Source organism: Pteronotus mesoamericanus, unplaced genomic scaffold (genome assembly GCF_021234165.1).
Source record: "Pteronotus mesoamericanus isolate MK-2021 breed Mesoamerican mustached bat unplaced genomic scaffold, CSHL_Meso_final scaffold_21, whole genome shotgun sequence".
In the NCBI taxonomy this organism is placed as follows: Eukaryota; Metazoa; Chordata; class Mammalia; order Chiroptera; family Mormoopidae; genus Pteronotus; species Pteronotus mesoamericanus.
Window position 1 is genome coordinate 28,368,301 of NW_026555310.1, and position 71,576 is coordinate 28,439,876.

Here is a 71,576-nt window from a genome sequence, read left to right on the forward strand (position 1 = left end):
CATGTTACATAGTCTTAACAGAATTCCTTGTAGCCATGAAGAAATGATCATACAGATCTGTATTTGTTGAAATCAAAAAATATTAATCATATGCAATTAGATGAAGTCTAATTATGGCTAAAGAAAGAAAAATAGCCAAGGGTTACCAATGGTTCTCTGCCAGGGGTAGTTTATATATTTAATTTATTATCTGAATCCTTTCTGTATTTTCTGAATTTTCCCCTCAATGCATATATAAACAAAAACAGCAAACAAGATAGCTGGAATAGAAATGAAACAAAAAAAACAGCTGAAGAAAAACAAAAACATGTCCACACCTTAGCTCCTCCAGAGGCGCCCCATGGGTGAGGTTTCTCTATCCCTCAGACTAGGACTCTAGGGAGCAGATAACACTGGCAAGGACTCTCCTTTGGAATCTTCTCATCTCTACTACTACGGTTATTGTTAGTAACTGTGCAGTTTATGTTAGCTTATTTGGTGCTAATCATAAAATCACATAAGGTATTCAAAGTTAAGTATTATGCCCTAAATGGGGATACGAACCGCTTGGTGAGGAAGTGCTCCTGAGAAATCAGGCACATTGCCCAAGCTCACAGCTGGGCCTTCTGTGTGAACCCAAAGGTTTTCCTGCCACATGTGAGACATGAACAGTGGCTAAGAATGTGGTCACCGTGGTCAGACTGAGTCCGAACCCTGATTCAACCACTGAGCTGTATGGTCTAATGATGCACCTACCATCACTAATCTTTAGCATGCTCATCTTCAATTTGGAATAAAATATTACCCAGCTCCTGCAGTTTATTATGAGGATTAATACAATACAGTGTCCAGCACATAGTTAGTTGCAAAGAAGTTGGTAAAAAATAAGTTGCATACCATTCGGGCAAATCTTTGGGCCTCAGTCACACGTTCTGTCAGCATCATAACCTCGTCATCCTGTGTTGGAAAGACAGGCAGTTTCTTCCCAATTAAGTGTTCTATGCGCTGAAAGAGTTCCACATCGTATCTGAGGAAGGAAAATTGGCATGGCTTTGGTCGACTGACGATGCAAATGTCAGCCCATTCCAAAACTGTATTACACATGACATGCTGCAACAGGAGTCACATGTTAACTCGGAACCTACTGTTCCTTTTCAGCCTACTGCCTATGTGCAATCTTCTGTGCACAGCCCATTCAAAAACAACCCAATATAGTCTTTACTGCCAGAAAAGCACTGGTTACATAAAATCTGTTCCCTTCAAAACAGTATCATAAATAGTTATAATTCTTTGAGTTGAGGGGAAGGTCGCTGTTCTCCGGCTCTAGCACTTAAAGAAATGAACGGGTTTTGTCTTTTTCCTTCTACATGCCAAGTCCTACACTAGATCGTGTACAGCTACATCTCCAACCTTCATTAACATTTGGGGCCAGTGAATTCTTTGCTGCGGGGGCTGTCCTTTGTACTGTAGGATGCTTAGCAGCATTCCTGGCCTCCAACACAGGTGACATTGTGACAAACAGTTAGGTTTCCAGACTTTTCCAAAGCTAGGTATTATTATTTCCATTTTACAAATGATGAAACTGGGATTAAAGGAGGTTAAGCAACTATTATAGTAACTGGTAGAGTGAGGTTCCAAGCCAGTCTGCCCCAAAGTCCCGCTCTTTGCTCCACACTGCTCTGCCCCTAAAGTCCATTTACTTACTGTGTGACAAAGGTAATAGCCTTTCCAGAGCGCCCAGCTCGAGCTGTTCGACCTACTCGATGGATGTAATCCTGAAACAAAAAGGGTAAATTTGAGTTACATGAAATATAAATAACACCAATTAGTTGCCTCCCATACACGCCTGACCAGGGATCGAACCCGCAACCTTTCAGTGTACAGGACGATGCTCCAACAACTGAGCCACACCTGCCAGGGCTTTCCCTTTCTTTTTTGGAATGACAAATCTACAAAGCATATCTATATGGTCACAAAGCATATTAACATGGTGTAGAGAAAAACAGCACCGGATCAAAAGGCAGACCTGGGTCCCTGCTCTGGTTTTACCACCTACCAGCTTTACAACTATCTTCAAGTCACATAATCTCTCTCAACCTTGGTTTCTTATCTATAAAACAGGGATAGAAAGACATGTCCAAACTCAGGGTTATTGGGAAAATAAAATGAGACCGACAGCACTTTATATACAGCAGTTAAATATACAGACAAGAGATACCAGTTGTTCTCCACCAGGGGGGATTTTGTCCTCCCCAGGGAATATCTGGAAGACTCTGAAAACCTATCTGTTTGTCACAATGTCACCTGTGTTGGAGGCCAGGAATGCTGCTAAGCATCCTACAGTGCAAAGGACAGCCCCACAGCAAAGAATTCACTGGCCCCAAATGTTAATAGTGCCAAGGTTGAGAAACCCTAAGAAACACAAGCTGTCATTTCTAAAGAAATGAGACTGACAAAGATTAGCATATGTGAGCATCTAACACCTTTCTTTAGCTACCTTCATTCACCTTTATTAATATTTTCTCTGCAGGCATGCGCAAAATGAGAAGTGAATAAACCAGGAGCTTTCCCAATTTTTGATACTTAACTAATCATGACCAAAAAAAAAAAAAAAGATATTGTAACTAAGGAAAAACAGAAAACATTTCCTTGAGAAATATACTCTGGATACAATGGAATATTACTCATCCATTAAACCATTAAAAAAAGAATTAAATCTTGTCATTAGTGATAAGATGGATGGATCCTGAGGTCATTATGCTAAGTGAAGTCAGTCAGAGAAAAACAAATACCATATGACCTTAATGTATATGTGAAATCTAAAACAAAAAAACTGAATTCTTAGATACCAAGAATGCATTTGGTAGTTGCCAGAGGACAGGGTGGAGGGCAGGGGAGTGAGATGGGTGAAGGAGGTGTAAAAGGTACAAATTTCCAGTTATAAAATAAAAACGTCACCAGTTATAATATACAGCATGGTGACTATAGTTCGTTATTAACACTGCACTGCATATTCGAAAGTTGCTAAGAGAGTAGATCTTAAAAGTTCTTATCACACACCTGAAAAATCTGTTATTGTGCCTGGTGACGGATGTTAACTTGACTTATTGTAGTGATCATTTTGCAATACATACAAACATCAAATCTTTATGTTGTACAAATGAAACTAATATGATGTTATATATGAATTATACCTCAATTAAAATAGAAAATACACTTTAGGACTAGCAAGTCAGGTCAGCAACAGGACTCACCTTGGAATGGGTAGGAATGTCAAAGTTGACAACTACATCCACATGAGGTATGTCCAAACCTCGGCTGGCCACGTCAGTTGCTAGAAGAATGGAACGAGCCTTTGCCTTAAACTTATTGAGGGATCCTAGACGCTTACTCTGAAATGGAAAAAAAAAGAATGGCAATAATTTAAGGACTCTTGGAATCTAAGACACACCAACTAGACCTACTAATACGAGACAGAAATTTTTTAAACTCTACTTCCCCTTAAGTCCAGATTGGATTCACAAGTCAAAAGGAAACACAGAAACAAAAAAATATTTAAGACTAAGGCTAAGAAATACTAACATGCAATAAGAATTGTTTAACAAGATAGATTATTGGGAAATAATTAATTAAAAGTCCTTAGAGACCAGAGAATCACTATTACCATTAAATAAATCAACTCAAGTGCTCGCTTCGGCAGCATATATACTAAAAAAATCAACTCAATGCCTTCCTTACCAGAGAACTACCTAGGAATATTATGAGCTGCTCATTATCCTGAAAAGAGGAAGTAAAAATCCAGAGCAACACTTCAAAGCCCATAAAATCAAACAATCGTGGGAAGATGCATCAATGTCATGTGTTGTTACTGTACAAATCTATCGCTATAAGGTTTATCTTCCTCATGCCACTAGTGCACCACCGATGACACCAAGGAATCTTTACCTGACTCATCTGTCCATGGAGGGGGATGGCAGTGAATCCAAGATTTCGGAGTAGCAAGGCTGTTCTCTGAGTATTGTTACAGGTGCTGCAGAATATCATAAAGGAGTTTCCAGCCAATTCATTTAGAATATAAACCAGGTAGGTATCCTAAGTTATAAACCCAAAACAATATATATGTAATTGAATCTGGAAGAAAAGGTTGGAATCCTGGGAATATACTGAGGTAAATTAGATAAAAGTCTAAGTTTATAGCTGCTTCTCAAGTGCACAGACTCCTGGCTGCCAGCTTTGCACTCCTTAAACAGCACTGTCGTCTCTGTGAGCCATGAGTTTCAGCTACAGCCTGAAGCCAAGCCCGCAGAGACCTGTACTCAGCAACCAGGCAAAGTTCTCACATCAAGGCACAGCACAGGGATCCCTCGACTACAAAAAAGCCACATAATAAGCACATAAAACTAAAACTACTCTAAGGATGGGGTTGGGAAGGAATTATATCACGACTTGATTACTGTGGTTTATTTAGTTATGTTGTGAATTCCTGGAATGTTTGACTCTACTTGCGATAAATATAATCATAGCATAGTCTCTAAAGCAAACAGAAAGAACTCCAATCTGTAGCATGGCTCTTAGCTAATCAAGAGTTCACACATTTTCAGATGCTTTGGTGAGGAAAAAGAGGGAGAGGCAGAAATGATCAAAGTAAACACTTTACCTTGAATTTAGAGGGAATAAAAATATAATATTGCTGTAATTTCTCAACTGTCTGGTATTTAGAGGAAACAGCACATTTCACAGGATTCTTCAGCGCTGCTCGCTGAAGTTTTTGCACCTAAAGAAAGAAAAAGAAACCTGGAATAGTACAGATTCCCAAATGCTCTTTGTATTTTTACTATTTTTATTGTTGTTTGCATTTATGAATTCTTATAAGGAAGATATAAGAAGTCCTAGGAAATTTCACCTTCTTGGTCATGGTAGCAGAGAAAAGAAATGTTTTCCGATCTCGGGGAATCACTTTGAGAATCTTGTCAACCTAAAGTGCAAAGAGGAAAGAATATCAATATAACATTTCAACTGGACACCTGCAATTACTCTTTGTGAAGGGGTTAGAGAATAAACTAAATATAGCACTGTAGGATTTTGGGGACTCAAAAATTCAATTCAATCCAGCAATAATTTATAAAATATTTACTATTTGATACCATACCAGAAGCTATCAAAAAATGTGATTCAGAGAAAATGAACAATTTAAATTAATAGATTAGAACCAATCTAAAAGTCAAGAAAATAGGTATTAATCAACTAAATAAACTATGATGAGTAGATCATCAAAAAAAAAAAATCAAACAAATATTTCAAGGTATATGGAAGAGGTCTAAATCAAATGAAATGGAAAAGAAAATCTGGTTTTGATACTCCTCATCCGTGAAATTGGAGTCAGACTATATTCTAAAGAGGATGCTGAGGCACTAATAACAGGGAGAACACCAAGAATGAAAAAGGCAACAGAGATGTTTAAATTAGCTGATAATGATGCAGCATTCCACATAAAGCAGTATGAAATAAACCAAATTTTGAAACAGGGAACGTGAAATGCTCTAAAATGAGGAAACAAATTGAGAGCTCACCTCTGTCTCAAAATCCATATTCAATATTCTGTCTGCTTCATCCATGACCAAGTATTTGAGAGCTCTTAAGTTGAAACCTTTTGTATTTTCCAAGTGATCAATCAGCCGACCAGGGGTTGCTACCCAGGAAGATTGACAAGAAAGAGCAATGTTCAAGAACAAGGACAAAAAGAAAGGAAGAAAGTTACCAAACCCCTCTTTATCCTCCCCACAATTTCAGAAATTAAAAAACTAAAGAGGGTTACAAAATCTGTTCTTCAGCCCTGATCAGTGTGGCTCAGTTGGCTGGGCATGATCCTGCAGAGCAAAAGGTTGCCAGTTTGATTCCCAGTCAGAGCACAGGCCTGGGTTGCAGGTTCAGCCCCCAGTTGGGGCTCATGTAAAAGGCAACCGATCGATGTTTTCTCACATTGATGTTTCTTTCCCTCTCTTTCTCCCTCCTTTTCCCTCTCTCTAAAAATAAATAAATAATTTTTTTTTTTTTTAACTGTTCTTCAAAGTCTTTCTGATGGAGTAAGTAGTTACACAGGCATGAACAGAGCAGCAATGCACAGAATGTCACCAAGAGCAGAAAGTCCCGGGTACCTAGCAAGGGGTGAAGCTAGAGAAACAACTATGATAGGCTAGGACCTTGCCCCTTGGGTGACGCTTCCTCCCCTAGCATGCCATTAGTGATGCAGTTTAGACCTTCTTAGAGGGGGAACAAGGGGCTGGAGATTACCCTCATGTGCCTCCCATATAGAGACAGGAGACAAACGACCAGGCAAGCCCCAATGGGCCAGCTTAGAGAAGGAAGCGGTTAGGCCCTCCTGGTTAAAAGGAGCCCCTACCCCCACTGGGGCGACTCGATTCTTCCTCTCCAGTGCGCTTTTGCTCGGCTTGCTAAATAAACTTACTCTTGTGCTAGAGTTCTTGGCTCTGAATTCTTTCTTAGCCAAACTCAAGAACCTAGGTCCACATTCACTGCTAACATTTCCCCACAAGGAAGTTGTACTCAACATTGATAGATTTCTCCTAATTCATCACTGCCAGTGTTGTTTACCTTTGGCAATTACTCACCTATTACTATATGCGGTTTTTTTGCCAGGGCCAGAGATTGGGACATTGAATCAATTCCACCTACAATCACAGCTACAGAAAGAAAGAAATAAAATAAATAAATGACATAGAATAGAGATCCTTCATTTTTTCCACAGTTCACTGACCATCTCTTAAAGCCACTGTTATATTTCAACTTAAATTTGTTCTTCCCTTAAATTTACAACTTTCCCCAAAACTAAACTACCACATCAGCTTTTTGGTATTCCACTCGCTCACCTGCAGCTCACCTCCCGCTGTGCAACCAGTTCCCAATAGGCCATGGACTGGGACGGTCCGCGTGGCCTGGGGGTCGAGGACACCCACTTTATAAGACATACCATGCACAGGGAGAGTGAAATGTGCAATTGGTTAATAAACTTGTGTTAATTATACTTCCTTCCATTCTCCTTTCACACTCATTCACAACTCATGAAGAAACCCTCGGACTCCTTCCCTCTTAAGACACTTACCACTCTGCACTCCAATAGAGGACCCCAGGGCTTCAAACTGCTCAGAAATCTGAAAGGCCAGCTCTCGGGTGGGAGTGAGAACTAAAGCAAATAAACGCTGGGGAGTCTCCAGCAGGGCATTCAGGATGGGCAAAGCGAAGGCCCCTGTTTTTCCAGAGCCAGTTTCTGCCAGCCCAATGATATCACGACCTAGGGAAGAAAAAAAAAATACGTATCTAATAGCAAAAAAATTGACTCTGTGGCCTTGGGGGTTGGGGACCCCCCACTTTTAAAAGACACATATGCACAGGGAAAGTGAAATATGCAATGTGGCCAGAACACATAAGTCTGAGGGGAAAGCGGAGAAGAGTGAGGCTAGAAAGGAAACTCATTAAGCCACGCTAAAGAGTTTTGATGTCTTCTATAAGTAAGAGGACCTGAAGGACTTGAAGCGGGGAATGTCATGACCAGTGATATCTGTCAGGAAGATAAAGCAGGCCTCACGGCACAGTGAGGCATCAAACAGCTTAGCAATCCGGGTCACTTCTCCTTCTGGGGGAAGCATGTCATAAGTAATTCTTGAAGAATAGGTCCCTGTGGGAATCCCTTACTAATAAGATTTGGAAATTACCTCCCAAGCCAAAACCACTAGAACAGTGCCCAATGGGCATACTTCCTATTGAGCAATGATCTCAACAGATGTTCTATATTCAAATTCTAGCTCCAGCAATAATTAGTTTCATGACTCTAGCCTAGGCACTTAACCCTGAGAGCCTCAATCTCACCAATAAAATAATCATTCCTACCTTTCAGGATTATTGTAAGGTTTAAGAACAATGAATGTACTCAGGGCTCAGTAAATGTAGAACTTGACATCCTCATTAGTACTCAAGTAAAAACATTAAAATTAATTTTACAGGAGAAAAGAGAAAAACTTTGTTAGACTATTTAAATCATTTGCTTAGGGCCAAAATCTGTAGATTCGAATGAAGCATTTATAAAGGACTCATTAAAGTGAGACAAGCTCAAGAACAGGAATAAACCCATTTTCCATGGTGATTATGTCAATCACATTACTCAGTTCCCAGTAACCTTTCATTAACTACTATTTTCCCTGCACTAAATATAATCTTTTGACTGAAAATGTTAGAATTATTTACCGCCACCTAATTTTGATTCCTTCTTCCCACCTGTGTCATAGGAAGAAAAGGTCTGAATGTACCAACCCCTTTCTGTTCTGTGAAAGCCGCGCTGGCACCACTGACTGCTGAGGCTTCGTCCCCACTAAGGGCCTTTATACCGTCCTTACCCTCCTGGCTTCTCTACCCAGGCTGAAAGTGTTAATATCCCTCTCCTGAAACACTCTCCCTGACCTAATTTGTATGAGACTGTACTCATGGCTTTCAGCCCTCCGCTGAGCGTCCACTTCTCCTCTCTGTCATCTCTTGGCCTCATCCGGCACCTCACCCATTTTTGGTTTCAGCTACAACCTCTTCGGACATGATGTCTATATCCAGTTCTAGCTTCTTAATCAAGCTCTAGTCTACCCACTATGTTCCAACCATGCATTAATCAACTCAATCTCTTTGATACCTGAAATTATTTCCACCTGAATTCACTTTTCCTGAAATTATTTCTCCTCTTTTGTTTGCTTTTTATGTAAGTGGTATAATGACATGTCCTAAACACATAGACTAGAAACCTTGTAATAACCTGAGATTTCCCCACACTTTGCCTTCCACTTCAACAAACGGGTTGTAAAATTATGATGATTCTTCTTCCATCATTTTCTCTTTTCCATTCTCACTACCACCGCCCTACCCATTATTTATTCCCAAACTCACTGCAATGGGCTCCTCTGCAATTGATCTCCCAGCCTCCGGTCTCTTGTCTCTAAACTATCCAAGAATACGACTCCAAGGATTTCATTCTTCTGCTAAAAAATAATCTCTCCACAGCTGCTCCACTGCTTATGAAACAAAGACCAAACTCCTTAACCCAGCACTCGAGTCCTTCATGATCTGGCCCAACCATCTTACTACTCTTTCCCACCACTTTCTGTTAAGTACTTGCAGGCCTCCACATGCCCACGTTCTCCAGTCCTGTTGGTTTTTGTCATGCTGTCCCCTATGGTTAAAAAGTCCTCCCCTCCCGTCAGATATTGTCTAAATCCTATTCAGTCTTCGAGGTTCAGCTCATTGTCTTTCGAAACTTCCCAGCCAAACAAATGAAAGGAATGTTCTCTAATCCATTCGAATTACAAGTAATCTATTCTACTCCCTCAGTGCACTTTCAATTAATTATCTTATGTCCCTGTTCACCTTATAATAAATATTTAAGTGTCCCTTGAAGAAGGCAGAATCTTAACTCCTAGTGCTTTATACCTGTATCACATACTTAGTAACTATTAATGAAATTTCACAAAGTCTAATTCTTTTTCCACACAACAGCTCTTCAATCATTAAAGCCAAATATCATACCCCACCCCGTAACTTCACTCTTCTCCAGACCTCACGCTCTCAGTTCCTTTAACTATTTGTGGCTGCACCTCATCCATCACCACTCCGCTAGTCCCTGAACACTGATCCCCAGAACTGAACAGAGTATCCTAGGTGTGTTCTAAACAGTGCAAAGCACTATTCGCTCTAAAGCCAGTTCCGTTCTTGACCTGGGACCTATGAGAGAAATTCAGGACAACAGGTAAATTTTATGTGGAGATATATTCATTTTTTTTTTCGGGGAGAAACTCTTTAAATTTTATTTGATTCTCAAAGGGATAGGAAACCCCCAAAATGTCACCCTTCTCTTATGGTAATGCACCTAAAATTACATTCATTCTCTGAGTACCTTAATGACTTCCAGTTAACACTTCTGGGTCTCTTTTACCCCCCACCCTAATCCTGTCAAGTTGAGCTTTGGGAATCTCAGAACTTCCCTTCTACTCCTAATAACATTCATTCTGCTGGTTTCAATCCCGCTAGTCATCAGCCACTCTTCTGCAAATCCGATTAGCATGTATAATTAACGGCAAGAGCTCTCCACACCTCTGGTACTAGCACAAATTCCAGGCACCCTTATGTAAATCTGCACTTATTTTTCATAATTTCTAAGTTTCTTGTTAATACACTTAAATCCAGTGCTTCCTTAAAGTCAGCATCTGCTGCAGACACTAAATCCCCAATAGAAAGTAAACTCGGTAAAACTGGAGAACTTTTTCAAAAGCCAGCAAGCCACCAACTTTGTATCTTTAGTGACCATATTTTTATTTCACTTGAAGTATGCAAGCAATAGTTCTCAAAAGTGGTAAATATTTGAGTAGAACTTCATACTGAATGTGTACCCGGCCATGTATTTAATTTCAACGTACCTTCTAAGGCCAAAGGAATAGCTTCAACCTGGATTTTGGTGGGCTTTGTCCATCCCAGCTGGTCACAAGCTTCACACAGCACATCTGTCACACCCTTTCAATTCAGAAGAACACACGTTAGCAAAGAACACACAGTCACCCCCTTCCTAATTAAATGACTGTCACAGCCACCCTGCTGGTGACACGTGCATGCATCCCTTGCACTTTGATTCAAAAGATACCTATTAAGCTCCTTGCTCAGTGGGCACCTTCCTAAGTGCTATGAGACAGTAAGTAGCTCAAGACTTAACACTTTCTACTCACCAGGGACAAAGTCAAATTCCTTATACGTATTTCATTTAATCCTGATAATTCTGAGAGGTATTTCCCCAATTTACAAATGTGGAAAGTGAGGCACTGAGCGGTAACAACTTGCCTCTAGTGAGAGACTGGGTCAGAAATCAAATCTGGCTTGATCCTACTCCAAAGCCCAAGATATTAAAATAAATACGTAAATAACTAAATCAATAAATAATTTTTAAAAATAGGCCGATTCGCCCCGTGTACAACCTCCGGGACGGATACAAACGTCGCCACACCAACACGGAGAGCCAGGCCCCAGTTTTATACACCACCATCAGGGATCTAAGGTCTCTGCCTGAGCCTGGCGCGAACAGTACAAAGAGAAACCAGTGTCGTCCACCCTCACCAGGTCTTTAAATGTTTTAGCTTCCTCCTCCTCCACCGCTGGCTGGGGTACTTCACTTGGAGAACCGCGTTCCTCGGGCGCCGCCATGTTGTCCCGCGGCTCCGGAAGTCGGTCGGCGACGCGCGGGCTGCTGGTCAATGTAGTTGTAGTTCTCCCTAGACGGCGTGTTTGGGGCGCCCCCCTGCGGGCTTGCCGGGCTTTGCACCAGCTGACCGGGAAAGTGGGACTTCGCGGAAACCTAGTGAAAAAGATAGGGATGGATGTCAGCCTGTCAGCTTGCGGAATTGAGCAGAAAGCAGAAGGGGCTGATGACCAGCGCCTCCAATATGACCTTCGGGTTCGTCTTAAAAAGCTTTCCCCACCCATTATGTTCCTTACCTTTCTAACCATAGTTTTAAACAGGTTGATATCACAGAACTATTTATCACCATTTCATCCATTTATTCAAATATTTTTTGAGTGCCTACCATATGCTAGAGGTATGTTAGATGCGTAGTGACAAGGAAATCATCCCCTACCCTCGTGGAGAAGACAGATAGTAAGTAAATAAGTCGTCATAGACCCATTCAAATTATGAAGAGTACTATGGTTTAACAAATGGAAATAAAAAGGATAGAGTAACCTAGGGAGGGTGGGTTTGGGGGATTACTGCAAGGTCGGGGAAGGCCTCTCCGAGGCAGTGATATTTGAGCAGAGACCTCACTGACCAGCAGAAGGAAGTCCCTTCAAGAGCCCAGGGGTCCATTATTTCAGACCGAGGGAACAGTAAATACAAAGACCCTGAGGAGTGTAGCCAGTGAGACTGTTCTGGAATCTCTCATCACTGAAGCAAATTAAGTGTATTGCGTGCTCTGTGCCCATCAGGCTCACTCGGGCGGCCCAGCAGGCAGATTCTCACACCACGCCAGGGTGTTCATTGCAGCTGAATTCTGGAGGTGGGCAGTTGGAAGAAAGCTAGTGCCTGGGAGAGCAGATCGTTAAAATGTGCACATAGTGTGAACGAATGTGCTCATAACAATATGGCTATATCTCAAAAACCTAATGTTGGGTGAGAAAAGTCTAAAACATATTATGTACATTGAAAATATATGTTCACAGGAAAAGAAAATATATGCTCACAAGATACGACTTTCTGCTGGAACACATACAAGCAGAAAAATACACTTTAGACATTTTAGAATTGTTGCCTGTGGAGGAGGAGGAATTAGGATGAAATTGGGAATTGGGAATAAAAGATAATACATACATAAAGCAAGAGAGGGGGCTTGTGATGATAATGCGCCCTGACCTGAGAATTGGCGACTCAACTGGACTCAACTCAGTGTGCCTGAGGACCTTCCCATCACCACAGCAGAAAAAAAAAAAAGAAAAGAAAAAAAAAAAGCCTCTGATTTAGGATTCAGGTGGTGTCTACAATAACAAAACCAAGTAGGGTGAGGTCAGAGAGGTAGGCTCAGCTCAGACCCTGCAGTTTTCTCTTACACAGTCACACTCAGAATTCCTCTGTTGCACAGATTTTTTTTTTCCGTAAAAACAGAAAAGCAGCTAAAGTATTTATTTTGCTTCCCTTAGACTCCCTCTCTGGTTTCATCTAGGAAAGCAGAATGGGAAATGAAAAATGCTGAGAGAAGGTGAAAGACCTGACTGGGGAGGAGGGAAGCGGAGCTAAGAGGCCCAAGAAGGAGACCCAGGTGGAAACAACTGGAAGGGCTATAAAATTGTGTGTCGTAGAAGGTCTAAAGTTACCCACGTTTTGTTAAAATGTGTTATAGGAAAGACAAAAATATCACACGTAAGATTTCTGCAAATCTGGTGCTGCTCCAAAGGGAAACTGATTTAAATCACTCAACTGCTATTATACTATAAAACTCTGTGTTTTAGCCAAACAAAAAATCTTTTCTGTTTGTTCTTGGATAATTTAGCTGTCAGCTATATTTAACACTTCCTCGGGTGCCAGTGGCCCTGAGGTGTGCAATGACGAGGGCAGCAGCGTCACTCCATTCCCTGGTCCGGGGCACCTGCAAGGGTTGGACCTGAACCAACAACAACACACACGTGGGTGACAGGGTTCATGTCAGACCTTCAGGGTGACTGCAGGTGGGTTCCAAAGAGGAAAGCCTGCATCTGCTGAGAGGAGTGTCTGCTTTTGCCGAGTCCTGCCAGGTTTGGAGTGATCTGGACATTGACATTCTGGTCGTGAAAATAATAGAGGTTCCGTTCTGGTAACAGAGTCATGTCATATCCTGTGCTTCCAGAACAATGAGGAAGGTTAAAGAGGAAATCCTATAAACCCTCAAAATGATGGTGGGGATGGGGTGGGAAGCCTGAAACAATACACAAGCTTCAGAATGAAAGGTTAAAGTGACTGACCCCACCTAACTCGGAAAGTGTTCCTGCTTTCACGGGCCCCTTCCAAAACACACACACACACACACACACACGCACACACATACACTACAGTTTATGGATGCATTAGTGTAAAGACAAATATAGTAATATTATAAATTAGCCCTGGCTGGTGTGGCTCAGTGGACTGGACGCTGGCCTGGGAACCAAAAGATTGCCGGTTTAATTCCCAGTCAGGGCACATGCCTGGGTTGGGGACCAAGTCCCCAGTTGGGGGTGTGTGAGAGGCAACCAATCGATGTTTCTCTAGCACATAGATGATTCTCCCCCTCTTTTTCTCCCTCCATTCCCCTCTCTCTAAAAATAAATAAGTAAAATCTTTTAAAATATATATTAATGTTATAAATTAAATCTTTTTTTGACTTAAAAGTTTATTTTTTTTCTTTTGATTTTAGAAGAAATTAAAACCTCTTTGGTGGACCTGTAAAAGTGCCGTGGGCGCTAAACCCTGTTGTTACAGCGCCCGATTGGATTAGGGAAGCACATGAGGACCTTGGTGAAGCCTTTGACAGGCCAGTGACAGCGGGCTGCTGTGGGGTGTGAGCATCTTAGGGTAGTGGTGGCTCCTGGACCAAAACTCAGGGACAAGAGTTCTGTGGAGGAAGCAAACAAGAATCAGTTATTAATCGGCTTTGGCTCAAAGGCTTCCTAGAAACAGAATACCTTCTAGCCTGTTTTGGAGAAAGGTAACCTATAGCAAAGTGCTCTATATTCATCGAGAAGGAACCAATGCAAATTTTATCACTCAGAAAAGTATCTTTAACCATAATTATATCCTTAGTTATGAATTATAATCTGTTATGAATTGTGTATGTTTCAGTGAAGAAAAGATATTTAAGAGCCTGTGGAGGTGAGACATCAGGTTCAACATAGATCGAGCTTTTCTCTCTGCTTCAGTTTCTCCCCAGTGAAGGTCCTGCGCAGAGTTTGCTTTAGTGGTGCGCAGTGGTCTGATTTTTCCTTCCGGGTCACTCAGAACCACTCGGCCTGCGGTTTCAGGGAGGATACCCACCTCCTGGGGGCCCGATTGTGCCTTTGCCAGCTGCTCTCCTTCCGCTTTGCACCTTCCTCCGCCTACCTCCTCCCTTGGTCCTTTTCTTCCTGACTTTTTTTTGTAAAGTCCCTAAACTACATCATTGTCTTTTTCATTAGAACAATAGAATTAAGTTCATCTTAGCCCTTGCTAATATCACCCATCACTTTTTTAACCCCCCTACACTATTAAAACACCACAAACGCCGCAGGAACTCAGCCCTCCCCTGGGTGTGTACTCAAATTCAGAGTCCAGTTTTAGGAAAAGTTACATTCCATGCAATTGGAATCTGAGAAAATCCATGATTTATGTAAATGAATCGAGGATTAGAGTATAGCATGGATTTGAGCGGAAAGAACCCAGAATTAGGAAAACCAGCTTGATGGTTGTTGCAGATGTTAGAGAATAAAAGCCTAGATGGGTTATGGTAGCAGTGGAACGGATCAAAGTGCTTGGGAGAGACTTTTAACCAGAAGGATATACCTTGGCGAAGCTCTATCAGAGAGATAAGGACGGGAAAGACTTGGAGATGACAATGAGATTTCAAGGTCAACAACTGGGGTACTGACATTGCCTTGATAGAGGCAGAAGGGTTGTAAAACTGGACCAGTTTTAGAGAGGAGAAGGCATGTACGAGTAGCTTCAGTTGTGCTGGGAAGCAATGCCAGCATATCCATGAGCATAGAGTGCTTGTTCATTTGTTCACTCAGTCAATGCTCACGGAGCATCTCCTGTGGCGGAAGCTGGAGAGACACCATGGGGAGCCTTAGCGATAATTGAGATATCGTTTCTGTCCTTAAGAGCCTTGGGAGAGGCACAAACATCTGTAGTGATAAGGTATCAGGTGATAAGTCTGTATAAGAGACACAAGCAGATTGCTGTCAGACATCCAGATAAGAGCAAGACCACATGTGGCTGAAATCAAAGAGGAGCCACTCCAGTGAGGGGAACAGGGTAGGAGGAACACAGCCAAGACTTTCTTTTTGTGCACGTTCCCTCTAATCTGCTTTACTCAGTCAAGGATCTTCACCATTGTTTTCATCTCATCTAATATCCAACAAATTCAAATTTATGTAAGAGAACACTTTAAGCGCTGATTGCATCCACACCAACCTCCAGCCCAGGACTGGGGAAACACTAGAGGGGGCGTGAAGGACTGTATACGAAGGAGGTAGGAGGGAAAGCAGCCTGGATCAGAGGCTCAGGGAACACCTGAAATTTGCAAATAGAAGAGAAAGAAAAGGTACTAAGAGAGACGTATTAGAAGGGCTAATGACACAGACTTCAAGAGAGCAAAGAGTTTTCATAATTGGGAAGTCAACAATGTCAGATGCTACAGAGGAGTTAGAAAGAATGAAAGTCCAACCATTCATAGTGTTAACTATGAAGAAGGTGGGGGAACAATGTTAAAAGCAAATCATCTAGCATTACTATTTTGAAGTTTTATGACACCTAAAGTCTCATTCATCCTCACACCTGTTTCCTCACCCACAAGTCTCATGCAGTTTTAATCTATAGCTATCATACTGAAATTGAGTGCACACCCGTAACAGGAAGAAAACTGATGAGCAGGTTTGTTGATAGTTTCAATGGAATGACCCCAAAGAAGTTTCATCCTCAGAGGTTTTTGTACAAGGTCTGGAAAGGCCTGCTGAACCAGTAATTCCTTCATTGATATGTGCGCAGTCTCTGTCGATACCTTCAGTCCCAGCATATCAGCCAGCACTTAACAAAAAGTTCTTATTAATCACGTCCTCTCATTCCAGGTGTTGTGTTCATAAGAATCTTGTCATGTTTAGGGCATCCGAGGCAGCACTGCAGAATATTTGTGCACAGGCTTTTATGATCAAAGCTGAAGTTTGATCCTTTTCAAATTGCACCCACATTGTTGTTGGTTTTGTGTTTTTTGGTCTTTTGGTTTTTTGTTGTTGTTGTTGTTGTTGTTGTTTTAATACTAGCCATTTGCAAAACTCCATTTTAATTTCTTATTGGTTAACCCACTGGCAAAGATCACCCCACCTAGATTACTGGGTTGTTAGGGCCATGGATCCAGAACTCTGCCTGCATTGCTCACAAATGACAGTAGGGAGTATAAAGTGACTACTCAATAAATGTTTTCTAGATGAAGGAATGAATCTGTCAGCTTGTCATTACCGCCACCACTATCGTGAGCTGTTATTTTATATTAGGAAAATCCTTACTCTCAGAAGAGCTAAGAGTATAACTCTGGAGTCAGGCGGCCGGGATTCGAATCCTGGCGCAGCCCTTGCTGGTCATGCAGCCTCTCAGTTCCCTTACTTTCTTTGTCTAATAATATGGGGTAATTACAGTCTCCCCCTCCTAAGATTTTTTGTAAATGTGGTAATACATGCAAATTGTACTTACAGCAGTACCCAGTAAGTTTTCAATAAATGCTAACTATTATTATTATCATTAAATACCCACATTCATTGTCTATATTTATTATCTAAATGTCTATTATTTAAACACTGAGAAAAGTATTGTTCTTCAATGACATTTTGACAGTGCAATTTTAATAACAAGGTGAGGGCAGAACAAATGTCTACATGTCATCCAGGGAGTCTAGCAAAAGAAATGTTTAGCCTAAAAGAAAGGTTTTAGACATCACCACCCCTCCCTAATTCTACCTACACAAAAAGCATCTCCCAGGTACAAGTATTTGGGTAGATTTGGCAACTGTAGCCACACAAATGCTGGAACAAGCCATGCTATGAATTCTCCTGTGTGTTTGGGAGGCAGAGGGCTTGGCTGGGATTCATTGCTAACAATCCAGGCAAATCAGCTCACAGGCCTGACTGCACTCCCACCCCTGGGGTTATATGGGAGATATAAAATGGGATTAAACATCATTCTCTGCAGTGGTAGCTTCATGTAGACAAGCTTTACCTGTCCTTTCAAGACCACATTGGAGGGTCCCTAAAGTTCCTTCCTGGCCCCCAGAGGGGCCTTGCTTCATCAGCATGATTTCCCCTCTCCTAACAACTCTAAGGTTGCTAAGGGGTTATGTCCAGATCTTATCTTTGTCTTATTCCAGACCACAGCAGGATTTACCAGCATTTGCCAGGAGCAAAAAGTTAACATCCGCACCTCCTGTCAATTCAACAAGGAGAGATTTATTGCAATTAACTAAAAGGGCACTTGTTATAACAGGAATACATATGCTACAGCAAAAAACAGGATTCCAGCTTGGGGCTGGCCTTTGCAAACAGTCAGGGTCTTGCCAAAGCAGTCCTTTTTTTGGGGGGGGGGGGGGGCGCGGGGTGTGCACACTCACTAAGAGTGTAACATCCAGACCCAGGGATATTTCCAAGGTGGGGAGGCTCTGAGGCTGCCACTGTGGGAGACCACCTCCAGGGCTGTAGCCCTTGACTGACTGGAGCAACCACTATAGGCTCTTTGGGTTGCTGGACCCCCTACCCTGCGTCCACCTTCCTTTTCTTCCTTACACACAGAACTCTAGGTATATTGGGATCAGCCAATTCTCAGCTAAAAATTACTGCATTTCCCAGCCTGCTTTGCACAGTCAAGATCAGTGACTTGTAAGATGAATTCCCTGGAGATTTGTGGGAAACTTTTGCCTCCTAATAGAGATGTTGCTCCTTACCCTCCCTTTCTCCCTCTCTCTAGGTTTTGTGAAGAGTAATTTAGCTAATTCTAAGTTCCCTTTTGATTACTTCCCAGGTAGTAATTACATTCAAAGATTTGAAACGGCTGGAAGTCTGATTTCTAGATAATAAGAGTATTCCAGTACATGAGTTGATTGCTTTCTAAAAATCGATTTACACAGTTTGATACTGAAAATTCTAAGTGAATTATTAAGTGTCTGCTCTTTTCCAAAGTTACCAATTCATACACAAGCAAATTTAAGATTAGGTGATTGATTACAGAGATCAAAAATTTTCCCTGACCTGTGTGGCTCAGTTGGTTGGGTGGTATCTCACAAAGCAAAAGGTCGTCAGGGCACATGCCTGGGTTGTGGGTCCGGTCCCCAGTCAGGCCATGTAAGAGAGGCAACCAGTAGATGTTTCTTACATTGATGTTTCTCTCCCTCTTTCTCCCTCCCTTTCCTTCTCTCTAAAAATAAATAAATAAAATATTTTTTTAAAAGTTTGAGACATAAACAATTCATTTCAAAAAAGAGAAAGAACTAATTTTGCTGCAGTGAGGGGGAAAAGAAACCATGGGATTCAGCCCTGGTTGCTGTGGCTCAGCAGACTGAGTACCAACCTGAGAACCAAAGGGTCTCTGGTTCAATTCCCAGTCAGGGCACATGCCTGGGTGTAAGCCAGGTTCCTGATAGAGTGCTTGTGAGAAGCGGTCACACACTGATGTCTCTCTCCCTCTCTTTCTCCTCTCTAAAAATAAATAAGTAAAATCTTTTTTAAAAAAAGAAAAAAAACAAGGAATTCAAAAATTGCTGCATTTAACTGTATCCCTATTTATCTCTGCATAGTGTCTTTATCTCACTTTCTCAATTTCCTCTTTCTTTTCACACCAAGGTATTGAGAACTGTATAAAGTTGAATGTTTGTTTGACATATCTGATTTAGGGTGGCTTCTACACCACTCTTCTCTCTTTTTTCTCCCAGTACACACTCTTGACTTTGACACTTACCATACTGGAAATGACAGATGCCTGAGGGTAAATGCATCAAAGCAATTAGAATCAGAATGCTTGCTAAGGGTTTGTTTTTTGTTTTTGTTTTTTTGGTTTTGTTCTGTTTTTTTACTAGAGCAGGATGTAGTTTTATTGAATCTCCTTTATTGTGAAAGAAAATCATTGTAAGCCACAGAAACTACCAGAAGCACTTAAACCTTTAGTATAAGCATATTTATTTTTCAAAATCGGGACCTTTTTCTGAAGTATACTTGTGACCTAAATACCTCTCTCCCCTCTCCCCTTTACAACATACCATTTCAATCTGTTTGTTTAAAGAATGTAGGCCTTAAGGAAAAGCCTTATTCACATTTCCACAAAAGAAATAAATAAGTATTTGTCTTTAGGATTCATTGAACTGAACTTGACTAAATCCTGATAGAGGCTCCAATCTTTCTAACAGACATGTAGGGGATGGATGCTCTTTCATTATCAACAAATTTCTATTAACATAGCTAAGCAGTTTATTAAATTACTCCAATGCATTTATTGAGCTTCTCTTGTGCGCAGTTTGTTGTTCCAAAGTAGACTGTCTTCCTTAGATGTAAAGTGGGCCACTTAAATAACTTCAGGAGGTTAGGACTCTGATAGACACAAAATACCCTAAGGATAGGACATGTTTGCAGCTGCCACCAAAAGTGCCCTGTTTATTTCTAGGGAACAGCTCAGGCATTGGAAGAATAGACTTCCAGCTTAAGCATTAATAGAAGATGGAGTTAGGGAGTGGTTGTACCTTTGAGACAGAACACAAATGACAATGTGAAGTACATTTTGGTGACTAAAATGCTAGCATTTATGCAAAGTAGTCTAGGAAATGACACCAGTTTCAAAAGAAACCAGGGACAACTTGAAAATAAACCAGGATACAGATTGATTGAAATTTATAGGAAAAATTAAAATATAGAACCACTAACCACCTCCCCCCCATCACTGAAATTATACTTCCTCAGACATATTGCCATCATTGGGAAGCATGGGAGAAAACTGAATAAATTAAAAGCATATTAAATAATTGAGAAATACAGCTAACTATTGTATGTGTCTGGTCCCAAAGACTTTTCAACATGTTTTTTAATATTAAAGTTGTAGAAATGGAAATGAAAGAAAGTATACTTTCTTAGAAGCAGCTTACAGATTTCTCACAGCCCCCTACATGATATACAACACATCACCACTACAACACAAACTATTTTGTCTGTCACCCGTGAGACATAACTTTACAGGGCATCAGGCTTCCAAGGTCTAAGTGCTTCCTTCATATGCCTTTAATTTTTTTTTTCCTGGAAAATGGTTCAGAACTGTGAGCTAAATAGGTTCTCTTTTCAGATCAAGTGTTATCTGCTGGCAAGGTACCTTCAGGTTAAATATGCCCGCATCATTTCTAGATCCTGCAAGTCAAGCCTCCATTTATAAGCTTAAACTCAGCTCCAGTCTCTCTATTCACAACTTCTCACATTTCCTTCATGTGGGAAGGAGAGAGATGTACTCCTGGAGCACTCATAACCAGCCTCAGAAAGCCAAACTCAACCTCTTCTCCTGAAAAGAGCCTCAGTAGTCTCCCATTCAGACACTTCCAATTCCTATTATTTTCTAAATGTGATGATTAAATAAAATTAGAAGCAAATAATAAACAGTAATTAAATAAAAAATTAAAATAAATTAAAAAATACATGGTCTAGCAGTTTTCAAAGAAGGTAATAAGGGTCAACTTCCAATAAATTCACATTCCTTTCTGTACCAGTTTCTACAATGAGTGGACAACACTGCCCTCTACAGGGCTCATTATGCTACATCTCTTGGTTAACATGGTGGGAAGGAGCACCAGGTGCATTGGCCAGTGCCCACACATTCTTTTATTTCTGGGACACAGTCTGTCCTTGGCCTTTAGTGAATGACTCTGAAGACCATGCAGCCCTTAGAGAAGCCACGAGACTTTGTGGAAGCTCATTGAGGGGATCAGAAATTAACATCTGTTGCAGTGGGTTTGTTTTCAAATCTCACTAGGCATCAGAATCCCCCAGAGAGCTTGTTTAAACACAGGTTGCTGGGCCCACCTCCAGAGTTTCTGACTCCATAAGTCAGGGGTTGAGTCCAAGAATTTGCCTGTATAACAAGTTCCCGGGTGATGTTAATGCTGCCAGCCCAGGGGCCACTCTTGTGAGCCAGACATTGTGCTAGGCACTTTATCTCACTTAAGACTCACAACAGGGTAAGGTTTTAGCATCTCTCTTTTACCCACCAGGAAGCCGAATCTCAGAGAGACTAAGTGGCCAAGATCACACAGTAGTGACAGAGTCTGTAATAAACCCAGGGTCTAACTTGAGGCCATTGCCCTCAACACTATGATGTCAGTAAATGTTAGTCACTTCATCTTCCTCGGCCTCAGCTTCCTATCACACGAAGCAGCACTTAGGTGACTGGTTGGCTTCCCCTCTTGGAGTCTGGATATGAAGACCCCAGGAAGGTCTACTCCATCCCCAGGCTGGATCTGCGAGTGGATGAGCTGAGAGGGGAGGGGACGGCAAGTCAGAGGGAGGGGCCTCTGTAGGCCCCTCCTACACTGTTCAGAGAGGGTCTCTTTGCTCTGGATTCTGGAGGTCTTTGTACTCAGAAACTCTGGAAGAGAGGCGGTAAAGCTTATGCCTCCTCACGCAGGCCTTCTGAGGACCGACCCAGAGGGTGGCTAAGTCTGCACCCTCTCCAACCTCAGCTCAAACCTCCGGGACAGGGGCGGGGACCACCCAAGGAGGGCCCAGTGATGGGAAGACCGAACAGTTTTAGTAAAGGAAAAATGGTTTGTGGGTCACATATTCCACCAGGATCAGGCAAGTAAACAGTTCCTAGCACTCATCCCCAGCAGGATGTCACAGTGATGGGAAAAGAAGGGCTATGTGAGGACCTTCCACTTCAAAGTTTTTCTCATCCTTTGCACTCCGCTCCCAACGCAGCTTGGTGTGTTCCTGAGGGACCTACAAATCTGGCACGTCCCACAGGAATGGTTTCTGGCCTCAGTGGTTAGGAGAAAGGATGTTCTCAGAAAAACAGCGCCGAGGGCTGGTCAGCCGAGATCTTGAGGTCGTGGCCCCGCCTGGACTTCGTGCAGAGCTGGACTCTGGACTCCAGCTGCTCACCGAGTTCATCCAGAGCCCCCGTGCAGGACTCCAGGCTCTCCGCCAGTTTCTGAATCTTGGCCTTCAGCACGGCCTGGCTAACCTTGGTGGCCCCCTCGGCCAGCCTAGGGATGAGGAAGCCACGTGAGCCGAAGAAAACGATGAAATAGACGGAGTTGTACAGGGCCATGGACGCGTTCCTCCCACTCTGCAGCAGCTGGCTGTCCCCGCGGCCATGCCAGCGGCAGAAGAACTCGAGGCAGCTCAGGATCTCACGCATCTGGTCCTGGCAGGTGGCCGCGATCTCCTGCACCCTCCGCACCTCACGGGAGTTGCAGAAGATCAGGGAGAGGTCAGAGGTGATGGTGACGGCCCCTCCGGCGGTGGCCATCCCCAGCCCCACGGCCGATGCCAGGAGCGACACCCCCAGGGTGATCGGACTGAGCGAGAGCCCCACGATGGCGGTGACTGCGCCGGCGGCGCTCAGCGAGCTGCCTGCCACGTTGGCCGCCAGGGAGCGCCTGCGGAGGCGCTCGAGGCGCCGGGCCACCTCGCGCAGGCGCAGCAGCTGGCCGTGCAGCCGGCCGCGACGGTCCATCAGCAAGCCCTGGAAACGTCGCAGCGCCTCGGCGCCCTGCGGCTCCCAGGCCGCCGGCCCCTCCATGACCTGCGGGCACAGAGACACGCAGTTATTCCGAAGTCTCCGTCACTAATAACAGCTCCCAATCGCGGTTCCCACATGCCAACGGGCAGTTGGCAAAAGTTATAGCTGCTACTGCACGCGAGGGGAAACGGGTCACTTTCCAGTGAGTCATATATCAAGTTCTCAAAGGTCAGTTCTGCACTCTGGGGCAAGACACACACATTCTCAGGAGCCTGAATCCGCATATGCAAGTAGGAATAATGCCGTCCTCTGCCTTCTCTCCCATGGAACGCTAAGGATGGATTTTTATTAACTATTTGTTATACAGGATGTAAACACAAGGAGGAGCGAATAAGCCTTCTAACACCTGCAATATTCAGGCTTCTGCTCTGTTTGAAAGATACTTTATAAGTGGTAGGTTGTCCCTGTTTACAAAGTCCCTTTGTTATATGAAGACTTGGATTCTACGGAGTTTTTTAATACAGTTTTTTTCCCTCCCTCTCTCTCTGATGAGTGAAAAAGGCAAGTCACCAAAAACTGAAAAATCATATTGTCTATCAAATGTAAGAAACTAATCTTTCTAAGTTAGATGCTTGCCTCCAGCAACTCTTCTGCTTGTTACTCTTGTGGGCTCTTACCTTAGAATGAAACCGAAGCTGTGGTTTTCACTGTTTATTCTAACTAGGGCCCATCAGGTCTCCCTCTTTGATGGGTGCTTAATTAAAACTATATTAAATTAATACCACTATATCTTTTTATTAGTAAAACTTCCTTTTTAAAACGAATAATGGTTGAACTAAAGTCACCCAAATTTTTTATTGAACAACTGACTGGGGGCAAACCTTGTACCAAGTTGAATTAAAGTCAATTGCACATGACTAACAGACAGAACTGTACACCTTCAAGTAAAAGTACATCTTTCCTAGTTGCCAAAAATTCCCACCCTCATATCCACTGTGCTCATCATTATTAGGAACTTCTTAAAAGCGGCAAATAAGCCATAGAAATAGAACATTTTGAGCCTATGCTATATCAGGGCAGAAATCGTTATTCTCATCTGAAAGATGAGGAAATCCAAACACAGGCAGATTCTAGATGCAGCCAAGTCTTCACAGAACCCAGTCTAGAAAGAATCCTGGTCTCCTGACTCCTCCTAGGTCTTCATTTTACTTGCATGTCTCCATAATTCCACCCACCAGTGATAAATTTCCAAGTGAAGACACCTCTTAGGAAAATGAGAAAAGTCACTCAAAATATATAATACAGGGATATACTGCCAGTATTACAAATATAATGGCAATTTTTCAGATAGTATCCCTCTAGGCTCCCCACTTACCATTCACCTCTGGCTATCTCCAGGAAAGAAACCTCTGAGGCTGTTTCTGGATGAGCATGCTTTATAGTTCCAGAGAGCCAATGACTGCCCTGGGAAAGCCTTGCTCATTCTGAGAATTTGCCGTTTCCTGTCCTGGCCCCTACAGCCTTCATCCAGAAGGATGTGACAGGGTGGAAAATGACCTGCCGGGCGCAGAGCACATGCCGTGTTTAGGAAATGAACATTGTGTGTTCGTTCTCACCCAAACGCAGGAAAAGAACAGCAGGCTGTTCCCCCAGCTTGAAACAAGTGTTGTCATTCTCCCAGGAGGGTATACCCTGCTTTTCCTCTCCTGAGAATAACGAATGACGTTATCTGGGAAGACATCAAACACATCCCAGGCTAACCAATTATAGTGTTTCTTGAGAGGCCACAATTATGAAATCACTTTTTAAAAAGAAAGGGGAGGGGGAAAACTCATATTTGATAAAGCCACCTATAGTCCACTCCTGCATTTGAAAAAGCATTGTGAATCTGTGAGTGGTTGAAACGCATGATCCAATCAGCATGAAGCCTTTAAAAAAAACCCTCAAGGCCACACCCACAGGAAGTGCTACGTGCAGTTTTGGGCATCTCCAGCTGCGGAGAAGATACTGAGGTCTCAGAAAGGGCACACTGCAGGCCAAATGCGTCAGAAAAATCTGTGGGGTCAGGCTGCACAAGAAGCTAATTATAGACTCTCAACAGCAGCAGGGATTCCGCTTCCCGGGTTTTCATTTGAAGTAGCAATTGTAGTCCGTGCAATAGTTAAATGAATGGATTCTATCCCCAGGGTAGTGAAGCATGGCTTGAAGGGCAGTTATCTGAATAACTCGGAAAGGAAAAGCGAGTATAGCATCGGTGGGTGCTTTTAGTCTCAGACGATAGGGCCCCAAATATATTATCCTTCTTCTAACTCTCACCTTGAAATAAGGAAGGCCAAATTTGCTTCTCCCTTTAATAATTATCGTCTCAACACTCGGGTTCATCTGGAAAGACTGAATAGCCATAGCTTTCTAGAACAAAATTAAATTTCCCACCTTTACAACTATACCTTGTATTTATCAACACATCACTTGCTACTACTCACAACCATGGTCCTTTTGAACTTGATTTTTCTAAATCTGGCCCATCTTCAAATATTCTGGAGCTCCTCAAAAGATAAATACAACCTTCGTCAAGATGCCTTCAGTATATACCTGTGCTATTGAGATAAGAGGTGGGAAAACATGTCCCCACAGACCTTAACACTCCAAAAGGAATGAATGTAAACCAGGCTGAACTGAGGGTAGGGATGTGGTGGGCAAAAAGGGACAGTACTCTGATTCTTCAGTTCCCATATGCTTCTCCAACTTCCCTGGACATGTGTGTGTGTGTATGTGTGTGTGTTGGGTTTAGATGAACACAATTAAAGCTTTATTTCATGCATAAGGAATTTTGGACTACAGAGAGAGTCATAATCCTCAGAGCATCAGTAAGCATAGTAGAGAACTAGTATAGGAGAATGGACAGCATGTGTACTGACTTCAGCCCATATCTTGAGGAATTTATTTTTCTCTGTGTTGTAAATCCATTTGTTCCATATCTGTGTCTCTATGGGGCAAAAAAAACCCAGTCATTTGACGATGTGAGCTAACTGAAGTTTTACTGCCTGTAAAGGTCTAGTACTTGCCGTTGTTTACAAGAACTGACACTTAAATGTAACACTTTTGACTCAGCACTTATTTACTTTCATGTATTTAAGCACAATAAGAAATTTAAGGAATAATTAAAGATAGCTTAATCAAAAGTTTTATGTGGGCAGTCCCCGCACCACAAAAAAAAAAAAAAAAAAGAAACCAACAAAAAACAAAACAAATCTGTGGACTGCATCCTCAAATTTCTTTTTTTTTTTTTTTATTGAATTTATTGGGTGACATGCTAATAAAATTATATAGGTTTCAAGTATACAAGTCTACAATGTATCATCTGTATATTGTATCGTACCTTTACCACCTCATCAAACTTCTTTTTAAATTGTTTTTGGGCACCTAATAACACATCACTCCAGGGAGTCTATATTGAAAAGGGTGGTTGACCCTCAGATTAGCCTTCAGATCTATTAAATCCATGGTGCACTTAATCCATACCAATAACAGTACTCGCTGGAATTCTGAGTCCTGGATCCACAGGAAATACAGTGCAAGAAAGAACAGAGGAAGAGTGTTTTTTAAGGACAGGGATCTCCAAGCTCCAGCCCTGGAGAGTCTGAATTGGGAGGCTGGAGTGGCATCTGGGCAAGTGTGGGTGGTTCCGACCTGCAGACAGGGCTGTGAACCACCGCTCTGGAAGCTGTGAATTTTCTGACCACTGGTTACCTGGCAGCAAAAACAGCAGGGCGAGGAGAGAGCAGTTTATTAGTAAGGTGTTTCTACAGTTAGGCTATTAACAACCCACCCGTTTGGGGCCCTAGTTAAAACTATCGCATTTGAAAGATAAAGTGATCATTATAATCAGGGCCTCCCAGAGATCTAGAGAAGACTGGGCCATGTCTATTTGTGGAGGCTCTGGGTAAATTAAAAAACAAACCAAAAAACAAATTATGAAACAAGATATAAAAATTGTGGTTTATTTTCTTTTAATTACAATGTAATACATATTGCAATGTCAATATTTTGCTATTCACAAGATAATCATAGGATTTACAAAATATATGTCCCAAAGCACTATAGAGCTAATGTGACACAGCTTTAGAGTGTATGATGATGACCTTTTTATCTTGATTTTTATCAGTATATCTCAGTGACTATACATAAGACCCTTTTGAAGACAACATCAAAAGTATACAATTGAGACAACTGTGAATGTGAGGTTTCGGCCAAAGGTCTTTCAGATTTGCCTTTGTAATAGGTCCTTATATGTACAGTCAATGCAAATAAAAGTAAGTTAAAACAGCACATATCCACCTGAGGATTTTACCCATTTTTTTGTAAATTTCATGAGATTGCAAATGCTCTTGCACCTTGTGAAGCTCTCAAAATTGCTCATTGAATAAAACTAAATAAAGGTATTTTATTTTCAAATAAATGTCATTACTTTCATAATAGTTTGATGAGAATTTAGCATGAAATTATCTCTTGAAATATACCACCTGGTAGGTAAGTTAGAGCCCTGATTCTGCAGAGGACTTCTAGGATACCTACGTGGTATGACATCTCAACTTGTATTGTCATACACTCATGGAACTTTGCAGGAAAAAAAAAAATACAATGAACACTGAACTCCAGCTACATTTTTTTCCTTCAAATTGGCCTCTGATCTTTGTTAATGTACACACATATCCTTAACCGCTAGTGTTTAAACAGTGCTCTGTGTTCTTTTCCCACTTAACGTTCCTGCAGATACATACTTCTCTATGTTGACATAGTCCTCATCTCTTGTCATTTTTAATAGCTATGTAATAATTCCATTGTTTGTTTAGTCACTTGTCTATTAGACGCTTGGATTGCTTCCAGTGTTTTTAGCTATTATAACTATAGTTGCCAAGGAAACATCTATGTAAATTTCTCCCCTTTGGGTTATTTCTTTAGGGAACACAAACAGGAAAAATGCCAGGTGGAGGAGAATGAACATTTTCACAGTTTTTGTTCCACGTTGCTATATTGCTTTCCAGAAGAACCAATTTGTAACGTCATAGCTTTGTACGAATCCAAGGTGCATATTATGGGACTACTCATTAATATCCTTCTATTAATGGTTAATTTGTTTGGTTTGTTTTAGTTCCATGAACATGTATTGAATTCATCATGCTACATTCTGAAGACACAAAGGTGAATAAGATACCATCCCTGTCCTCCAGGAGATGGCAATGCATTGGAGAAACAGATACCAAACAAATCATTTCAGCTCAGCGGGGAAAGTGCCAGAGGTGTGTGTTCCAAAGAAGCTGTGGGTGAGTGCACGCCAGCGAAGGACTAGGGAGGAAGACTTTCTGAAAGCAGTGATATTGAGCTGAACCTTGAGAGTCAAACAGGAATTATTTGGACAAAAATTAGGAGAGAGGGGAGGACAAGCTAAGGGAACAGAGTGAATGAAGGCATGGTGGAGTGTTCAGGGTGCTTCAGACAATGTTGTATTGCTGGCCATAAAGTGGGAAGCTGGGAATGGCCAGGGATGAGGCTGAAGGAATGTGCAGGAGGCAGATCATTGTGGCTCTCAAATGCCATGAAGGGAAAGGGAGGCATCTGTGGCCTTACAGGGTTAGGTTTGACATCGCTGACAGTTGTGTGAAGGATGGATTTCAAAAGTACACAGCTCAAAGCCAGATGGGGTAGTAGGCTGCAGAAGTGAACAAGACTATTGTGGATTTGGAGTGTCGGTGGAAAAAAGTATGGATAAAGGAAAATATATATATTTTGGCAGCAAAATTGGCAAATCATACTTAAAGCTTCTCCTAAAACGTGGTACTCATCATATCCATTTACATTCTGTTGGTCAATCAAGCCATGTGGCCAAACCAGCATCAATGGGATAAAGATGTATACACCTCCCATTGCGGGAGGTAAGAAGAAGAAATGTAAACCAACAGACTATTTACCCGTCTACCAGTGTTTTCTTGTAAAGAACATATTCCAACCCTGGCTGGTGTGGCTCAGTGGATTGAGCACGGGCCTGAGACCCAAAGGGTCGCCAGTTCAATTTCCAGTCAGGGCACATGCCTGGGTTGCGGGCCAGGTCCCTGGTAGAGGGGTGTGCGAGATGCAACCACACATTGATGTTTCTCTCCCTCTCTTTCTCCCTCCCTTCCCCTCTCTCAAAATAAATAAATAAAACCTTTAAAACAAAAAACAAAAAAGAACATATTCCAAGGTTAACTGTGACTCGACCAACTACCTCATGTACTCTCTTCCTCCAGTTATTTCTTTGGAATTGCCATCTCCCTATGGATACAGCAAGACTCTTACTCTGGCTACTATAAGCAAACTATTGCTATGAGTCTGACGGTACATGTTTGAGAATAGGAAGGGACCAAGGAGCTCTGGAGAACGAAAGCTAGAAAGATATCATCTGTTTTGTAGTGGAAGAGCTGGTTTGGATGGCACTGGCCAGCCACTGTTCATTCTTGTCTTTGCATCAGCTTCAGAATCAAAGTCCTAGCAGTAACCAATGGGTTGGCTGAGTTCAGGCCAAGTACCCATCTCCTGGCTGCACTGGGTAGTGAGAGGAAGAGCGAACAACTTTTATCTTCCAAATGAAACATAGTAACAGCACTTAACCCTCCGATCAACACTACATACAGTCAGGGAGAAGAAATTTCACACTAGGAAATTATGTGGTAGTATATGAGGGAGAGGGAAATTGGTGCTTAGGGGGAAAAAAGAAAAAGAAAACATCCACAACAATCTTTAAAATCTAATTTGACCCACCTGGAGTTTATTATAGTGCAAGATGGGAGTTAAGCTAATTTTTCTTCAGATTGATCACTTTCATAAAATAGTAATGTGCTTTTTTTTAGATGTGTTATTGCTGCCTTTGTCATATTCATTTATTATCATTGTTTGCATCTACTTCTAGAAGCTCTGTTATATTTCACTAATCAATTTACCTGTTTTTTATTCAGTATAATGTAATTTTGAAAATCGCTGCTTCATAACAGGATTTTTATTTTCAAAGGGTGAATCTATCATCATTGCCCTTTCCTGGGAAAATAAATATAATCTTATTTGCTTATTCTTTTGGACAAAGATGATGGAGCTCTTCAATTGCCCCCGTCTTTTTAATGTGATTAACGGAAGCCAATTTAAGTTTATTTCACTTCCTCCTCCACAGGTGTGCACACCTGCACAGAACACCTGGCATCATGTGGGTGAAACATACATCATATCATTAATATAGAAGCCTTGCCCCATGGGCCCTATTATAGTACATCTTCTTTACCGCATGCTTCTTCCTCTGGTGCCAAGAAACTTGCAGCTGTGTCCACACCCTCCAGTAGCCATAAAGATTCTTTAATCTACCAGGAGACCGGGAAACTATTACCTTTGTCTTTCCCTTTCCCAGGCTTAGTCATTCTCTCTCAAGTTCTTAGACATATATAACACTCACTGCAGCCTGGATTATAACATCTGCTTGTTTTGTGCATTCAGAGCTATAATAAATCTTAAGCTCTCCCTCAACTTTTAGACAACCTGAATAGTTTCATTTTTAGTGTGTCTCTAATAGACAAGAGAATGTTGAATATTGCTTCTCCTTTGTTTTTTAACTTGGCTTAAAGTCTATTTTTAATAGAAGAATTCAGTCATTTCACATTAAACATTATAGTGAAGCAAGAATCCCTGAAAGGTGATTGTTATTGTTCTGGTTATTTGCTTTTTTAAAAAAAAATTGTTTCTTCAGTGAGTTTTCAAATTGATTTGATTTTGAATTAGGAAGAAAAATAACTCTTGTAATCTACTTTTTTCCCTAAATATTTAGCACCTTAAAAATATTTCTGCCTTTACTTTTTATGGTGAAAAAGTTTAAGGAACTTTGAAAAAAATGGGAAAGCAGATTCTAAAGGTAAACCTCTGTGCACAGTGTGAAAACACAGGGCCCTCAGTCGCCTCTACAGGGTTTTCATGATTAAAGTATTAAATGAATGTGGAATCCTTTTGAAGCCTATAAAATATAACTTATTAGGACCTTTTTACAAGCCAATGACTACAGTGATTTCTGATGATCTGTAGCCTTGTAAAATAGCTTAACATTTGTATTTTATTATTCTGATAGCATATTATTTGATTTACTAGCTGATTTCATTTTATATCAGTGTGCACCATTGCCTTTCTGTGGCTCCCTCAAAAGTATCTTTTTTACTTTTCAGCTTGGAGCAATTCAAAAGTGATTTTTAGCTTATCAATTTATAATATTCTCTGCCTTTTTTCCCTTGTTATTTTTATATTTTTATTGTTGACATTATTACGGATGTTCCCCATTCCCGCCTCCTCTATTGTCCCTTCCCCCAGCTGCCCAGTTTCCAGCTGCAGTAAGTAACTTGGAAGCATATGCCCTACCCTGGATCTAACAATATCTCTTTATTTCCATACAAAGGATTCCAGGATGCAATGTGTCAGAACCACATCACTTGATCCTGCTCCACTGACTACAGCCAATTGGTCCAGAGATGAACATCTGAACCAAACTTGGCCAATCAGAGTCTTCCTTCTGAGACTTTGAAATTTGGACCCAGGGATAGTTGAGTTAGTCTTCTCAGTGGCTGGAACTGAAATATGGAACTCAAGATCTTTGGGTTTACAGTTTGCTATAATACCACAGTTTATAGTCTGCTATATGTTCTTACATAATAAAATGTTTATGATTATACACTTTGCCCATGATGTGCCCCAAAGAGCGGAGAAAGTTTATTTGCTGAGAAAAATAAAAAGAAAAGGACCGGAGAGGAGAGTCTTAATTTTTGTTTCTTGCTATCCTTCAGTTCTAGGAGTTATCTTATATCCTTATTTTTTTTTTAACTCCTCTTTTATTCCTTTTGTGATCTTCATTTGACTTCTTATCTTTGCCACAAAGAACCCTAACCAACATTGCAACATATCAGATTTATACTTTGCCTCTAATGTTAAAAGAGTTAACATAGATATTTAGAGGTGTTTCTCTATCTAGTGCCCTTAACGTTACCTTCACCTTAGGTGTAACAATGCTTTCTTTAATGAAAAATATAGTTCATCTTCATTTTTGTAACACCAAAAGAAATACTTCTTGGTGTTACAAATTTATATAAAAATGTAGGAAGTTAGAAAAGGAGTTTTCTCTACCCATCTGTTTTCACCCTCCAGAAGTAATACTGAGGTTTATATTGTAGTTTGCTGTATGTTCTTACATAATATTCATGATTATACAAATATACGGTTGTGATTTTCTTTTACAAACATAGCATAATAGCATACAGACACACAGAGTCCAGCAGAAGTAGCGCCTGCTGAGTGTGCTTGGTAGGGTAATAATATGGGTGTAATAATTTATAGCTTTAATTTGAACGTTTCACCTAAAATGTCACATGGTGTGCTTGAGTGTGATGTTATGTTACAGAATTACAGGCTTATATTTTTATTTTGTAATAAAAAGTGGGTGTTATTTGTGCCAGATCCTGTATTGCTATGCAACTTTTCTTTTCCACTTAAAAATGTAGCAGAAACATTGCCATTCCCTACCCCACAGACCCATTTCGCCCTCGCGCTGGCCTGCCCCGCGCCCCAGCAGGCTGGCTGCCTCCCGCCCCTGCGAGGCGGCCGGGGCCGGAGAGGAAAGAAGTCAGCGCGCCCCTTCCCTGTTTTCCCACGTGTCAGCTCTGACTTCTGCCATAGCTGTGTCCCTCTTTGGCTGTTGTTCCACTGAGTGGCCCTGCCTCTATGGTTCTAAGTTTCACTGGGCTCCTATTTCATCCGTCCTCTCCCTTACCCCCTCAGCTCTAGGAATGGTAATAATTTTCCTCTGTTGCTGATTTGTAAGTACCTCTCCATCACTTCTGTCACTTCTTTGTTGACCTAACACTGATCAACCTCTTGTATGTAAACTTTCCCTTAAACCTCTTCACTTGAAACATCTGGAATGAGTCCTTTTTCATGCCAGGACCCTCTCTTATGCAGATATTTTTCCAAGGTGATACTTGTAGCTGTTATTCTAAATATTAACAGGTCACAGTTTATTTATCCATTTTTTATTGAGGTGCATTTATCATATTTTCAATTGAGTTGCTTATTACAAACAATGGTGTAGTGGTCATCCTTGTGTGTGGCTATGTGTATGTGTGTGTGTGTATTTTCAGAGAGTTTTTTCATAGTAGAGGGTCCTAAAATTGGAATTGCTGGAATGAAAGATTTACATATTTTAAATTTGATTAATATTTTCTCTCGCTCCTAGGCAAAGAGCCAACAATTTCCTCTCCCTGGAATACACTTATATCTAATGAGCTACAAAACAAGCTATAGCTATGATAAATAAAAAACTAAGGCTCTAGTAAAACATTCATGTTAGACCATTAATCCAAAAGAAACTGAAGTTTCTTAACCTAAAAATAAAGTCTTCATAAAGGAGCTCCTGAGTCCTACAGCTATTCAGACAATGTAATCCTTCAATCAGCTTTATTTCAAGGGAAAAGAACAATTTCTGACTGTTTGAACTAATCTGACCAGGAAAAGTTCCAATAGTCACTAAGTATATTAGATTAAGCACATGATTAAGAATAAAATCCAAAGAACATTCTGATGGTATGTTTCAGAGCAAATTTACATAATTTACAACTTCTTTTTGGGATCCAGATAACAAGGTATTTGCTACCACATTCTAGGTTTAAGTTTACAAGATTTAATATCGCAAAAGCAAAGAGGGGTTCAAGCAGGCAAGACAGAGATGTTCACTGAGCACTGCATACAATAAGTTAATAATCTCAATTTCCAACAGCAGGTAAATGGTTAGCTAAACTTTAGCATATCCATACTAGAGAATACTATAGTGCAGTCTTAAAAATGAACGTCCTTGATTCCAAGTGAAGTTGAGCACTTTTCATATGTTTATGGTAGCTTTTGGGGGGGTACTCCTTTTCTGCCCATATCTCCTTCTATGTAGATTATCTACTTTTATCTTTTGGCCATATTTCTATTGTGTTGCCTTTTTTTTGTATCCACATATAGAAGGTTTACTATGATATGGATACTAATTCTTGTTATATATGTAGCATTTTCCCTTCCATTCAGTTTGCTTTAATTTTACTCATTCTGTTTTGTAGTCCTAACAACATGTAAACAAAATATCAATCAATATGGCTTTTTCCCTTTTTGTCTCCTAATAATAATAATAGACGCTTCTAGGTTCTTAATACCACTTCAGTTAATATTTGAGGAGTAAGAAGGAGACATTTAATATCTTCTTCCAAATGGAAGGCCACTGATCCCAACATCTTTCCCAGAAGCTGAATCTTCTCGGCTTTCATGGTCTGTGGTCACACCCATCTCTAAACTAAGTCACTGTGGACAGGGCGACTGGATATGTTGATTGGCTCAAGTCAATCAAGGCAGCAACTGGAGCTGAGGATGGAGTTAGCCCCTCTCACCACATTTTAATAAGGCTGAATGAATTGGGAGCGATAACCAAAATAAATTTTGAAACTATTCCTAGGAGAAAGTACAACAAATGCTGTTTCCTTGCATTTACCATTTTTGGGAAGCTCTGCCTCTGGGTACTATCTCCTCTCTCAGGCAAAGCGTTTGAGGAAAATGACGCCTTCTTGCAAAGTTTAGAAATGTGCAACGGCAACATCTTCAGACATCAGACCTTATTTGAGGGGCTGTTCTTTCCCACCCAGATATCTCTTAATTCCTTTGAATTCCCATGTACCCTTTGAACTTTTGGTGCCTGCACTGCGGTGCAGCCATGAAGGTGAAGTCAGGCTAGAAACAGAGCTCCCGCAATCACTAGGGAGCGTTTTCATTTCTGTGTTGCAATGCCTTTCCCACTGCCTCCTCCTGGAGCCAAAGAAAACCCTCACCTGGGGAAGATTTCACCACCGTATTTAAATAACCAATTTATAGCAGCCTTAAGAACCAGCAGAGGGAATGATTCTTGAGCCCTATAAATGCAGACTTGGTCCATCCACCCTGCCTTCTTTTGCCTTTGAAGATAGTTCAAAATAACACCAAAGAGGAATTAAAATTCCGGTTTTCTGTTTACATTACCACCCAGACCTAGCGCTAGTATGCTGAGAACTAATCTCTCACTAATGCTCTGTGGTCCGGAGGGAACCGAGCTGCCCCCCAATTTAAAAGCAGCAAATATTTTTGCACTCCTTTAATATCTAAAAGGACGGTCTATGAAAAGACTGTTTCTTTCTCCCTATAATAGAATCCTTGCCTCAGCTCTAACTGCTTATTAAGTCCTCTTTAGCCTGCTGGCCCCTGCTAAGGCCCTTTCATGGCCCCTGCGCCCATGCCAAGGCCCTCTTACAGCCTCCGAGTGGCTTTTCCAAGGACTTTCCCCTCCAGGCCACAGCTTTAAGAGCCAAATGCACCACCATAAAAACCTACCTGGCCCAGTATAAGCCTTTACAAAGTGCCAAGATCAAAATGTCCTGCACACAGAACAAGACCCAAGGCCAAGGCCAATCCCTCGTCACTCCAGAAGCCTCAGTCACTCCATGTGTATTCATTGCTTCTTCCTAATTGTGCTCCTTATTTCTCTCCTATCAGTTTTCTGGCCAAGTGCATCAGGTGTTCGAACACTGAAGGGGCACCCGATAAACAGCACTCTTCTTCCTTTTCTGAGTCCAAAACAAGTTCAGAAGTAAGCTAAAAGAATGGAAGAAGAGGACCAAATTATTAATTAATTCCTGATAAAGCTGGGTTGCAGGATGCTGCTTAATAGGCGAGTCAGAAGAGTTTCCCAACACGAAGCTGAAGAATAAGGTGCCACAGTTCTGGTCCAAAGTCAGCTGGCCCCGCCAGGGGAGGGAGAGTCAGCTGGCCTGCACAGCAGACCTCTTGCCGGCTGGATTCCAAAGCGGAGAGCAGACAGGAATGAGCTGAGCCTGCCCACTTTATCTTCCCCAAATTTGCCAATTGAATCATGCCCTCCTCAGTTCCGAGTAAGAAAGGGCAGAGAAAAGCCAGGTATTGCACTAATGCAACTCCGTTCACCTAGAACATCAGTGTTTGTTCAATTATTTTTTTACTAGTAAAGTATATGTATTACTTGGGTAATGAAGTAACTTGACTTCTGTAAAACCAAGATGGTTAGAAGCAGCTTCTTGGTGGGGCTTGGGGGCTTGGTTATCATTTGGAAGTCTAAAGATAAGATTTCTCAGGCATTATCAATTAGCAAGAGTGGATGATTTCTCACTCTTTCCAATAGTTTTCCATATGTCTTTATGAAAACCCTTAAGTTCATACCTTTATTAGCCATGCACTTAAAAACACAATTCACAATTTGGAGTAAGATGTAAGTAAGTTTTACTCAGTCAGAGAGACAAACATTGACAGACTCCTCCGATTCCTTCCATTGTTCCTCCTGTCCTTTCTTTTTGTCAGTGCCTCACCCATGTGAGCCACAACCCACTTCCGGACTTGAATGAAATGGCCACACCACAAGGTGTGGAGGTAAACTCCTGAGTGGTCACAAAGTGGCCAGATGACAGTCTCTGGGAGTTTAGGGGGTTTAGCTCCATGGAGGGTAAACTGGGCCAAGGGAAAGGAGACAGGAAGGGGCAGGTGCGTAAAAGCCCTCTTCTTTCTATAGCTTCTTCCTGTGACCTTCCTGAGGAATTTTTCTGAGTACTGAGCAAGCATGCCTGCTGAAAGATCTGCTGTAGGAGAGACACCTTTGCGTCCTTCCTTCCCCTTTTCCTCGCTGTTACCACCGGCGGTTATTTGGGCTGCGGTCGTCTTACGCTCACCTTAAGGCCAACCTCAGCGATGAATGCATCCAATCTCCCACAAATCTGACATTTACTGTGTGTTTCTTTAGGAAGGCAAAGAGAATATTGCATTACACATTCTATAGGAAAGCTTCCTTTTTAAATATTCTTTGAGTTTCTTTCTTTTTCCTCAAAGGTTCTACAGCTGATAGCTCACCCATCTTCACTTCCTCTTTTCTTCAATCACCTTATAAAATTTCCTTCCAAGTATTGCCCTCATTCTGTGGTGGGCAGAGCAACTGGGTCTCGGCATTTTAATTCTCCTCACTGCCAATACCCTGCTTAATTCAACAAAGGGCCTCTAGTGAGCTGAGCGCACAAAGCATTCATTCTTCCTTGTACACCAGAAGGGAGATATTGCCAGTACATCATTTTAATACGTTTTCCCTATATCCCAGAGACATAAAACGAAATCTCAAGCAGGCGGGAAGTAGAGGGATAAAAAAAGCTATGTCAGGGTGAAGCACATGTGGGATCTAGAAAGACATAGTATATAGTTATGTCTGGTGAGGGGACAGCAGATCGGGAACATGGATCTGGAGGGAGGGGCAGACACAACCTAAAACTGGTCTCAAATGAGGCCAAATCCCTGTGCGAGATGAGCCCGGGAGCTGGGAAAGGGTTTTCAGGAACACTGGGCACGGACAACAGGAATGCAGTTTAATACTCGGTAAATATTACACTCCATAAACAACCCTGGAAGTTTATTGCCAGAATCAGAACAGATCCCCCTGGCAATGCCACTGATTTTGAAAGTGGACAAATAGACAGCCTGCCTACAGTCCAGGGTTGAGGACCCAGGAAACCAAGAAGTCCCCTGTTCCTAACACAATATTTTCCCCTCATGCTTAAGGATAATACATTCAACTGATGTGTTAGCTTTCCATTGCTGCTGTAACAAATGACTACAAACTTAGCGGCTTGAAACAATAAACTTAATATCTTACGGTACTGTGGGCTGGAGACTGGGCTGACTTCAGGGTGTTGACAGGCTGGTTCCTTTCTGAAAGCTCTAGAGGAGAACCCCTTCCGGGCCTTTTCCAGCGTCCAGAGGCCCTCCTCATTCCTCAGCCTGCGGCTCCCTCCTCCATCCTCACCGCCCGCAGGTGGAATCCCTTCATCACTTCACTCTGACCTCTTCTGCTTTCCTCTTCCACATTTTAGGACCCTTGTGATTACCTTGAATCCGCTGGGACAATCCAAAAAATAATCTCCCTATTTGAAGGCCAGCGAATGAGCAAACTTAAGTTCTATCTGCAACAAGAACCCCCCCTCTGCTGTGAATGTGGAACATAACATATTCACAGACTCGGGGGATTGGGGTGTGTACGTCTTCGAGGAACCCGTATTCTGCCTGCCACACTGTGATGTGAGACCTGTGGAGGAAAAACAAAGTAGGGACTGGGGAGAGGGGGTGACCATTCTTCCATAGTCATGTCTCCCTCTGACCACAGCTGGAAAGGTTCTTTGTTTTTGCTTTTAAGGATTCATTTGATTAGATAGGGCCCACCTGATAAACCAAACTATTCTCTCCATCTCAAGCTTCAATAATCACATATGGAAGGCTCTTTTGCCGCGTAAAGTAGCATATTAACACTTACAGATCCCAGTAATTAGGATGTAGACATCTTTGGGGAGCCATTATTCTGCATGCCACATTTCATCTATGATGGAATTTCCTAGACATCTAAGCTTGTCAGTGACTCTGAAATTTCCAACGGGTGCTCTGTCAAAAGTTCTTACACAGAATTCCACTTGTAGATATTATTATTTCAATTCAGTCAGAAAGCAGAAATTAAGATTTTTCACGGTTAGCTCCCTAGAGTGGAAATATGGGTGCATCTTTTTTTCTCCTCTCTTGATGGGGAAGTGAAGCAGCAGTATGGTGCCACCAGAACCAACATGATAGGAAAGAGTCACATCAGCCCAGATAATCCCCGTGTGCTGTCTCTGTGTAATCAACACATCTCACCCCAAATCCCTGGCAACCACTGACCTGCTCTCCATCCCTTTACTTCTGCCTTCCTGTGAATGCCATAATGTTTGTAGTCTTCGAGGTTTGGCTTCTTTCACCAAAATGCCCTTGAGAGTCACTCAACTGTTGGGTATATCAATAGTTTATCCCTTTTCATTTGTCAGTAATATTCTATCATATGGATATATGCCAGTTTATTCATTCAATTGTTGATGGATTGTTTGAATAAAGCTGTAATAAACATTCATGTACAGTACAGTTTTTTGTGTGATTTAATTCTTCATTTATCATGGGGAAACATCTAGGATTACTGGGTCACATGATAAGGGCATGTTTATAAGAAGCTGCCAAACTCTTTTCCAAAGTGGCTGTACCATTTTACATTCCTACCAGCAATGTATGAGAGTTCCAGTTGTTCTTAATCTTTGTCAACAGCATTTAATATTGTCAGTTTTATGTTTTATTTTAGTTTGATTAGATTTGGGTTGTTTTAGCCATTCTAAAAGGCATGTGGTATTATCTCATTGTGGTTTGAATCTACAATTGCCTAATTACTAATTATGTTAAACATATATTTTTGTGCTTAGGTTTGTATATACATATGAGGTCTCTCTAGAAAAATCCAGCCATTGTTAATATATTGAGGATGGCTTGCATGACATAGATGTAACCTGGCAGCCAAGGAGAGTAGACTGGAATGCACATGCGTGAACAATGACGACTTCACTGTACTAGGCATTAGGGGCAGTAGATGCCGTTGAGTGAGCATGTGTACTGTGTGGCCATTGCATTCAAAATGACTGAGTGAGCAGAGCAACAAATCTGCATCAAATTTTGCATGAAGCTTGAACATTCCTCCACAGAAACTATTCGGATGATTCAGAAGACCACAGCTATGGGCAACTAGTGATTGGCAGCTTCATCACAACATCTCTGCTCATGCATCACACTTGGTGCACAGCTTTTTGGTGAAACATCACCCAGGGGACTCAGCCCCCCTGCAGCCCAGATTTGGGGCCCTGCAACTTCTGGCTTTTCCCAAAACTAAAATCACCTTTGAAAGGGAAGAGATTTCAGACCATTGATGAGATTCAGGAAAATACAGGGCAGCTGATGGTGATTGAGAGAACTGTGTGAGGTCCCAAGGTGTCTTCTTTGAAGAGAAGTGAGGCATCACTGGCCTATGTACAATGTTTCTTGTATCTTGTATCTTCTTCAGTAAATGTCTCTATTTTTCACAGTACATGGCTGGATACTGTCTGGACAGACCTCGTCTATCTTCTTTCATGAAGTATTTGTTCAAAATCCTTTGCCCACTGTTATTTAGGTTGTTAATTTTCTTAGCAATAAGTTTTGAAAGTTCTTGTAAATTCTGCATGTAAGTCCTTTGTCAGATAAGTGATTTGAAAATATTTCTCCTAGTCTGTGGCTCGATTTTCTACTCTCTTAACAGCAAAATTTAAAAATTTTGATGAAGTACAATTTATGATTTTTCTCTCTCACAGATAATGCTTTCAGTGCCATATCTAAGAAATCCCTCATTCAAAGTCACAAAGATTTTTTTCCTATGTCTTCTCCTAGAAGTTTTATAGTTTTACATTTTACATTTAGTTCTATGATCCATTCTGAGGTGATCTTTGCATAAGATGAAAGGTATAGGTTAAGGTTCTTTTTTTCTTTCCTTTTGTGTGTGTATGTATGTATGTATGGTTGTTATTTGTTTTAACACCACTCATCAAAAGGGTTATCCTTCCTACATTGACTTGGTTTTGCCTTAAAAAAAAAATTTAATTGGCAATACATAAGTGGATCTATTTCCGGACTCTGTATTCTTTTCCATTGATCTTTGCATCTATCCTTCCAATAAACACCACTCTCTTGATTACAGTAGCTTTGGTGAATTGATAGATCTATATTTTTAACCCCCAAATCTCAATCACTCAAGATGTGCCTTGTTGCACACATCTCGTAACCTCTCTTAAACTCAATTTTACATAGTACCTAAGTGGAGGAATGATACAGGGACTGAGGAGCCCGACGTGGAGGGCATGGTAGTAAACACAGCTTGTTTTGTTTGTCCAGCACTCCTTCTTTTTGCCAGAATCAGCATCTCTGTCTTTGAGGAAACAGCTTTTCTGACTCTTTTCAAGTCTGCGGTCTATTGTAGTTGCCAGTCACACTACCATATCCCCACCTGCCCACAAGGTTTGGTCAAAGAGTGAACCCAGGAATCAAGCATAGCTAATTAGAATTTCCCCCTTTGGTTCTATGGAAGATTAAATTATTGGCCCTGGTTTTTGCTCCTCCTTCTATCCATACCCTTTACCATGTACCCTTGCAGATTTTCTCATTCAGTAATTAAGTATATTTCCCTGGATTTTAACTTGGAGTTGGCCATGTGACTTGCTTTGACAAATAGAATAAAGCAGAAGTGACAGAGCGCTCATTCTATCTAGAACTTCAGACGCTATAGGATGGTTCTTGCTCCTGCTGGTAGGTAAGGAGAAGTTTTTCCCTTGAATGAAGATAGAGTTTGTGGTAAACATCAAACGGGGTCATTTGAATTACTGAACTGACACTGTGAAAGAGGGTTTTCATCATGTAAGAGTGAGCTAGTAAGCAAAAGGGGTAGCCCAGACTGAGACTCAACCAAAGACAAGTGAGGCCACTCCCACTAAATAGACCTTAGGGGGCGGTGTGACACCGCATACAATTGCATTTTTATTATTTCACGCACGCCCATATTTCTTCAAATGTGCATGTTAACATTGTTATATCTTCATTCCCTGTTGTCGTTATTTTATCTAATTTTAATATTGTTCAACAGCTTTCTCTTGGTGTATTTGCTTGGTACATTGTTTCGCTCCCTTTCTCTTTTAAATTGTTCATTTGATCCAAGTAATATATCTTCTTACTTTTGAATCTCAGTATTAAAACGCTGAGAACAAAAACAACATTTCTTTGCCCTGTCCATCCAATATTTTTTATTGACCGTATTGGGGTGTCATTGGCTTCAGGTGTACGATTCTATAATACATCATCTGCATGTTGTATTGTGTGAGCCCCACCCTATGTGAAGTCTCCTCCCATCACCATTTGTCCCCCCGTGACCTTTTGTCTTCCCCCTACCACACCTTCCCTCTGGTATTCACCGTACTACCATACTGTTGTCTCTATTATGCGTTTCTTGGGGGGTTTTCCTCAATCCCTTCACCTTTTTCACCCAGCCCCACAACACCCCATTCCTCTGACAACTGTCGGTCAGTTCTCTATCAATGAGTCTGTTTCTGTTTTGCGTGTTAGTTGATTTTGTTCATTAGATTCCACATATGAGTGAAATCCTATGGTATCTATCCAATATTATTCCGGGTCTTCCAAGAAACATCCTCCAAAATGTAATTAGACATATAAGAAATTTATTAGAGAAAATGACAGTAGAGAAAATGAGGAGAGGTTGGGAAAACTGTCAGACTCTGAGGCAGGGCTGCCCCTGAGTGAAAGAAAGTGGGAAGGAAGGAAAACAGACTGAAAGTGTCTTAGACTGCAGTGCAGTTCTGAAGAAAATTCAGCAAGGCCACTGGGGAGTCCTCAAGCCACAGTGACCTGCCATCCATCACCAAGTTTAAGTTTAGGGTTAAGGCCATGCTTCCTAAAACTGCTCCTAGCCAATGATTGAGTGTAGCAGTGACACTAAGGTAAGATGACACCCGGGAGCCGTGAGATTCCTCTGGCTGCTCTTTCCACGTGACTCACTCCATCTTGGCTTTTCCTAACTTAGACCCCTTATTTCTTGCACTTTCCTTCTGTGCATCCTTTCAAACCCATAGCAAAGTGGTCCAGGGACTGCTGTCATTTATGGGGAGGGCACTGTTCTAGGCAGTCAATAGGAGCCTAAAGTACAGGAGAAAAGAGAGGGGGGAGATACTTAGGCTTTTTTTTTTTTTTTTTTTTTTTTTTGCCTAGACCCTAGTTTAGGAATTAGTGGGGCTCTTAAAATTCAGCATTATTTACCAGAACAGGAAATTTAAATGATAGATGAGGTGTGTCCAGAAAGTATCCAGCCATGTACTATGAAAAATAGAGACATTTACTGAAGAAGATACAAGAGTCAAGAAACACTGTACATGGGACAATGATGCCTCAGGCCCCTTCAAAGTAGGCACCTGGAAACCACACAGTTCTCCTAATCACCATCAGCTGGCCCACTGTATTTTTCTTGAGTCGCATCAATGATCTGGAATCTCTTCCCTTGCAAAGGTGATTTTAGTTTTGGGAAAAGCCAGAAGTGGAAGGGCCCCAAATGTGAGCTGTAGGGAAAATGAGTCAGCTGGGTGATTTGATGTTTCACCAAAAAGCTCTGCACCAAGCATGATGCATGAGCAAAGAAGTTGTCGTGATGGAGCTGCCAATCACCCCTTGCCCAGAGCTCTGGCCTTCTGAATCATCCAAACAGTTTCCGCGGAGGAATGTTCAAGCTTCGTGCAAAATTTGATGCAGATTCGTTGCTCTACTCTCTCGGTCATTTTGAATGTAACAGTCACACAGCACACACGCTCACGGGACATCATCTACTGCCCCTCTGACTAGCACAGTGAATTATTATTCACGCATGTGCATTCCAGTCTACTCTCCTCAGCTGCCAGGTTACATTGATGTTGTGCAACCCATTCTCCTTATATCAACAATGGCTGGATTTTTTCCAGACAGTCCTTGTATACAGTGTATACTCTGCATATTTACCATTTAAGTGGCAGTAGACAACTGGCAGGGGATTTAAGGGTTCAGAGTTTCACTCATGTCTGTCTCCGGGCAGAGAGCTGACTCACTAGAGCTCTACTGATCCTCCAAAATTCCACACTGTAAAGTGGAGCAAAAATAATTTTGGCCCACAAACAGTAGATTTCAGCAGATGGTACTACAGCCATAGAGAAAACTCAGGTGCACATCCACAAAATGTCTAATTCTGTGAAACATGCATCCAGGCACTAGTGACACCCAACTCTACACCGTATTTCCCAGTCACATGCCTTCATGCCTCAACCCAGTGCATTTCCAGCTTCTGTTCGGCCACATGGCTGGCCCACCTTCTATTTGTGGTTTGTTGGTTTGGGGCCAGGCAAATTCCTATTTATCCTTCAGTGCTCAAAAATCACATCTCCTCAGCAAAGCCTTCCCGGAGTAGTCCTTTTCCATGTATCCTCTCACAGAAGGTTGCTCGAATGTATTTCACTGTACTGTGACCTCTCTCTTTCTTTCTCCAACACACACATACACAGGCATACACACTGCTGAGCTCCTTGAGGGCAGGAATAATGTTTTTCATACCTGATACTTAGCATACAGTAGGTGCACAATACACTTTTATCAGAAAGAAGGAAGGAAAAAAGAAAAATAACTAATACAGAGCTCCTTTTACAGATAGACGTTTGCCTGAACTTTATGCAAATAGCATCCTAAAGCTGCATTAGGTAATTCTTCCTTACACCAGGTACAAGAGCCATAGTCCACACAGTTACTTTAGCTATTTTAATCACTTGGCCAGAAGGCCACAGAATTATGCCATTGACTAGGCCAAGCACTAATGCAGTTACACCATATGCACATGGCCTGGTTCTCATTTGATTAATTAAGATATATTGTGCTCAGGAACGAGGCACTGGCCCTCAGAAGAAGGTCTACCACACCAGCTCTGAAGAAAACATACCTATTATTCCTAGCATGGACTATGTTACATCAGATTATTTAGTGTTACAACACGCCCTTGGCTTTGAATCGTTCTCAGTGTCCCCAAAGCAAAGACTAATGTATAGTCAATGTTCACGTCACACAGAACAGACCAAGAAAAGCAAATACAATGCTCCAGCTGCTAAAAGAAAAAGGAAGAATGTGTTTATATGAATATACTATGCAAATTGAGGGAGAGCAGGGAGTGATGGGAATGGATGCTGAGAAATATCAGTGAATAGGTAGGCAAAGGATATTTTTTGAAAAGTTTCCATGCATGTATAAATCAACTTCCTCCAATTAGGCATAATGTTGGCTTGCACTCTTATTAATAAAAGCTAACATTTTGTAGCACTTCCATTAGTCACCATTTTCATACATTACAATAATATATTTATAAAGCACTTTCAGGTACATTATTTCAGTTGCTCATGACAACAACCTGAAGGAGGTTATTAGTTTTCTTCATAAACTCAGAGAGGTTAGGTCAAGCATCCCACACAAAAATAATGACCCAACCTACAAGTTTGTTCTGGCCTGGCTGATGGAGACATTGGTGACGTCCCATTAAGGAAGATGGCCTTCACTTTCAACTGGTCAGATCCACCTTCACCCCACCCACGCCATTCCCACCCCAGCTATGGTTGTATTTCCACCCAAAAAGCAACTGGCCTTTCCAGGGCCTAAATGATGGTTGAAACTTAAGGCTATTCTTTAAAGAATTACCTCCGAAACAGCAAAACGGATAAATGAGAACATTCCCCTGGGAGCTCTTTAATTGCACAAAGAAGAAAACCTTTTTAATGAAGCTGCTCACTACATAAATAAATTAGCAAACATCATTTGGCTCTTCTCTACCTACAACCTCCACCAAAGTAAGCTGGGTCCACCCTCCCAGGCAAATAATGTAGGAGGTAGGAAAACAACACAAACATATTTAGCAAATACAAAGCTTTTGAGCAGGCCTTCTCACCTATACCTTTCTTGCAGGAAGGTGGTCTTTGAAAAACACCTTAATTTACACGGAGCTAAAAGCAAAAGGAGGTCCAGAGGCAAGCTCCTATTTTTAAAAATTCCTTCCTTGGGCCTTTCAAGCTTCTTTTACTATAAAATGGCCTTCATCCCTTAATAAGGGGTTCCCTAAACTTAAAATGTTATTTGTAGTCTGTCACAAAAAAAGGTCTACAAATTATAACTAAGTAACATCCACTGTTTGCCTTCTTCCCAAAACAACTTCAAAAGTGATAATATTTTTTTGCATCTTGTCTGAGGAGAGACTGAGTTGCAGAGAAGTAAAGAGACTTTCCTGCACTCATTCCAAAGTTAGCAGGGGCTTTGTTTTTGTTCTTAATGAAACAATTATTAAAGATTTGGGGGTATCATTTTCTCATAAATGGCAAGGTATTGCTGGCCAGAAATATGTAATCACTATACCATCCTCCAATCTGGCAGAAGGTGAAAGGGAACGATTTTGGATCAAGTGTCAAAATGAGCCAGTTGGCCTTGTTCACATTGAGATTATTTACAAGAACAACAGGGCAGCCTCTAAACCAGGCTGAGAGTCAGCAAGGCCTAAATTTGAGCCCTGGTTCAGCTGCTTAATGTGACCTTGAGCTGTGGTTCCAAGGCTCAGTTTCCTCATCGATACAGCAACTTCTCAGAATATTCATCAGGATTAAAAGAAATAATATAGATCAGTGGCTTAGCACACACTGAGTGCTCCATAAATATTGGCTAGTGTTATTCTTTATTTAACTGTAGAGAGAACATCTGCTTATCCCTTCAAGTGGGTTGGTTGGTTTTTTGTTTGTTTGTTTGTTTGTTTGTTTCCTGTGTGCAACAGGCAGTTCAGGAAGATATAAATCGAAATCCTAATATTTTGAATCATCTTTTCATATTTCTTCCCATTATAAACAAGGGACAATGCATCGTGTAACTATTAGAATGGAGTTGGTGAAAAAGTATGGAAGTTTGCAACAGAAAGTTCAGATTATAACCTAATATACAGCCATTTGCATTCTAGCATATTCTTCCAAACGAGGGGAAGCAGGAGAGACATAATTAATGAGTGAGAATGTTCAGGTCCTACTGCACACATCTACCCTTCCCTGTGCAGCATGAGAAAGGGGGAAGGCCGCTGCCCTAAGAGACCCTGAAATTTGTAGTTATGTTATTTTCTAACTACCTATTTGAGCCAAATTTGGAAGGAACTTTGAAACTGCCAACCCATTTTTTTAGGAAACAAAGTGGGGTATTGAGTTAGCACATCTAGCTTAGAGGAAAGTTATGTTATCATATTTTCATAATCCATGTAAACAATAATTAAACATCTTATAATCTAAAAGTTGTGAAATTACCTGCCCAACACAGAGGAAAAAGTCACTATGAAGAGACAGCTAATGCTTGATGTGATCACATGAAGCTTAGTGTAAACTAATAGTTTTTTTCCCTTTTAGAAATTTTTAGCATATGAAATTATCTTTACTCTGCAAGTTACTCAAAGATATATTTTTAAAATATTATTTACAGTTGCTATCCAGTAAAGGATATATTTCAAATGTATCATGATTAGACAATCACATGTAACACAAGTTCCTTTCCTTGAAAATGTCTGCAGGAGTTCACAACACATAATAACTTTGTTTTACTGTAACACTGATACCCTTCCTATTCCAGCTTTTGCCTGCTTCTTTTTAAGACACAAAAAGTATCCATCTTCTCAATCTCCCTAGCTTTCAGGCCACCTGACAATAGCAGAATGCAAATTACTCAATAACTACATATTTAAATAACCACTGTATAATAGGAGCTTAGCAGAGGTGTCCTGGGAAAAAACCCCAAATCAATGACCCTGTACAAGATGTGTATTCTCCTCATTCAAAGCCTCCCAGCACTATCTGTCCCCACCTGCCAAGCCAACTTTATCTCTTTGTATGTCTGGGACCACCCCACCCCCCACCCCCAGGTTCAAATCTGTTTCTTGCAGACCTACCAATCAGAATCAGTGCCTTGCTCAAAAATCCTCAAGGACTTCCATATCAGTTAAGATTTGCATTTGGCAGCTAGTAACAGAGCCCAGAAATAATAGTGGCTTGAACAAGATAAACTTTTATTTTTCTTTTCTGTAAAAGAATTCTGGAGATAAGCACTGCAGAGCTGGTGTGGCATCGCCTATAGTTCCTGTATCTTTCTGCTCCACAATGCACCTTCTATTCTCAGGAACAAAGGATGTCTCCTCAAGTTGCATCCACCTTATCCACCTTCTAGACAGCCAGAGGGGACAGACAGGCAGATGTCAAACTTCTTTGCAAATGCCTTCAGGGCCTAACACCATGCTGCATACTTCATGAACACTCCTGAACAACTGCCAGATCCATGAAGGAATTAATTCTGAAGTAGGGAGGTTTATCACTTATAAAACTTTACTAAATTTTAACAGTAAACCCAGGGTCCCATGTTAGAAACTAGGATATAATGTGCAACTTAAAAGGACAACATGTTTTAGAATATCCATATAATTGGCTGGCCACAGTGCCTAAAATCCCCAGAGTTAGAGATTTATTCTTTTGAGTTAAGAAACTACTATATCTCCAGTAAAAGGCACCATATTGCGCTGAGGGAGCAGGGAGAGTTCGATGAGCATAAGGCAACTTCTAACATATACAAATGTAAGGCTTACAGGAAAAATAACACTCTCAGCAGCATAGCAATGTCAAGATTAATAGGCATTTCAGAGGATAGATGTCTGTGACCCTCTTTTGGTAAATTTGTGAGTCAAGTGATTTGTTAGTGCCCAAACAAGGCCCAAACAGAATAAGTTTCCAACCAAGTTTAGGAAAGGAAGGAAAAGCTGCCTAAACTGGTCAGAGAAGCTGCCTGTTGGCTAACTTCTCTGCTAAAGGGCGCGGGTTGCCTGTGTGCAGCAGGTCGGGGTGAAGGGCTGGGAAACCGAACGACAGGCAACCTGAGAAGAGGAGCAGAAAGTATAAGGAAAACCGTCTGTTGCACCATGCAGGCCAAGGACAAAGTGAGTGTCACACAGGAAGCGCTACAGCAAGAATCTGGGAGCTCTGGGTTCCAGTCCCGCCTCAGCTGCCCGCCAGGTGGGTAACATTGGGCAACCAAGAATGTCTCTTGGCCTCCACTTTCTTAAAGGAGAGGTTGGTGACTTAAGGCCCCTTAACAGCATTAAAATGCTGTTACTTGATACGAATAGCTCATGCTTTAGCCAATCCGGAAGACGTTGTTGAAAGGAAGAGAACGAATATTTAAGGTGTAAGGTCGTTAGAAAGACAGGACGTGCAAGCCATAGTGTGGAAACAACCTGCCAAACCAAAGCAGCCTCTCTACTGCCCTGTTCCAGAGGCTGGGGGTGTTATTTTAGAAGCACATTTAGCATTTACCCTAGTGAGCCGGGAGAGGGCCTCTTATGTGTAGGAATTGCAGCATATTCCAGAGTAAAAAAAATAATGGAATAGCAAACATACACATAACTATGATGTTTATGCAGGCTTTGTTCTAAGTTCTTCACATATATTAAATATATTCCAGAGAAAGATGTTCTTAAGATTATGAAGTGGGAGACAAAGCAAGAAACAGAGCAATGGTACACAAAGCACTTGGCCCGTGGCCTGGCACGTAGGAGGCACTCTTGGCATCATTGCTGACAAATGAAAGAGATCTCGAGGAAACCTTCCCTTTCTCCTACTACATCACCACCCTCTACATTCTCAAGTGTTGGGTCTCCCACTCACCCAGTCTCCCTCATTTTGTGCACCCATGTTTCCATGGCTGAACAAAGCCGTCAAAAGATATTAATGGCATTCGCAGCTCTTCTCAGGTATGTAACCCCAACCCTGGTCGGAGCCTGGATATTCAGTTGAGGATACGCTAAAGATAAGTGGGTAAATTCCCTCCTTCTCATTTTCCATCAGCAGTACTCTCTTTTAAGCGAAGATTTGTTTTATCTGGTTTTACTGGTGGAGGGGAGGTGAAGGGCCGAAGTGAGAAAGGAAGCAAAGAAGATAAAATTTAGGAGTTATTTCAGGTCTGGGTTTTGGCTCAGGCCAAAAACCTGAGGTTAAAAGCTTTAGGTTAAAAGCTTTAATTGTTGAGAAATATAAAAGGCTAAGACTTTTCTTAAAGGCCGAGACTACTGTGATTGGGACTTGGAATTAGTGGTCACTTAAATCAGCTCCAAAGAACCTGAGTTGAGTGCTGAATAAATGAATAAACAGGGAGCCATCAACGTGCTAACACCTACCTGTTAGAAACTCAAAGGATAGCTTCTTTTTGTGTGACAACGGACTCTAGGTCTTTTACCAGTTTAGCCAGCAGAGGTCTCTCCTTTACCAATCTTCAATTTTTAAAAAAGTATTAATAATAAAAGGTCCCTATGGGTTCTGTGGGTTGTTCATTTTTATAATCCCTCTTTTGAAGTCTCTTTCCAAAATCATCTCTTTCCACAATCAAGTAAATAGTTAATCCTTTGAGTTGCTCAGTAAAAAAATGAAGACTAAAATGCTAAGCTATGTGAAGAAAATGGTTCAGTATTCACCCCTAAGCTGTTCACTTGCTTAGAAGATTCACACCACTTGTACTGGCAAAGGGCAAAACATGGGCTGGCTCCCAAAATAACATAAGCACAAGGCTGCAAGCTCAACGAGTGGCGGGGTGGAGAAGTGGTGAGACCGGCTTGTCAGCAACCGACACCCAGTCATGGTGCTTGCGCGGGGTCCTTCCTTCAAAACCTGACACTTGTCCGCTGTGACCAATATCTGTCTGATGGTGCAAGAACTTCACGTCCCCTTCACTTACTGAATAACCACTTACCCACCAGAACTTTAAAACATTTTTTATATTGTGTATGTTTGCAAAGAAATATAAAGGTGCAAGCCTAAACTTCCTTTCCCACATCCTAGGGGAATGATTCCAACACAAAAACTAAGGGTGTTGACTAGAATAAGATGAAAGAAGCTAATAAGCAAGTTTAATTAAAGCTGCTTAAGTCACTCTCTTCAATTATCCAATGGCTTCCCACTGCTCTTGAGGTAAAAGTTCAAAATTCCTAATGTGGCTTAAAAGGCCCATAATCATCTACACCTTCTTACCAATCCATTCATACCACTCATTCCCGCTGCCCTTGGTTCGTGCCATCCCAGTCATAAGCACCTTCTTTGACTTCCTCGAAGTCCTTACTTTGGACCCGTGCTCTGCCTGGACCATTCTTGTTCCCCTCCTGCCTTCAACTGGCTAACTCCTGCCCCGCCTCTGGGTCTCAGAGTAAAGGTCATTTCCCTAGGAGGGACCTGCCAGCTTCCATCACTAGATACGGCCCCCTATTTCAAACTCTTAGAGCATCCTACAGGGCGGCTACTACAGCACAGGGGACTTTCAGAAAACTGCAGAAGGCACTGCATGGGGGGTGGATTTTTAAAGACTCATTTCTTTTGGGTAAACGCAGGCTGGCCTGGGGAAAGAGTTTTCATTCTAAACCATGCTGCCTCCCTCAGCTGGACACCTTTGTAGGAACATGAAGCAGAAGCTCTGAGGTTCCTTCCTAGCACTTACAAGGTCTGTCCAGAAGGTGTCCACCCATGCAATATGAAAGATAGAGATACTGATGAAGATGCAAGACACATTGTACATAGGACAATGATGCCTCAGTCCCCTTCGAAGTAGGCACCTTGGGACCTCACACAATTCTCTCAATCACCATCAGCTGCCCCGTCATATTTTCCTGAATCTCATCAATGGTCTGAAATCTCTTCTCTTTTGAAGGTGATTTTAGTTTTGGAAAAAGCCAGACGTCGCAGGGCCCCAAATCTAAGCTGTGGGGGGCTGAGTCACCTGGGTGATAAGATGTTTTGCCAAAAATCTCTGCATGAGATGTGATGTGTGAGCAGGCGCATTGTCATGATGAAGCTGCCGATCATCAGTTGCCCTTTGCTGCGGGCTTCTGAATCATCCGAATAGTTTCCACGGAGAAATGTTCAAGCTTAACACAAAATTTGATGCAGATTTGTTGCCCTGCTGGCTCAGTCGTTTTGAATGCAATGGCCACACAGTACACATGCTCACCCAACAGCATCTACCACCCATACTGTCTAGTACAGTGAAATCATCATTGTTCGTGCATGCACATTCCAGTCCACTCTCCTTGGCTGCCAGGTTACATCACTGTTGCACAAACTGTTCTTGTTATATTAACAATGGCTGGACTTTTCCCGGACAGACCACATATCCTTCAGAATACTCAAATTCCATTAAATAATTACAGCTGTGATTTTTTTGGTCCATTTCCTCCAATTGCCTATAGCTCCATGAGTACAGGACTCTTGTTAGTCATGTTAAAGAAACGGAGCCTAGCCCTGAGGAGGGTCTCTGTGAGTATACATGCTCCACTGCAGCAGTGTTTCATACCACCAAGCAATCATTAAGTTATACTTTCCCGTGCATTTTTCTAGGAAGACAATAAAGTCCAGTCTTCAGCCTACACTATTGTACTATCTATAATCTTTCTTTGACTCCTGTGAGTACGTAGTTTGCGGCTAAAAATCAATACTCTAGCTTCCCTGGAAAGAAACCTGATCCACCAGGATGGACTGCATGATGCCGACCAGGAAACGAATTACAGAATTGTAAGCCAGAAAGAACCTATAAATCATCTTGTTTAACTTCCCCACTTTACAGGAAATCAAGGATTAGAATTTTCTCATTTGTAAAATGAAGAGAGGATGCGGTGATTTCCCACACTCGGTATTCCGAGATTCTAAGATATGCCCCTAGCCCATCCCATGGCGAGTGACAGCTCAAGTCTGGGCTGCTCACTTGAAATTTAAAACAACCTCCCCAGCATTATGTCCTAAGTAACTGAGCTACAGGCTGAGAGTTGAGCTGTTGAATTCCAAGCAGAATCCTGGTGTGCCAAATGCCAAAGATCAAGGAATGTGAGGTTTGGGATAATGTTACCACCAGGATCCCATGTGGCAAAAAGATGGAGTAGGTTCAATTTTCCATGGTTTGTTAAGAGAGCCCTGAGTTAATGGTGTGATATTTATACCTTATACTTATGTTCCCTGGAAGTAAACCCATATACCCAAACATATATACTCCTCATAATTCATATAGGGATTTAACAATATTTGAAATGAAATAGGCAGAAAAATGGGAGGAAAATAATTTAGGGAAATGCCTTGTTCTGTGCTAACATCTGAGAAGAGAGGTTGTATGTGAGACACAAAGGGAAACTTATTCTCCATTGAGGAATTTCAAGGATAATTATTTTTTTAACTCGAAATATCTTTATGGGTTTTTTTTTCCTTGTTAAAATCCATTATTAAAATATACAACCAATACTTAAATGAACAATATGAAAGACTCAGGAATTGAAACTAGGTAACCTTCCAGGCCAGTTCTACACATATACATGTGAATTGTTTTTAATTTTTAAAAATTGTTTTTTAATATGGGGTCATACTATAAATATTGGTTTAATGTTATGGACTTTTCATATTAATACATATAAAGCTACCTGGGTGTTCTAAGGGTTGCAATCTGTGTCAGCCTTGGATATATCATAGTTGGTTCAATCAAATAATTAATCCTTTAATCCTGTATCTAAGGGGAAATTGTTTGGTTTATTTTTGTTTCTTTTGTTTTTTTAATCCTCACCCAAGGATATGTTTATTGATTTTAAAAAATTTTTTAGAGAGAAAGGGGGAAGAGAAAGAAACATCGATGTGACAGAAATATCAATTGGTTGCCTTCCACCTCCCGTACTTGCCCCAAACGAGGATCGAGCTCACAGCCTAGCTATGTGCCCTGACCTGGAATCGAACCTTCAATCTTTTGGTGATACTCCAATCAACTGAGCCACCCGGCAAGGGCTTTTTAGTTTTTTTTTAAAGTCTAATATGTAACTTCACAGTTATCATGCTGGTAAATATAACTTTAGTCTCATATCTGACCATTTCCCAAAAGTAAATTTGTAGAAAAAGAACTATTAAATCAAAGAGTAATCCCACAGTATAGAATATACGATGCATCATGTATAAATAGTTCTAACCTAACACTATTTACCCCATCATATACTCTCCTTCTATTGATTTGACATTTCATATTAATCATAGAATAAATTCTGCTTGAAGCTTTTAAGAGATTAGAGACCTTGAAGGAAAAGCCAGAATAACGTGATGATTTTGGAGAATCATAGTATCAGCCAATATTCAGGCATATAAAAAAAGGAATGGACGAGATGTGTGGAGAAAGGCCATTGCTTGCTTTAAGAGGCTGATTCAGGAGATTTCTAAGAGCAAAGTAAAGTGATGCCAGTAAGACAAAGATTAAACGGTTTGGATGAGAGGGATTTTACCCTGAACTTGAGAGGTGGCCATGGCTTCCACACATGCAAACTCCTTGCTTCTCTAGTCACCAGTGAAGCTGGGGGTATAAAAGTCACTCAGCCTTGGATAGAAGGGAGGGAAGTAAAGGTTAAACTATCAAGAAAGGGTAATGGCCACCTTTGCATGAGTGGCCCTGATTGTAACTCTATTTCCTTAAATTTATTTATTCTGTGTATCATTTATATCCCAGTGGTCTTAAACTACAACTGAACATAGTTTCACATTTTAGAAGCCTTTTGTATTTCCTTTTCTGAAAATTGTGTTCATAGCCCTTGCTTATTTTTCTATTGGTTTGTTTGCTTTTCCTCACTGATTTGTAGACACTCTATTTATCAGGGAAATTAGTCTTTTGATAAATGGGTTGCAAACATTTTTCCTAATTTTCCATTGTCTGTGTACAGGTGTGAGCTTTACTGATTTAGTACCACAAACAAATCTATACCAGGCTCTTTCTGAGATAATTAGAGATGAAAATAAACTCAAGCAAATGCCTTATTTTTTTAAGCTTTTTAAAAAAATTGTAGTAAAATGTCATAAAATTTACCATTTTGACCATTTTTTTGCGATACATTAATTCTGTTCATTAAGTGCCCAATAAAAATCATTTATTCTTCTTAAGGGTAATTAAAAGCAGTATTTAAAAATGACAAAACTGTCCTGGCCAGGTAGTTCAGTTGGTTAGGGCATCGTCCCAATATGCTAAGGTTGCCAGTTCAGTCTCTGGCCAGGGCACATACAAGAAGCAACAAGTGAAAGCATCAATCAGTGGGACAACAAATTAATGTTTTTCTTCCTCTCTCTCAAATCAATAAATTAAAAAAAAAAATTTCAAAAATGAGAAAACATACGTACAAGGTTAATATTGTGTTGACTGCAGTTACTTGAGAATCCAAAATACAAACTGGTTGTCTCTGCTAGCTATATTGTTTACAAATATATAATGGTTATTCATTATACAGGGGTACACAAAAGTAGGCTTACACTTATAATAAATAAATAATACAATAATAAGTAATAAAAGAAGAGACTGTTTCATGTACCCACCACTGTAAACCTAGTTTTGCCCACCCCTGTACACCACGTCCTATGCTACGCACTGCACATACCTTATCTCTCTGAATAGTTTTAATAATCTTATATAACATCCTCTTTACGTAGCCAAGGAAACAGAAACTTTAAAAGGTGAAGTAACTTGCAACAAGTCTCATGGACATTAAGATAGGCAACTGGGACTCAAACCCAAGCACGCTGATCCCAGAGCCTAAAGACCAACCACTGTACCAGTGTCTGCCTCCCAGAGGATGGGACCCAAGACATCGTGTGAGATTCTTGCAGCGAGAATGTGGGTTAACTTTAAAGTGTTTCCAGTGGTTGGTTATTTATTTATTCATTTACTACTGTAGTTACACATAACATAAAATTTACTATTTTAAGCATTTTAACTATACAGTTCAGGGGCACTAAGTATATTCACATAACCCCCGCGCCATTGTCTTTTTATTCTGCTATGCCAGGTTTTGCGTGCAAAACATTTTTCCCTTTATGTCATTGAACTTATCAATATTTTATTTTATGGAGTCTATATTTTGTGTCATACTTAGATCTTCCCCACTCTGAGATTATATATTTTTTTAAATCCTCTGACGTTTCTTCTGACAGATCTATGACTTCTTCTTTGTTTTTGTTTTTATACTTCACGCTTAAATCCTTCAGGAATGTATCCTGGTGTAAAATATGAGCTAGAAACTTAGATCTAGACATCAAAAGAGAAATCATAGTTAATAGATTTAGATTTAAAGTCATTCAACTTTCAGTGACAGCTGAAACCAAAGAGAAGGTATGCTAGCTTCAGCAAAGAGATTGGCTCTTGGGGGATTTGCTTGAACCAAGAGGATGGTTGAAGGACAACCTGTGAATCTAGAAAAGAGCATTAGCGTGGTAGGAGGAAAACCAAGACGGAACAACATTTGGACATCGGGGAAGTAATGTAAGTGTTGTTCTGTGGGATAAGGTAAAAGGAGCCCTGAACTCAGAGCCATAGCTTAGTAACCATTCTCATTTTTCACTAAGAATCAGGTTAAAATCAGCAGTTTCTGCTTCACCTTGTTTTGTTTTCTGTGTTATTATTACTATAGGAACCAGAGAACATAAACTTTGAGAGCTTAATGTCACTTTGAGAAAAGTAGCCTGGTCAAGTACAATAGTGGAAGAGCATCTTATGTTGTAATCCTAAGACATTTCAGTCCCAGCAGGCAACTCAGAAATAGGAAGCATTTTAGAGCTCCAAATGGACTGAGGAGCTGGATTTTCAAAAGGCTGGCTTTATTCACTCTGTATTCTCAGTTGTCCTGGCTTCTAGTGGCTTTCTGTTGCCAGGGCCTGCAGAAGAGAACTAGCAGGAGAGCACATGTTTGCCTAAGGCCCAAGTTTTTGAAACTATCTTAATTCTTACACAATTCTGCTAGAGACAAAACCTCCCTAAACAAAAAACTTTTGTTTACATTCACATTTCCCCAGAAGACCCCAGATCCCAGAATTCTACAATAAACAAACATTTATGAAGAATGCAAAAAAAAAAAAAAAGCAAGATAAAGATCTCACGTTATTTTTTTTAATGCCAACAGGAATTACATTTGCATCTGGACAAATTCATTTTAAATTCACATGAGGAAAAAAGGCAAGCAAAAGGAGCCAGAAAAATTCTGAAAAAGGGACCAGTTGGGGTATGGAGTGTTAGTGTTACCAGAAATTAAAACATATTCTAAATTTTCAGTAATTAATTTGCTCCTGAGTGCTGAGACTGATTGAACAATGGAACAAAATAGGATAATCAGAACTAATCAGAATTTAATGTAAAGGTATAAATTTATCTATCATCTTTATCACGTTGAATATTCCTATCCAAGACTATGACATGCCTTTTGATGTGTTCAAGTCTTCTGTTAGAGAGACAGTCTCAGAATGAGAACACTGTTCCACCTCTCCACTGCCTTCCTGTCTGCTGAAGAGTGGTAGTGAAAGTTACCTGTGTATGTTTTGTTTGGGGTCTAAATTTTTTCCCAGAGTCAATCCTAACATACTGGACTTCCCAGTCTCTCTGTTTACAAAATGTGGAAAGAGGTGATCAACTCTGACTTAATCAGACAGGTGTTAGGTGTTAGCAGAGTTATTTTTAAAGGTTCTAGGGGCTGAGTTTGGGCCTTGATTTAACTTAGGAAGTTAGAATGGCAGCTGGAAGTTACCACCTACTCCGTATTATAAGCCACCAATATCAAAGATGGATCTTCAAGTCACCATGGGTGTTGGCCTAGAATAGCAATGTCCAACAGAAATATAATACAAGTCACATCTGTAAGTTAGTCTAGTAACCATTCTAAAAAAGGTAAAAAGAAACATGAAATTAAATTTAATATTTTTAAACTAATATTTCAAAAGTATGATCATCGCAATATCTAATCAGTATAACAATTATTAATGAAGATATTTAACATATTTTTATACTAATTCTTGGAAACCTGGTATAATTTCACAAAGCACATCTCTGTTTGGACTAGCCACAGTCAAGTGTGCAATAATAACATATGGTTTGGACTCTACATTGGGCAGCACAACTCTAGGAAACGGTCATGAGCAAGGAAAATTGCTTAATTTAGTAGAAATCCAGAGACTCCAAGGTTGGAAATAGAGCATCTCAAGGGCCTGGAATAGACTTTAAAGATCACAAGTCCTAATATTCATTTGATAGTTCAATCTTTTTTACACTGTCCTTATCAAGGGATCACCCAGACCAGTGCTTGACTCACACTTTCAGGCATGATGAGCTCAGTGTTTCCTGAAACTAGCCAGTCTATTTGGGGACAATCTTAACTCAGAAAATTCCTTACTAAGGGCACAAGCAGGTCAGTTTATGGTGGCTTGAGGAGCTTAGTTGGGTTGGGCTAACCTTAAGGAGTTAGTTAGTTGGGCTAGAAGTACTGGGGAAATAAAGAACTAAAAAATGGGAGGGGTGGTTCGGATAGCAACTGTTAAAGGCAGAGGCTGGGCATCTGTTTCAAATCCTCAGCTACATTGTAACAAGAGAAACAGCATCCCCCCACACACATAAAAACTATATATTATGTGTATCTATCTATCTATCTATATGCTAACTTCACTAATCTGGAGATAAATTGATTTGGAAAATAACGATAAACTTAAAAAATTTTCACCATAAAGTAAAACAGAATTGGTTTATAACTAATGAAGGATATCATATGTATTAGACCTGTATTATAAATAACATTATCCTAAATCTTAAAGCACTTTATCAAAGTAATCAAAGACAATTTTCAAGGTCATTCCTTCTCTCAATTTTGTTTGAATCTTTTCCTCACACATACACACAAAAATTCAGTAAAAATGACACCAACTGCCTGAGTTATGATGAATTCTGACTGGGTGGCTCCTGAAATAATACTTTCCCCCCTGCATTTGCATTTCTTCTGTTTCTTTCTTTCTTTCTTTCTTTTATTGGTAGTGAGGTGGTCTTCTCGGGGCCACCTTCACCCTCCCGCCTTCCCCAGTTCTACCTTTCCAAGGCAGGGGAAGGTGCATCCTCGCCAGAGCTCCTGCCGGTGCCTCCCTAGTACCTCTGGCCAGCGGCCGGCGACACGGCGCACCCTGGACATCCATTAACGTTTATACTACATCCCTGGCTTCGCCGAAGCGTCCCCTGGTTGTTGACCGTGGCCCCACACTCCCCACCCGCCTGCACACAGTGAAACGCACTTGGGGGTAAAATTTTGGAACAGAAGCTCCGCCCACCCTCTTCCCTCCAGCCTCCACAAAACCACTAAACACCCCACTTTGGTCCGCCGAAGCGGGTCTTGTCACACGATCTGGGGTACCGTATTTTTCGCAAGAAAACAAGCATCCAAAAAAAAAAAAAATTCAAACTACACTCTTCGGCCAATCGGGAAGAAGCGGGAGGTGGGCGGAGGAAGCGCGCGGCGGGCGGGGCGCGCGGGGGCTGTTACCGCAGGGGATTTGTAAAAAACGCGGCGGGCGCCGGGTTTGGGGCTGTTTTTTTTTTTTCCTCCAAAACCATATCAACCGCGAGACTCCGCCTGTAGCTGCAGCCTCTTGGATCCACCTTAAATCTTCAGTGGACTCAGCGCAGGGGTCAGTGGGCGCAGCCAATGCCAATCAAGTTTACAACCACCAGAACGGGAGGGAAAAAAACGAGAGGAAAAAAACAATCTTCAAGTTCTCCAGTCCACACACACGCACAGTCACACGGGCGCACGCACACACTTACACAAGCACACAAAAGGAAGGAGGGGTTTGGGGGGGGCCAGGCGCGCGCGCGCGCGCGGGAGAGGAAATGTTTGCAAAACGCTGGCTGGAGGCTTGGTGCCCGTGGCCCGAGCGCTCGGGGAAGGCGCGCGGGAAGCGCGGCCCAGCCCTAACGCCATGATGGTGGCCGCAGTTTGGAGCCCATTTTCTGGCGGGGGAGTTGCAGTGATGCAATCCCCCGGGCTCGGGCCTGGCTGCGCGCCTCCCCCCTGCTTTTTCTTCACGTTTCTTTCGAGGCGCCTCGACGTTTCGCGCCCGACACGCAGAGATTTCTTTTACTTTCCGATCCCTGCTTTCTCTGTCCCCACGCGAGACAAGCTTGGTACGCGGGTGGGGGAGACAGAGAAAGAGGAGTTGACGTGTAAACACGACACTTTCGGTTCTGCGGGGTCTGAGGCTGACCCCACCCACCCCACCCCCACGCGAGCCCAGATCCCCGAGGTTCTCTTCCCCGGGTGGCTCCAGCACAACCATGGGTCCTCCTCCTCCTACCCCATCCCGTCTTCGCTTTCAGGATTTTTACCTTCAATTTGCCCGGGAGGGAGGGGAGCGGGCTTAGGGTGTGGCTCAGGTGAAAGAGATGGTAAAATTTTTAAAAATTAATATTATGGGAAGCAGATCGGGAGAGCCTAGACGAGCTTTTAAAACCCTTTTCAGCCTAAAAAAGCTCATGAACAAGTGTCGACGCTAAAGATGATGAAATGGCGAAGGCAGCGTTCCACGGCTGCCGGGAAAGGTCGCTCCGCGCGGCCGGCCGGTGGGCGCACGGTGGCCACAAAGGCCGCCCGCCTTGCTCCCTTTTTGTTGATTTCCAGGGTCCTCTCCGTCCCCCAATCTTAACCCCTGGACCCACATTTTCCTAGTGCCTCCCTGGCCCAGCTCCCGTGCTGGGCAGCTGGGGATGCGATAGGGGGACTTCTCAAAGCTGGTAGAAGGGAGGAAGCAACCCCCGCGAGCGGCAGTGGCGCTCGGCCCTCCTGCGCGCCACTACGGCCCTCCTTGCCGCCGGCAAGCCGGGAAGCCTTTCGAAATGCGCGGGGCTGCGGGTCATTGGAGCCCGGGGTAGGGGTGGGAGCGGGCTGCTGCTTTGGAGGATCCACGAATTCTGAAAGGTTCTCCCTTTCGCTCCTGTCCCCTCACCGCCCTGGAGTTGGCAGAGCACTGATGAGGAGGGTCTATTTGTGGAGAGAAATGAGGGGCTTTCGCTTCTTTCTTAGCCCAGAGGAGAGATGATGAGGCAGCAAAGTTTCTGAGAAACCACCCAGCTCTGCTGCGCTGGCGAAGGCGCAGCCGACCTCCGGGGCCTGCGGGCGCCCCGGGCGCGGGTACTGCGCGCAGGCACCCGGGCTGTGCGGGACCTCAGGAGCTGCACGTTGCAAACCTGGAGGCAGACTTGGTCTTTTCGTACCCAAGCGCCAGGCAGCCCGTCACTGCAACTGCTGCGGCGGGCGGGCGCGGGGCCGCGGGGCCGCGGGGTAGTTTGGAGAAGCGACGCGGCGCAGTGGCCAGGGTAGCGGGGCAGGGCGTGGCTGGCGCCGGTGGCCGGGTCCCCAAAGAGGTACGCTCGCAGCGGGCGACGCAGTCCTGGACCAGGGAGCGGACGCTCCGAATCGCAGGGACGCATTTGGAGACTTGACACAGAAGCATAATGTATCGACTCGGTGACTTTGGGGACTGCGTTCCTGTGAACGTGCCTAGCGCGGCGAGCATCCACTGCTTCCTGGCCCAGCACTCCTAAAACGCAGTCTCTAAAAATTCATATTAAAGATGCCTATTTAAGAAAGAAAACTGGGGTACATGCAACAATTTAGAGAATTTTTCCCTGTTAGAGACACTTTTTAAAGTATCCTTTTTGCTCAGAGAAACTTTAATTTTATGTCATTATTTCCTGACTCTCCCTCCACCCCTTCCTCCCCGTTTTGTTTTTCTTGCTTTCTCAGTGTCTTCCTGAAAAACACTCTGTATGCGTCTTTTGATATAATCACAAAAACACCTTTCAGTCTTTAATTAAAATAAAAACCTACTTGGAAAATGTAGCCCAGTCAGCAAAGGACCTACTTTTTACCTCTCCCTCCCCGGCAGTTACAGTCAACTCTACTTAAAAAAAAAAAAAAAAAAAAAAAAAAAATGACGCAACTTCGGGTCAAAATTAGCTGAAAATATCTTTTTTAGAGCCCCCTTTGGGGTGCAACAATTTGAGGGAAATAGTTTAACTCAAATTCAGATTTTTGCGATTTAACCGTTTTCAGGTTCCTAGAAAAAAAAAAGTGCTTTTACATGTTAACGTTTTTTAAAAGAATGTAAAATTACAGGATTTTAGTAAATCTTTTAAATCTTATTCCCCCCCCCTTATTTAACTAAAAAACATCTCGCTCTATGTGAATATGGGGACCCAAAACTCTTAGATTTTGTGTTTAGCTTAATCAGTTTTTGGTTGTGATTATTACCAGGAAATTCGGAAATTTAGGAATTTTTGTGTGATGACCAGTTTAATTTTAATACCTGTTTTATCTAAATTAGTGTGGAATACACACCAATTTGTAAAAAGCCTATCTATCTATCTGAATATTTTGCACAAGAGGTGTAGATTAGATGATCTGCACAGTTGCTCCAATTCCTCACACTTTGCATGTGTAAACAGAAAATTCAGAAAGTCACCAATGTTACTTTCATTTTCAATCCTGCAAATGTGTGATCAGTGTACATTTATGTATTTTTGGTTCTGACACATTCATATCCTAGAAGACATAAATATTTAACTAATGGATATGACAACCTTATTTGTAAGAAAATGTGGCTTTTCCACTTTATACTTCTAAAGCTTTGTCCACCCACACAGAACTAAGTGGAAAACAGTGACTACTATATTCAGACCCACAGAAACATCTTGAGTTGTGGACCTGAATTATCTAGATATTTACCACTTCACAATGTTTTTGTGTAAATATGGCTAAAATGCCAGGTTAAATATCTGAAGCTTAGTAAAGCACATTACATACAGTTCAATTAATAATAGCTATGGAAGTTTTCTTTATTGATTGTTTGATATGTAACAATAATTGGGATCTTTTTCACACATTACAAAAAATTATACTTGGCTCAGTATGCAACCTTTTAAGCTCAGCCATATTATTTAAAGAAGAAGGGGGAAAAATCTATTCTACCCAATACAGCATTTACAAATGCACAGAACATGCCACTTTGGCTTGTATATTTTCTAGATTAAAAAAAAAATCTCTTTTTAACATAAATAAGTTAGTATAATTTTTCAGTGTCTTTACAGAGTTATGTACACAGGTACACTTCAAATGGTTTTGTTTAATACACAGGCAATGTAAAAATACTGTTTAAAGATGTAGTATCCATTTCACTTATACCGTACTTTTTTTCTATACATTTTCCTCTTAAAACACCACTTTCCTTTGGGCAAATTAACAAATTAAGAATCTTTAAATTTAAAATTATTTCATTATTTTTTATGTGAAGTTATAGATCCTTATACAGACTGTATAGCCCAAAGTGAAAAGAAAATCAGAGATTTTCTCAATAAATCTGATAAAAATTAGATGATCAATTCTGAGCATTCAGAACTCCCCCCATTTTTTTGCCCAAATTTTTGCCCAGAATGATCTGGAGTGATTACCTAACTGCTGAATAATTAACTGGTAAATTCCAATTTTAAGGGGGCCTAGAGGGGAGCATTGAGAAGGACAGTTTATTGTTGTTATTTAAAAAAAAAAAAAAAAGCCACTTGCTGTTACATAATGGAATTATCAGAGCTCCCAAATGAAAAATATCTTCCTGTAAAAATAAATAGGGACTATTTGTAGCCAGTGTTAAAATTGGAATGATTTTTAAAATGAAGTATCAGTGTTCACTGAAAGGGACATTACATCTTTAAAGAAAACCAACCCTTTCCCTAAATTGCTTATCTTTATGCAAGTCAAATATTTTTCTCCCTTGCTCTAAATCGAGGCAAGCTCTTCATGTCCCCAAGCCAATTCCTTAGCCCCACCCTCCCCTCCCATCCCCAAAGTTTATGTGCTACATAAAAGGTAAAAACTATATACACAGGTAGTACAATGAAGCAAATAAGGAAACACCTAATTGCACAATGCTACATCCAATGCTTTTAGAGGCAGATTGTTTAAAACAGCCTAAAATTTTAGTGTTATTTTGTTGTTCCTTTTCAGTGCTTATACAGGACGTCCAGCGATATGGAGTCAGCGATATGTATTTAAAATGTTTAATTCATATTTTCCTTGCTTCATCAAGCACTGGGGTATCTGATACACAAGGAAACATACTCTCAATTCTGCAAGAGAAACAGAGGAAAGAATTAGGAGAAATGCACTGGAATAACATTACCAATAAAGTACAGTAATTATTTTGTCACTGTCTTCGTTGGGAAATACCTGAGTGATGGAAAAGATAGTAGGTACTAAAAGTTGATGACTATAGTCATTTCTGCCCATGTTTCCTTCACTGGATTTTTACTCTTCTCTGTGTTGTGTATTTTTATCTGCAGCACTGGTTCTCAACAGTGGGCAGTTTTGTACCCCAAGGGGCATTTAGAGACATTTTTGGTTATCACACTGGGAGAACGGGGTGCATGTAGGAGAGGCCAGGGATGCTGCCAAACACTGCAATGCAAAGGACAACCTCACAACAAAAAATTATTTGGCCCAAAATGTCAAGTGTAGAGGTTCAGAAATCCTGGCCCAGAGAATCAGGGTCAAAGAAAGGGAAAAAATAACAGAGAAAGGAAAATGAAGTAAGTGTATCACTTAAAGAGTAGCAAAATTTTCTAAATTTGAAAAACAATGGAAAATATAACTTACAGTTCTCCAAAGAAAATCCTATTAACTTTTTTTTTCTAAATGTTCTAGTTTCTTAGTCATACGCAGAATATACGCATGAATGCTTCTGCATAGGGCTTAACTACTATTTCTCGTATTCGCTGAACTGGCAATATTTACTAACAAATGCCTCTCTATGTCAGAATGAGACCAGGCCATCTGATGAGCTAGGCCACAAGGCACAAATCAACAATAGCTGCAGGTGGTAAGGTTGTGTCAAAACAATTTTTCACCCAATTTTCCCACTTCATATACAGCTGTAATATAGAGATGCTATAGTCCTATTTTATATAAATTCTGAAAACTATCAGATGTATGTGAAGAAGTCATAGGTATGATGTAATGATTTAAAAACAAAACACACTTTAATCCCACCTTAAACCTTGTGTTCCTTATTTTTTAATGTTTAAATGAGGATTTTAAGAGTATCAACACCTATTAAGATTTCTTTATATGCTAGGCTAGGAGCACGCTGGGGACGGGCGGAAGAGGTCACAGCCTTGTACAGGGTAGACTTACCCTCACCAGGCCCTAATATCTACTATCCATTTCCCCTACAAATATCCAAATCATCCCGTTGTAGCACGATTAGCATACACATGCTGACGTGTTCCTGGATTGCTGACTCTGGCATAGTTCATTTAACTTCTGCTTTGCAACTTCAGTGTTATCAGAACTTCTGAGGAAACTTAGGGTTTTTTTGTTAGTTTGTTTGAGCTTTCCATTTTGGTTTGTTTTTTAATATGCAACTTCCTTCTCTGTCCCCAAAACTTATCAGAAAACAAGGAAAGTGACAGTCTATGAAAATGGAAAAGACAAAAGAACACAACATACCCCTTTTTTGCATTTCTCACCATTTAACAAAATATGAGCCATTTGTACCTAAAGTTCCTCACAAAATTTAAATGTAATCATTTATTCGCCATTTTTCCGTGGATGGCCCAGAATATGCTGACTCAACTTGAACCTCTGGGAAATGAATTCTCATGAAGTGGGTCTGAGGCATACCCTCCGGTGGTGTTTAGATGAGGAAAACCTATTGTTCCCAACATGTTTTGGTGGGACTCACAGGGAACTTACCTACCTACCCACAGGGCCCTGGTTACAAGTACTTGCCTGGGATACTTGTTCTAGTCATTTCGTGTTTCAAGGGAAAATGACCTCAGGACATGGAAACTCTGAAGAAATACAGTGCCCCCACAGTGATTCGCAGCCTCTCGCCATTCCTACTTTGACTACACAAAATATTATCACAATAAAAACCAACAAGCTCTAATCTGCCAGCAACCATTAAGAGCGGGTATCTCAGGGCCTGAAAGCTCACGAGTTCCTGCAGCCCAATCTGGGTGTCAGTTATTTGCTCCTGGTAATCAACCCACCGAGCAGTTTACGTTTGACGTCTTCGGAGGCCCGGCTTCTTGGGCGTCTGCTCCACTGAACCCGCGTTCGGGGAACCGTCTGAAACATTTTCTTCTGTTCTGTTGGCTCTTTTGTTTTGAGAAGAGGCATCTAAGGACAAGAGGGAATTTTTAAAAAGAACACACACAAACAATCTTTATTAGAAAAAACAATGGCTGGCAGAAGTTGGCTCAATAGTCAGGGGATGAAAAACCCACCACGTCCACCCACATTGGACCCGTCATTCCGAGCGGCCTTTAAGGTCACAAAATGAGGTTGTTTTCACATAACAGACAGTGTTTGCTACGCCCCAAAGCGCTCTCTCCAAAGTGCAGAGGGAGGCCACTGATAAACATCCCAACGTTGTCACACACCAACCTCTGGCCAGACGGGAGGATATGCGATGTTTTCGGTTAGTGGTTGGTTAGTAAAATTATCAGATAATACAATCTCAGGCTTCTGACTTATAAATCATAGACAGACAAGGAGTCAGGTAGCACTCGCAACCTATATTACGAAAGTTCGCGCCCAAGAAGCTCTATCAAAATACGTTGAAAAGAAAACTGATGGGTTAAGCCCCGCAAGCAGACAAGGCGGTGCCCCCGACAGACAGACATTTTATGGTTTTGAAAGGACCATTACCGTCTGTTGCAGGTCGCTTCCTTATCCCAGAGCACTGCTCCGCCAAGCCCGTTTGGCTGTCCGAAGCATCAGTTTTTTGGTCTACCAAATGTGTGTCCTCTGAGTTTGCCTGAGACCCAATTAGAGGCCCCGCCTGGCGGTTCCCGCGGACATCGTGGCTCTCCTGCGCGGGCACCTTGCAGGCGCCTTTGGGTGGCCGCGGGGGTCTGTAGTAGAACTCGGGCAAGCTGCCCTTCTCCACCTCCTGCCACTCGTATTTGCCCTCTAGGGGCCTGTGATTCTGAAAATCAAAATTCCACTTGCGCTGGCTCGCCTCTTCCATGTCTCGGCAGTGTTTCTCCAAGTCCCGGGTTAACTCTTCGTGATTCACGGGGCCGAAGAGGTTTCTGCAGGCGGAGGGCTTAGGGTACTCCGTCTGTCTGGCGTCCATCCGCTCCAAGCTCGGGCTCGCATTAGACACTCGCACGTTTGACATCTTCCTCCCAGGTCTTTACGACCGCCTCTCGCGCGCTCTCGGAAAACAAAACCGAACAAAACAAAACGCCCCGACCCAGCCCGCACTCCACTTATAAAGCCTGCGACTGCCCTGGGAGCCAAGAGAAACAAACCCCAACAAGTAACTGGCGCGTCAGGAGCGCGCTAGATCTGGGGAGGGGGTGAGGCCAGGCAGCCCAAAGTCTCCTCGGATCAAGTGTACTAGCGAGCGGGAGGGCGGGGAGGGGAGGGGAGAGGCTAGAGGCGGGGGTGGCCAAGGCTGTCCGAGTCCGGGCTGGTGCAAGCCCGCGCGCCCCGCGAACCGAGCGGCTCTCCAAACCTTTCCGGCGTCAGAGTCGCGGAGGGGCGAGAAAGTGGGGAGAGGGAAAGGGGAAGAATAACACCCCGAAAAGACGAGCCCCCTTTTCTTAGTTGCCCAATATGGCGGTGGAAGGGAGGCTGACGAAGAAGAAAATGATTGACACTGCAAGTCTATTTAAACAGAGGTGGAGATCCATTGGTCGCGGCGTCGGGAGCCGCCCCGCCGAGGCTGGCGAGCGCGGCCTTAAGGTGGCCCCGGCGCGATCCCGCCGTCTCCCCGCCTTCCTGAGCGCGCCGACTCCGTGAGCGCCGCCGGGAGATTGGCTGGTCGCGTGATTGCTGGAGGTGTGCTGCTGCCAACAAACCTGCTCCGGCTGGTCTCGGAGAAATTAAAAATAAGACAGACAGAGTAGCCAAACGGCTGGGAAGGTGGGGAGGGGCCGGGGCGGTGTGGCCTTGGGTTCTGGTCCCGGTGCTGCGCTGACAGGCGCGTGGCCGTTCCGGAGCCTCGGTCTCCCGCTCCTCTCCGTGAAAACGAAGGGCTGGACCAGATGATCTCGAAGATTGCTGGCAGCTCGTCGTACGCCTCGGTGGCGATCTTGTTTTCCCCGCACTGCGGGCAGCTGCGGGGCGGAGGCAAACCTTGGGGGCTCTGCCCGCAGCTGGGCTCTCACCCTCTGCCCCTACTTCTACCACTGCGGGGGAGACGGGGAGATACAGGCTTGTGCGGCGGGGACCCCCCTGCCTGAGTGCTTTAGCTGGGGTGTGCAGTGGTTAACTCATCCTTAACCTAGAAGTCTCAGTTATTCTAGGGGAGACGGTGGGCTTAGGAAAGCAGCCACAGCGAACGTCTTTCTACAAATTAGCCTGGAGTAGGCGCAGCATTTATAATAATGTGAACCCAAGCTCTCCCTCAATAAAAATAAGGTTTCAAGATGAAAAACTCGACTGGTCTCCCAAGTCCCTAATAAACTTTGTAGCTGTCTCAGACATATTTAGTTTTCAAAAGCGAGGTTCCACCCCTGGCCCAGGTTCCTACTTCCCAAGCACAGTGAAGGCAATTGACAGGGGCTGCGTGTGGGAACTCGTCTGCTCCTTGTATTTTTCAGCTCTTTCCCGGGTTGTAGCAGTTTTCTGTACCGGAGTCCCGATGTTAACTACGACAGCTCCTTCCTTCCTCCACCTTTCTTCCCAGATTCACTTCTCCCAACCAGAACATTCAGGTGCAAGTGAATGCTTTTAGAGGACAGTGGTTGAAGGGTGAAAATAATCTTAAAGTCCAGATTATGAAGTGATTTGTAAAACCACCACAACCATGTCTCCATGACTGATTATTCAGGCATTTCTCTGCTCCCCTTGGCAACCTGAAATTTACCTTTGAATATGGCCTTGAGCACAGTGGTGGAAATTAAAACAGCTTGGGCAAGGCTGTTACATCTCCTACCTCAATGGGCCTTCAACTGCCACACCCCACCCTACCCCCAATACATATAAACTTAGTTTGGGCCAAAGTTACTACATTTTCCTGGAAACTAATCTCCTTTAATTCAACAGTCCACAGCAGCAATGCATCTTGCTACAGATGTTTGATTTTTAACTTTTCTTAACCACATAATGTTGGTCAACTGTGTGCCCGCTTCACCTCATGCACACTACAAGGTTAGATTCCGAGAAACCCTTGGAGCCCTGTGGTTCCTCTTTTTCTTTTTTACCGCTGAGGAAATTGAGACTCAGAGGATTCCTGTCCAGGGACACAGATCCAGTGTGTAGCAGAACGAGGATTAGACACAGGCCTCCTCTTTCAGGCTGGTTCATTCTGTTTTTTTCCTACCTAATGGTCCCCAGTGGTTCGGGTTTGGGTCAGCACTGGCCTGTGCTGTAATCTGCAGGTCCTCCTTTTTTACAAGTGATTCAGAACGGCCCCTCATGCCCTGGGCTGACTGCAGGTATTTCCTTGATGTGGCCTGTGTTCACTGATGCTTAAATGCAGATGTCATTGGTCTTTGGGATCACTATCTACTAGTTCAACTAAAATGCAGATTCCGAAAGGACAGGGGTGATACTCAGGGATCAAAGAAGGAGGCAGTGCCCAATCCTTCTTTCAAAATCAAGACTTCCTACCTGATGGAAAATATTTCACCTGGGATCAAAGTAGGTGGTCTCGTCTTTATTTTTCTACATTTAATGCGCCCCCCCCCCTTAATTTATTAGATTGGAGAAGAAGGGGAGAGGGATGGGACAGTTGGGGTAGGCCTAAGTACCATAATTTATATCCCATCCCTGAAATTAGATCATTGTGTCAAAATTTTAAAATAATTGCTAGACTACATGGGAATCCTATATCATACATAAGCATATATTGACATGCATTGACACAAACTGCCACATACATGTAAATGGAAATACTCTAGAGTATTACACCTTGCCACAGAGTTTCATTTTATTTGTGGACTCAATATACTATCTAAAAATAGAAAATTAATACCTCTATCCCCTTTACACACTGAATCTTTCTTCAGTTAATATGTAGGAGCACCATTTTGTTGTTTGGATAATCTTGAAAGGTAAACGAGTCCCAGTCACGCCACCTTAAGGCGTCTGGCTGCCAGCAGAAAAGCTGTGCTTACATCGACCTTGCAATGATCTAAAGTGTTTTGTTTACAGTCAAGGCACCGGAGAGCTGTACAGCAAATAAAGAGAAGGCAGACGTCTGCTGTAGTAGCGTCCAAGCGTGGAAAAAAAAAATACTACAGGTCCTGGAGGGGAAAAGGAAGGAAGGTGGAGTTCAGAGCGCCATCCTCCTGCAGAAAGTAGGCAACTGCAAGAGTAAGGCAGGGAGAAACATTGCAGATAAACAGTGCAAAGGCGGAGCCTACGTAGAACACAGAAAGTTCCCTCCGTGCTTTTCTGCAATGAGTTCTGCTTTCCCCAGACCCAAAACCTAGTCGTGGGTGATGTTTTTTGTCATTTTTACTCCTGACAGTTTCCTAGTGAGAGCTGAAACGTGTCACATAACCCACCCCAAATCTGTGTCCTTTGCAAGCTGAGAGAGACAGACCAAAATAACTTAAAAGAAAACACCTGTGTGGTAGACCGTGTCCAGATAGTGGTAGGGCCAGCGACTCCCAGCTGCAGCGGGCAGCTGTGCAGCCCCGATGCCTTGCTCAGTTTCCCCTCCCACCACAGGTACACAATTTTAATCCTTCCTCAAAGGTGCTTATAATGAGGGAGGTTTCACCATTCTCCTAAGCAGAAATATTTTTTAGAATTTGGAAATTTCAGGCATCTGTTCCTGACACTTCTTATTCAATTTAACAAATATTTATTGAACACTTCTACTTCATTATTCTTACTCCTTTTCAACACTTATTGATTGTCTTTGATATGGCAGGCATTATCCTATGCTCTGGGGACACAGAAGTAAACAAACAGATTTAAACTAGAATGAAGCTTACAGTCTACCAGGGGAGACAGAAATGCAATAAATGAGGACAGTACATATTATGTAAGGAGGTGGTGCATGCTATGGAGAAACAATAAGCAGGGGAGAGGGAAAGAAAATGTTGCAAGGGTCCCAATGTGAATACAGTGATTGGGGAAGGCCTCATTGAGAAAGCGGCTTTGGAGAGAAGCCCTGAGAAATTGAGAAAGCAAGCCATGCAGATATCTGGGGAAAGAGTGTCCCAATAAAGAGAAGAGCAAGTGCAAAAATTCTGAGGTGGGATCTTGTTTGATCTGTTCGAAGAACAGCAAGGAGCAAGGGGAGAGTGGTAACGGGAACATTTGATCATCTAAGACCATGTAGGCCTGTGTTGGGTTTCTGTCATTGACTGAGTCATATGGGAAGCCACTGGAGCATTAGGAGATCCTAAGCAGTGGAAAAATAGGATCTCACCATGCATAAAGTATTCCCCAAAGCTTTATTCTCAGCAGCATGAATGAAAGGAAGACTAAGTTACAATCCCTGTCTTTAGGGTGTATATACTCTAGATGAGGAGATCATTATGCACACAAAAACTACAGAGGTAGAAAGCAATTCATAGAACATGGCACAAAGATGGAGAACAAAAGGGGAAAGAGGAGGGCTTCATGGAGGAGGAGATATATGATTTAGGTTTTGAAGAATAAGAAAAATGTCAAGATTATAAGGATGTATTGGTAGGGGTGGTCATTGTCGAATGGGCTCGGACAGAGGCAGGCCATAGCTGGCATGCTCAAAAAAATTCTGTTTTATTCATAAGCAATGGGAACTCGTGTTGCTTTTGGTGGCGAGAATGACATGATCGTTCTCCAAACTTGTCTCCTGAACAAAGAGCAAGTTTGGGCCCTGAGGGACAGTGTCTCAGGACACAGCTAAATGAAAAACTGGTAGACAGCCCCATTATGGTGTTAATCGAAGGGGAACTGAAAGTTGGGCAGAGTACTGTTGTGAGGCAAGAAGCTAGAAGCACTGGCCAAGGGACCATGAGATGGTTTGGAACAAAGAGCAGGAGGCAGTCTGGTGGGATCCCCTGAGCTACAAAGACATAGCTGCAGATGCTTAATATGTGGTGCTTACAGTCCTGATGGTGAGTGTAGGGGTAACTGTTAAGGTGCTTAGGCTGTCGTGGGCAATCAGATCTTTGTGTTAAGAAGTGGCACCTGACATCA

At 42.0% G+C, this 71,576-nt stretch overlaps 3 protein-coding genes across 4 annotated transcripts in view; all 3 read right to left on the minus strand.

The window, feature by feature from the left end:
• DDX47 (DEAD-box helicase 47) overlaps positions 1-11,262 on the minus strand; it is a 12,561-nt gene extending 1,299 nt beyond the window's left edge. The window contains exons 1-11 of the mRNA XM_054591410.1: positions 11,134-11,262; positions 10,446-10,539; positions 7,100-7,288; positions 6,609-6,680; positions 5,550-5,668; positions 4,883-4,954; positions 4,637-4,753; positions 3,925-4,071; positions 3,234-3,371; positions 1,684-1,754; positions 877-1,006 (exon numbers count right to left, since the gene is read on the minus strand). Coding sequence (XP_054447385.1) covers positions 877-1,006; positions 1,684-1,754; positions 3,234-3,371; positions 3,925-4,071; positions 4,637-4,753; positions 4,883-4,954; positions 5,550-5,668; positions 6,609-6,680; positions 7,100-7,288; positions 10,446-10,539; positions 11,134-11,220 — 1,236 coding nt within the window. The 5' untranslated portion in view covers positions 11,221-11,262. The remainder of the gene's footprint in view (positions 1-876; positions 1,007-1,683; positions 1,755-3,233; positions 3,372-3,924; positions 4,072-4,636; positions 4,754-4,882; positions 4,955-5,549; positions 5,669-6,608; positions 6,681-7,099; positions 7,289-10,445; positions 10,540-11,133) is intronic.
• Positions 11,263-19,413: 8,151 nt separating this feature from the next.
• On the minus strand, positions 19,414-58,607 carry APOLD1 (apolipoprotein L domain containing 1). 2 transcript variants are annotated; one of them, XM_054591411.1, is made up of 2 exons: positions 58,467-58,607; positions 19,414-23,026 (listed from the first exon to the last, which is right to left on the minus strand). In XM_054591411.1, the coding sequence occupies exons 1-2, from the start codon at positions 58,563-58,565 to the stop codon at positions 22,283-22,285; spliced, it is 843 nt and encodes a 280-aa protein (XP_054447386.1). In that variant the 5' UTR covers positions 58,566-58,607; the 3' UTR covers positions 19,414-22,282. The 2 variants fall into 2 exon arrangements, with proteins under 2 accessions (XP_054447386.1, XP_054447387.1); XM_054591412.1 differs by lacking the exon at positions 58,467-58,607 and adding an exon at positions 24,339-24,374.
• A 3,646-nt stretch (positions 58,608-62,253) lies between these two features.
• Positions 62,254-67,084, minus strand: CDKN1B (cyclin dependent kinase inhibitor 1B). Its single transcript, XM_054591413.1, has 3 exons — positions 66,132-67,084; positions 65,471-65,600; positions 62,254-63,547 (listed from the first exon to the last, which is right to left on the minus strand). The coding sequence occupies exons 1-2, from the start codon at positions 66,604-66,606 to the stop codon at positions 65,479-65,481; spliced, it is 597 nt and encodes a 198-aa protein (XP_054447388.1). The 5' UTR covers positions 66,607-67,084; the 3' UTR covers positions 62,254-63,547; positions 65,471-65,478.
• Positions 67,085-71,576: the final 4,492 nt, after the last annotated feature.

Coding starts and splice junctions, on each gene's coding strand:
- CDKN1B (XM_054591413.1), bottom strand. CDS start 66,606: ATGTCAAACGTGCGAGTGTCTAATGCGAGCCCGAGCTTGGAGCGGATG. Junction 65,601..66,131: donor GAAGCGACCTGCAACAGACG/GTAATGGTCCTT, acceptor TCTTGTCCTTAG/ATGCCTCTTCTCAAAACAAA.
- APOLD1 (XM_054591411.1), bottom strand. CDS start 58,565: ATGTCCAGGGTGCGCCGTGTCGCCGGCCGCTGGCCAGAGGTACTAGGG. Junction 23,027..58,466: donor CCTTCCCCTGCCTTGGAAAG/GTAGAACTGGGG, acceptor CTGTGCCCGCAG/GTCATGGAGGGGCCGGCGGC.